Source organism: Akebia trifoliata, chromosome 4 (genome assembly GCF_017979445.1).
Source record: "Akebia trifoliata isolate Shusen 1 chromosome 4, ASM1797944v1, whole genome shotgun sequence".
Taxonomy (NCBI): domain Eukaryota; kingdom Viridiplantae; phylum Streptophyta; class Magnoliopsida; order Ranunculales; family Lardizabalaceae; genus Akebia; species Akebia trifoliata.
Window position 1 is genome coordinate 5,361,349 of NC_141378.1, and position 70,979 is coordinate 5,432,327.

The window sequence follows — 70,979 nt, forward strand, 5'->3', positions numbered from 1 at the left end:
ATTGAAGCTTACTTTCTCATTTTTTTTAATTTGCCATTCATACCACCTTTCTCTTGTTGTTGCTTCTACCTTTAAACAAACATTTCACTCACATAAATCTCTAAAAGGTTTGAATAATCTCAGTCTGGGTGGTAAAAATGATAATTGACATTTTAAAGCTGAACGTCAGGATTACACGTGAAGCAACTTGGAAAGAACCAATTCTACAGTGGGATATCCTGTTCCCATCAATGTTGAGTGGGCTGATTACTTATGTTTAGTCAAAAGGCTCTATCTCCAATGGGCAAAAAATTTCTAGTCTTCTCATTTCCGAAGGAAAAGATCAAATCTCATTGATTCATGAGAAAATGATACCCACTAAGAGTGGTATGGTTTTGATACAAAACCAGAAAATCCTGCGAGAAGATCGAAAGAATCTTCCAAAGTTCCAAGGTGTTATAAAATAAGAATATAATCCACCAAAATCTCTCTGCAATGGAACCCTAAGGAACAGCCACGCCAACCAATGCTAGCGAAGTATCAAAAGCTAAGAATATCATTATTAATTAATAATTCCCATTACATGCTCTCATAACCAAACAAAATTGAAAATTACACAGGAAGTGATAAAACCAAAGAAACAAAAACTAAACATTCATCTAAATATTTTCTAGTGATAGCTAAAATAGCCATAATTAAGACAGCACAAGCTAACCCTCTCAAGGAGCTGGTCCAACTAATCTTAATCCAATTGAATTCAACAAACCTAGAACTGCTAACCATGGATTAAAGTTCCGTAATCTCGGAATATTTCATCTCAGACATTTTGGTTTTGGATGTGATTGGAATGAAACATTTACACCCCAAAAACAGTCAATGTTTCAGATGTCTCAAAATGTTGTACAGTGTCTCAGTCAAGACAAACTTGATCTTTCTCTTAACTGAGAAATTGCCTCAAGAAGAGATTTTAAACCTTGGTGTTAACATTGATTTGTATTTGACCTCTTGCCACATTGCCATTGGTGGAAAAAATCTCTTTGGACCATAGTTGCCTTCAATCCTGATCTAGCAACAACGTGGGGATTTGATTAGTCAATAGGTCTTGATAGAAGGCTTTCTCTGATATTCTAAGAAATTAAAATCAAGGTTATCCCAAGTGTAAAATAGATCTCTACTTGGGGCAGATGGAATAATATCTATAGATTGATCTTTCATTCTCCCTGACCTTTAAAATACAAATTGATTTATCAATTTTAAGCTGTTCAAGGTTTACAAGTGAGATTTCCATTTGATCTTCATTTTTGAAGACATGAACAACAACTTCTCACAATTCAAAAGAACACCCCTAAAACTTTAAGAAGATGAAGAAGAACAAAGAAGAAATGTCTGTAGAAAGAGTTTTGCCACGGAGTAAGTCGATTAGCTTTAGTCATTCTACCACAAGATTATTTCACCTGTACAACTACTTATTTTCTAAAGGAAGAAGATGGTAAAAACCCCGACCACAAAAAAGGGTAAGAAAAGCAATTGTAAAGGGTAAAAATAGTGAAACTCCTGACCACAACGAATGGAGGAGAATAGCAATTGTAAGTACTGGAGCTAGATCATGACCTATCAAAGAAACAAAATGATCCACTATAAGGCTTCTTTGTAACTCCGGGGGATTTTAGTTTTGTGCTATTTAGTTTTGATTAATTCTCTTACATGTTGATAGTGCCGAACAATGTTATTGATATTTTCCAAGAATTGCATTTGGAAGGTTTATTCAAAGGAAAAAAAAAAAATTCTTTGGAATATTCTTACTTTTGTTAATTGTCGCATAAGATGGAAGGAAATGAATAGCCAAAGAGTTTAAGGGGGAGGAACTTGCTTCAGTTATTATGCTGATTAAAACAATACCTCTTTTTTTAATTATTTTGGATCTTGAAGAAGTTTTCAGGGCAAAAAATTTAGAATGTTTAGATGGAAAGAGATGCCCGTGACTGAATTGAGGGCAAGCTCAACTGAAAATTTTATTTTCTTCATTGTACGCCCTCCCTTGTGGAAATTTATATGCTTAAAATCCAAATTGTGCTTCTAAGATTTTCACGTACATATCTATTCTGTAGCTTGTTTTTTGAGGTTCACATGGAAAGTGTCTTTTTAATAATGTTTATACTTTTTAAGTTCTATTTGAATTTGCTTAATGATTTATTCTTCTTCCAGAAAAAGGAAGTTGGCAAAAGAAGGAAAGAGGAACATAATTTGGCAAGAAAAAACAAAGATAAAAAGGTGAGGTACTCTAATGTATAAATGTTATTTGTTTACATGGTATCATGGTATTTGGTAGTCAAGGTATGTACCATTAGTTCTCTGTGTACATGTGTGTGTGCGGGCGTGCATGCATAAATAGTATTCAAATAATATTTTTGTTGTTTTAACCCCTAAAATTCAATGAGCGGTGTGGGTGTGAATGGGTGTGTGTGCGTGAATAGTGTTCAAATAGTACTTTTGTTGTTATAGCCCTAAAATTTAGAGAGCCAAATACATCAGACTTTAAGCTTATTAGTTTAGTTGATAGCATTTATAAGGTCATTGCTAAGATGTTGGCCTTGAAGATTCATGTGATTCTTTTATTTTTAATTTCTCTTCATCAAAGCGCCTTTGTAAGTATTTGGAAGTTGTTGGATGGAGTTTAGATTCATAACGAGTGCAATTGATTAGATAGGGTTCTGGGAATTTGTATAAGATCGAAGTAGAGAAAGCGTACGACCATGTCAGTAGGTCTCTAGGCTGTGGAAACGATGTGGGCTGGAGATTAAAGGTGTGAAAGGGCAAGAGGGGTTTGCTTTTGGGAGGACATGCCTTTCAAAGCCGATTAATTTCTGTCTTCTAATCTAGAGATAGAATCCTTTGGAGTATGTTGTCTTTTGTGGTATTCTTCGATCTTTGGGGGAAGTGCAATGATAGGGGGTCTTCAAAGATAGGAAGAATATCCTCTCACGATCATCTATCCATCACATCTTTCTTGTAGTTTTGATCAAAGCAGTTTTGATTTGAGGCTTCAGTGGATGTTTAAATGAGACTTTTTTACTTGATGGTTTCACCAGCAACTTGAAAAGGGATAGAGCAAAGAGCTCACCTACTTGGGGTGAATCTATGGGTGTTTTAACAAATTGAAGTATTGATGTGCTTGAAGTTTGCACGTGAAGAAATCTCCACAACATAATTTATTCTTATTTATGTATGATCTGATTATTTTTCTATTGCTTTCATTTTTAAACAAAGAGCAATCTAAGTTACCCATTGGATTAGATAGGATGATGTATCAATGTAATACCTATAGAAATGCTATCTATGGTAGTGGTTTATCCTGAAAAATTGGGCCCAATTGAATGTTAAGAACTATGCCTTTATGAGTCTTCTAGAATTTGGACCATGTCATATAAGTAGCTTTGTCTTTTTATAGTTCCTACTATGAAGCTTGACTAGAATCATTTTTGCATATTTTCTGTCTCTATCATTTCCATTTGAAATCAAATTTCTTGAACTCCTAGTATCTCAGCAAATGTTTCTGGCATGTCTTTCTCAGGAAAAGGTTGCTGACCCTTCAGCAAGGTCATCATCACACTACACTGCCCGGTCCAATGTTCCTCCACATGCTTCATCAATGCTTCCTATAGACAATGATGATGGAATTTCGTATAAAGGTTTGCTTCATTCTTTTCTTTCCTGTTTCTTAGCTTCCAAATACATATTTAATGAAATTTGGCCATTGAAAGAAAGTAGAAGCATTAATGATGACTGTTTGAATTTACATTAATAACTGTTATCCTGGATTAGCTAGTATTCTAGTAAAGTCTTGTTGGTATTCCATTTTATCTTCGATAGGCCCAGTTAAACAGTAGTCAATGAAAATTTAATGGCTAAGCTTAACTGGTTGTTTCTTTTAGAACCACTGTTATGGTGGATGTGGACCAAAATAATTGTCTCTGCTTGAGTGCAATATTTTTTCTAAATCCAATTGTATCAGTTCATCATGTAAGTGAACGCCTTTTAGTCAGAATTCATTCTAGACTTCAATTTGTTTGGCTCTTAATGAAACTTGAAGCTTGAGGTTGAAGAACGTTGTTCATAATCAAGGAAAGTCGAATGTAGGCCAAACCAGTTTGATCTACCAAGTTCAATTGCATAGAACACGCCAGAATGACTAATGATAGATTTTGATCTATGAACTTAAGGTGTTGAACTTAGTCCTTGGAAACACCTTCATCCATTCACAACATTTCAAAATTCTAGAGGTTTCTACACTTCAAGATACTTTGTAGTTTCACAAAATTTAAACTTCATAGAGATATTTCCGGTTCATGGCTAGTATATGCTACGTTGAATCTTTTTGAGGTCTTGTAATGTATAGTGTATACTCATGCTCTGGCAATCACACTAAAGATCATTCTATTGCTTATGTACTCGTTGTCTTCATCATCATCATCAAAGCCTTATCCTAAATGTTGGAGTCAGCATCATCATCCTTATCATCACTTTGAATAAGGCCACATTTTCTGTAAATATTGGCTCGGCTACATGATGCCACCATTCAACTCTCTGAAACATATCTCCTGTCCAATTTTCTTATGTATTCTTACTGATAAAATATGTTTATTTGTTGTTTTCAGAAATAGGTGGTGCAACAGGACAGCTACTTGAGCAAAATGCTCAGGTCTTCAGTCAAATTTCTGCAAATTTTGCATCTTTTCAGGTAACATTTTCATTATTGATATTTGATTGATATCACTTCTACTTCTACAATGAAGTGAAAATAAAACACTAAGCAACACTCCTCTGTTAAGACTTTGACACATCTATTCGGCTACAATTTTTACTGAATGAGGGCCCAACATTTGTACCAGATAGTGATGACGATGTCTTGGTGGTAAATTGAGATTATACCACTTACATGCAAGCTTTTTTTATTTTATTTTATTGGTAGTAAAACTTTCATTAAACAAACAAGGGACTGTATAAATGGGTTGGTCAAGGGAACCACCATAAGAATAAGAAGAGAAGAAGAAAAAGAAACAAGCCCAGCCTCCCAACACTACTCAATTTGAATATTACAAATCCAATCCCACCTACCTATGAAATCTTCAAAAACTACTCTGAAAACTCAGAAAATTTTACACCAAAGAAACAAAAGACTTAAAAGTCGATATGAGAATCTCCTCCAAGGAAGAAGTGCTGGTTCTGCTCTCTCCAGATCCCCAACAAACTGCGAATGGATTAAATTCCACATGGTCTTCTTTGACGCAGAGAATGGTCTGGCCAAGTGCAACCACCCTTGAAAAAGCGCCACAGTAGACCTTGGGAGGCACCCAGAGATACCAAACAGAGCAAAGGTATACCACCACACTTCCTTCACCACATTACAGTGAATAAGAAAAAGCTTAGCCAATTCTCCGTCCCTTTTGCAAAGGAAGCATTAAGTCACCACACAAACACCCCTCCACGCAAACTGGTCAGCAGTCAGGCTTCTCCCCAAAACCACTGACCAAATGAAGAAGGAAACCCTTCATGAAACTCTCGGGCCCCAAACTGCTATATGGGGAAATGATGGAAGGAAGCCTCAATAAGGGACTTATAAAAGGAACTCGCCAAGAATGCACCATCATTACTGTCTGCCCATACTCTTATCCTCCTTTTCTAATGACACAGTCACCGAGGAAAGACACTCTACCAACCACACAACAGCGCCAATCTCCCAATCATAATATCTCTTCTAAACTCTATGCCCCATAAGAGGCGTCAATCCGCACCAAAGATGAACCCACAATACATTATTTGTCATTTCAAGACAGACTTCTTTACCGAGACACTAGGAGAGAGATAATGAACCATGGTGATAACCGATTTTATAAATGGTCATTATCCTGGTCTCACACCTTCACGAAGGTTTTACATTACCACTGGGCTATTGAAATCATTGGTGATGCATTTTGCATGTGTGACTCAGACATTCCTCCACATGTCCGACATGGCAACCTTTTAAGAGATGGGGGTTCCCATCCATGTTTGTGGATGAACTTCACTGACAATCTTCTTTTCTTTATGCAGCTTCACGACAACATCAATCTCTTCTGCCAAACTCGGGACAACATTCTCACAATCATGAATGAGTATGTAGCAAACCCACGCTCTTTAAGATTTTGCTCTTTTATCCTCATGGAATACACATGCACGATAATATTAACATGCATTACACACATATGTTGATGTATGTGTCCTGTAGCCGTTTGTCTTTCATATTCTTGGTTTGGTTCATGCTAACTATGGTGCACAAAAGGTCCATCACCAGGACACAAGTTCGACAATAATGGAATAAAGCCATTAACCCTTAGCCCTACCTTTCCCATACACACATATGCATCCACTCACAGGAAGACGAGTAAAAAATAGCAGTTATATTTCCCAAAATGTTCGGTACATTTAATATTTTAAAAATGTTGATAAAAAATGTGTTCCATATTCCCAACCAACTATCAATTTAAAAAAAAAATTGGAACCAGAAAAAAAAAATCAAATTCCTTCTTTGTTTCCTCTCCCGTGGGCATGTTTTCTTCTTATTTTAAAAATGTTGGTCAAAAACGTGTTCCATATTCCCAACCATCAAATTCTTCTGTTTTTTTTTTCCAATAATTTCTTCTTTGTTTCCTCTCCTGTGGCCATGTTTACAGTGTTTTCTTTTTTTCACTTTTATTTATTTTAGATGCTCCACGCCCATACTATTTATCTGATATTTCCTTCTAAGAGGAAGAACTTTTGTTTATAACACCCTCAATAAGAGTATAAATACACAAAAAAACAAGGTTAAGTGGAGGAAGAGGGAAGGGAGCAGCTGTGACAGTAGCCGACCTTTGATTTCTTCTCGGTCAATCTCTCTCTAATAACCAATTGTTTTAAAGCTTAAACAGCTTTTCTCTTGAGTATAAATCTAAATTGAAAATGCAAAAGGGGTTTCATGATTAAAAAAAAATTGAATAGTTTTCAGCACCTCAATTGAGAACAACCACAAAGCCTTATAAAGCACCTCAGACATATTTAATTTTATTGTTTGATACGATGTAAGTGCTTTTCTAAGATAGAGGCTATACTGTTACACACATATGCACGCGCACTTAAGAGAGCTCTTAGACTATCCATATGTTAATATAGTGGATCCCAGGCCCTCATCTTTGAAAAAAATTCATTATCTGCTATTCTTGGTTCTTATTGAAAATAAATTGATAAAAGTATTCGTTGCTCTATCTATATTTACACATCTGCTTGTCTGTTTGTATCATACATTGACATGAATACTACACAGCATAAATGAAATGCCGGACATAATGAAGCAAATGCCGCCTCTTCCAGTGAAGCTGAATGAAGAGATCGCCAACAACATCCTTCCCAGGACGTCCCGTTCAATGCAGTCATGATCTTTACTTTCCAGTAATGTGGTCCACTTCGGCCAATTCCCTGAACTTTGGGATACCTCAGAGAAAATCTGAGATGTAAATCCATCCATCAATTAAGTTGATTCAGGTTCCTTTTTTTTCTTGTTTTTTTTTACATATTGTCTAAAAAATTGTAAAGGTATTTTTTTTTTTCTCCTTATTTTTTGTTTTATGTAGTGTGTGGATGTTTAGAAGTTGTGCAGAGATGATTACTGATGGTAGAACTGATCGAGGGATATAAAGGAGTAAATAACTCTTTGAGAATTTGAGTTTGAATGTTTTCTGGTTGGGATTTAATTTGTTGGCCAAATAATTTATTTCTCTTATTCAATAGAGGTTGCAGATGGGAGCATTTATGTCATTTTTCGTTAGTCCCTCTTGAGAAGATTAAGGTCAAGGGGTATTTCATCAGTTTCAAAACACAGCGAGGTATCTCAAATATTAACCAAGTGGAATGAAACTCTAGGTATCTCAAACTTGCAGTGAAAACTTGCATTTTTTTTTATATTTAAGGGAGTGACTAATTGCAGACTGTGTGCAACAAATTGCACCCCTTTTCTTAAAAAATCACTTGCACTCCATTAGTATTGATTGCACTCCAAAAAAAAAAAACTACCACTTGGATAACACCTACAATTAATTGCACCCCACCCCCCTTGCAAGAAAAAGAAGAAAGAATTGCACTCGTTCCTTGAAGGGAGAGGTGCAATGGTAGAAATTTTAAAATAACTGAATAGAAAATTTTATTTTTAAGGTTGGTGCAAGGTGACTTGTGATAGTAGTTGCTCATTCTTTTAGTAGAAAAGAAAAATATACAACGTTTGAGACTTCATCAAAGTAGCAGTTGAAATCTATATAATAAGATACGATGGTTGAATTCCCAAAGATTATCCTTGCAAAGCGGGGTTTTGATTCAATTCCATGTGAATTTGAGAATAATTTTCAGCTTTCTTCTTTTTTTCATTTTTCTAAGAATACACCCTCAAATTTTATTGTCTTTCTTCTTTTACCCCTTTTTTAAAAATAAATTTACAATTTTATACAATGTCTTTCGACTTTTCTCTTTTTCTAATAATACCCTTTTAATTTTATTCTTTCTTTTTCTTTCCATATTTTTCAATTATATCCCTTTAATTTTATTATCTCTTCTCTTTTACCCTCAAAGAAGATGTGTGTGCCTTAGGAGGAGGGGGTAAACCCTAATCTAGTGGGACAATATTCCTTGGTGATTAAGAATAGGAATGTGCAATAATCCCTAGGAAACTCGTGCGTGTGTGTGTGTGTGTGTGTTTTATTTTCTAAGTCACCCTAGTCTTACTAAGTTAATAAGGATTTCACCCCTACTAAGGGTCTTTTAGCTCACCTATTGGCTTCCAAAAACTTGATCCGATCCTTTAGGGCTGTAGAGAAAGAAATTCCATTAATTTTGATTTTTTTTTTCTTTCAAAAAATGTGATTTTTCACCTTTTTATTTCATTTCTAAGTTTGGGAGTTATTTAAAAGTTTGGTAATCATCCATTTTCAAAACCTTGGATCTAGGTTAAAAGGAATTGTTTTTATTTTATTTTTTATCCGAAAGTCTTTTTATGAAACTTAGAGGGCTGTTGAGTTGGATTTCTGATGTGGTAATCCATTTGAGCACAACCATCCTTAGAAAGGCTAAAAATCTTATTATGTTATGTCAGTAAGGAAAAGGTTTCAATTTTTTTTTTCATCATCTGAGACCAGAAAAGTTAAAAAAATAAAAATAAAATAAAAATCTAATTTAGTTATATACTTTGCAAAATAACGTTACAGGTTTGATCTTTCATAATTGGATCCCCAAAGTCCAGCCCAATTAAGATCCATTAAGGAATAAGCTCAATTGGGATCTATCCGTAACAGATTAAAATGAATCATGTTTCAGTCCTATCTGATCCATTGACAGCTCTCCCAACGATCAACAAATTTTGATCCTATCGGATCGGGCTTATTAGGTCGGGTCATTATCTGAACCTAAAACCTTGATCCAAAACCTAAAAATATCAGAATGTTTTTCAAGTCTGTTCCAATCCAATCCATCATCCCTAAGCGGCTAAGCCTAACCTGTCTTAAAGATGGATAAGGCCAAAAAGCCCAATAAAGTAGCCCAGCTCATCACGGGCCTTCATATAGTATGAAAATAGAATTAGGGTTTACGAGAGCGAAGATCTAGGACTATAAGTAGTGCAGGAAGATTTAGGGTTTGGGAGTTGGGACGTGCACATACGAGTTTCGGTCCAAGCTCGTCTCTGATAACCTTGACGAAATGGTAAACTTCTATCCAGTCTTCCAATCGATTTCAGATGCTCTTCTGCTGTTTCATCTCATGTCAATTAGATCTTCCCTTCAATGGCTTACGCTCCGTATATTGTTGTTGTAGTGATTTTTCTTTTTTGGTTTCATGTTAGTTCCATACATTTGATCTTTGTTTATGATTTTTCTTTTCTATCTGATTCAATTTGTGTAGTTAGGGTTATGGTTTATTTAATGCATTTGCTTCATTTTGAATTTAGGGTTAAGGTTTGTTTCCTGTGGATTGATTAATTCAGGCTATGGGTTTTGAATGTGTAATTTTAGGGCTATTATCTGTTAGATTTTTTCTTTTTTCCCCTTTTATACAGATTTTACTCCCAAATTTGGTTAGGGTTTTTTAGATGGAAAAGTTTTCTAGACTACCTGTTCAGATTTCTTTTATGAACGCTCCCCTTTTTCCTAAGCATGGTAAGATATGGAAAATCTAGATTGTCCTCTGTAGATGATGTCTATATTGATCTTTGGGATTATAGTATTTGACTTTTTTTTTTTTTTTTTTTTGCTTAAAAAAAAAAAGTGTTGGATTTGTTGAGGTATGTTTGTTGAAAGCTTTTAAGGAAATCCTGTATTTTAATTAGATTTCTTGGTTTGGACTTTTAAATCATATTCTTGTTACTCACAGCATTGCCTGCTTTTGTCCCAAGTTCTTAACTTCTGTGAAAAATTTCGACCACTTGTTAATTTTTGTTAGAATGCTTCAAATATTTAATATTGAATGAATTCTTGGCTTGTATATCCTGAATTATCACTAATACTAAATGCGTGTGGTGATTGGGGTGTTTTTTCCCCTCTATTTGAAAACATCTTGAGTTTTTTCAGAGCTGCTATTGGCATCCCAACTTTTACACCCAATTAAAAATAAAGAAAATAAGTGATGAATGGTTGAGAGTAAGTAAAAGTTGGGTTGTCAATATCAGCTCTCATTTTTTGGGTTCAGGATTTTATATGAGCCTAATCATAATTGTAGTTTGTAAACAACTATTGTTTGATCGAGTGTTAAAATATTTTTTTAATGTTGAGATTATAATTTGAGCCAAACCTTGTAATGCTTGAAGGGTGTCTTTTAATCTTTAATTGGATTGTGATAAATAATTTAATAAATTGGGGTGTAATAAGTAAAAGTTGGGGTGTCAATGGAAACTCCCTTTTTAAAATGTGTTTCTTTGATATTTCAATTCAAAGTTACACGATAAACAGTGGAAGCAAATCTTTAAGAGCACATAGAGGTGTTTGGGTGGTGATTGAGACGTTTTCTCTGTTTTTGTTACTAAGAAGTTCATTTACATTATGTAATCAACAGCCGAAGCAAATCCATGAGATCAAGGACTTCCTTCTCACTGCAAGAAGGAAAGATGCACGTTCTGTTAAAATTAAGAGGAGCAAGGATGTTGTTAAGTTTAAGGTCCGTTGCTCCAAGTACCTCTACACACTCTGTGTGTTTGACTCAGAGAAGGCTGATAAGTTGAAGCAATCTCTTCCACCAGGTTAGTCTAAATCTCTTCCGCTGATTACGGTTTTGCTGTTTATCTATTCAATGAAGCATGAAGGTATCTGGTAGTATCTTTTTTTACTTTTTCATTGCTAGTTGGTATTACTATTTATTTGGAATTATATTTTGAAATGAACATTAAATATGATATTCAAACAAATCCAAGTTTCTAGTCTGCCTCATCAAGTATTTGAGTCAATTCAGTAAGTTGGTTCAAATGTCTTGTACTGTTAACTCAAAATTCAATAGACTCAAGTCATCTTGGTAGATTTCCTTTCCAGGTATATTTTTTAAAGGTAATTAAATTATAATTTATTAAAATTAATGACAGTTTGGTCTTGAGTGGGCTGTTCATAGATTTCTTTAATATATTATAACTTTTTTTTATAATGAGAAGAAAAAAAAAATTGGGACAAGGTGATCCCCTACCAGTACAAAGCACCAGAGAAAAGAGAAAAGATAAAAGAGGAGGAGATGTACAAAACACAAAGATCTCTACCTCTTCAAAGCCCTTGTTCATTCTGCTCCACAAGAAGATCAAACCGAAAATGTCCAAGATAACCTCGTAGGATGAAATTCTCCTTCTCCTAAAAGACTCCCCTATTCCCCTCCTTCCAAATACCCCAGTATATCGCAAATGGACTTGAGGCCCAAAGATATCACTAGAGGAAAATAGACAAAACAAAATTTGGACCCAAAACAAATTGAATCGAGAGAAAAAATGAGCCCAAATCTCAGAATATGACAATTAGAGTCTTCACTTCTCTTGCATGAGGAGCAAAAATTCAGAAAGCGCAGACCACACTTAATTAAATTATCTAAGATTAAAATTTTCTCAAAAGAAGCTAGCCAAATAAAAAAGACAACCTTTAATATGTTTTTACTTAAATTGCAACTCTTATGATCCTTGACAATCTACCTTTGTTATCTTCACACATAACCTATAATGATACAATATTATTCAATGATCCTTGGGCACACTAATAATATGGTGCTCCATCATATTGTTGTGGTTACTTCATATCATGGCTATGGTTTGAACTACAAGGGATATTGCGACAAATTATGCATAATAGTTAATGTCTTAACTAGGATGATTTTACTGACAATGGTGTAATGCAAGGGGGTCAATCTATATTGGGTGCAAAGTATTCTTTAATTTCAGCTGGTTGGTGTTTCTTTCTTAAATCGTTTTTGTTCACATTTAAAATATATGAACTTTTTGCAGGTTTGAGTGTGCAAGACCTGTGAAACAGCAAACAGCAGTTTGTGATTTATGAGTGTTGGTGAATGGAACTCATTTACATTTCCTTTTATGATTGTTCTACATTAGTTGAAGTCTGCTCGTGGTGTTTTTGTTTTGATTTCGGATTTAGACTCAGATTGCTATAATATTTATGTTTTTTCTTAAATTTTGATAGGAAATGGACATGGAGCCCTCTATTAGATGCTTGCAAGTTGCAAGTTCTTATCTACTTTCTTTCCAATTTGGTTAATTGAATCTTAAAAAGGCTTTAAAAAGTAGTGTTTTTTATTTTAATTTGGGCAATTCTTTTCCTTTTAAGTGTTTATTTGCTTCCCGAAAGTCTGGGTTTTTAGTTAAAAGCAAGTTTGTGTATGAGAAATATATGTTGGACACGTTTTGGTGGATATTTGAGATCCCTGTAGGTTTTCAAACTGATGGCATGACCTAGTCATTGACTTTGATCTTCTCTTACATACCATTGAAAAATTACCTAAATGCCATCAACTTCAACCTCTATCTTTTACACTTTGATTTCTCATCTTCAAACTCCTTAACCTTGTAATTTTTTTTTTATTCTGAGGTACTTGGGGCATGTCATTAGTTTGAAAATAAAGTCGTGCTGGGGTGACAAAGGGAGACACAATGATGTGGCGTCGTGCACATTACCGTAGATGCTTTTCCGTGAGATACAAGTAAAAAGCATCTATGGTTATGTGTGTCCCACTACATCATTTGTGTCTCTGTTTGTCACTCCAGCATTTTCCTTGAAAATATTGTGACCAAAATGTGGAAGCGTAAGGTAAGATCACCCATCTTTTAGTGGTAAGGCTTCTGCCCAACTCTTATAACATGGAGTGTTGGACGATTTGGTAAATGTTTCAGATCTCTTAAAAAGAACTCTACAATCATGGAGTCCCTCAAAACCTATTGAAAAAAATGCTTGAGATGTCTTAAAAAGTAATTCTCTACAATCATCTAGGCCCTCAAAGACTAATGGAATAAATGAGAAACTATTTAATATTTTTTTTTTCTTAGAAATCCATAACCTCTCAACTTCGGTGGTAAATTTTTTATTTTTCCATACCAAAACATCCCTGAGATCAGATATAATCCAAAAGTTAGTCGATTGTAGAAGATTGACTACTTCTCTAAGCATTTTTAGTCTAAGGTATAGAAGATGAGATTGTTTATATCATTAACACCGAGTAGGAAGAGACTATGTGTTTGATTAATAGGAAAATAAATTCTCACGAAAAATATAATAACGGAAAATCTTTTTATCCCTTTGAAACATGATTTTTTTGATAATTTAACTCTTTCACAGATGGATACAAGACTGCACTTCCCCATACAAATGTGTATCTTGAGGCACTCACTTATCATGATAGTCAGATTATCGTGATTCTTTAAGGAAAACCCTTTGTTTAAAAATTAATCTTCCAAAAAAAAAATTCTTAAGTACCATAAAATAAATATCCCCCCACCCCCAAGAATTACTCTTCATTGAGGGAAAACATTTGAGATCGCCCCAACGATAATGCTAGTCACGAGATTTACTCCTTAATTTTGTCATCAAAATTGAGTGACTTCCTAACTAATTCCATCGCAGATTGCAAAACTTTCGTGGGGGCATGGATGAGTGCCAGAGAGGGTACCCCATTCCAAAGAGTGTGTGGGATACCAAGCTATATTTTTTACAAGAATATAATGGAATTTAAAAAATACAATATTTTTAGAGGATAGTACCCTCATTTATTTTGTTAATAATTAAAATATCATACGATACTTGAAGGCAGGTGGATTTACATTTGAGGCAAAAAAAAATGGGGGCAAAGTCTGTACCGATAACCAACCACATCTATATCTCAACACGTGTTTTTTTATGGGACGAAAAAAAATACACAAAAAACTTATCTTCTCAAATTGTGATGAAGATAGGTTGTCGTATATGTGTAGAGGAGGGTACCCTCCCAGATGCGGACTACCTGCATCAAAACCCGATTCCAGTACTTGAGGGTGTATATATATATATATGGGTAGCGTTCAAGGGCAAACTTTTTAGCAAACTTTTTGGCAAAACATTTTTCAAAACATGGGTTAGAGGTTTTGGAATGGGCTGATTTTTGGTGAGGATGATCTCTACGGTGAGTAGATCATCCTCACAAAAATCAGCCCATTCCAAAACTTCTAACCCATGTTTACCAGTTGAAAAATCGTGGACCGTCCGTTTTTTGTAAACTATTTTTGATGGTGTTAGAAGTTTTGGAATGAGCTGATTTTTGGTGAGGAGATTTTGTAAACTATTTTTGATGGTGTTAGAAGTTTTGGAATGAGCTGATTTTTGGTGAGGATGATCTCCTCACCGTAGAGATCATCCTCACCAAAAATCAGCCCATTCCAAAACTCCTAACTCATGTGTTTGAAAAATGTTTTGCCAAAAAGTTTGCTAAAAAGTTTGCCATTGAACGCCCCCCTATATATATATATATATATATATATATATATATATATATATATATATATATGGGTCCCGTTCGGCACCCTAAGTTTTACCACACACTTTAACAAACGCGTTTTGTCTTACATGGGTTAGAAGTTTCGGAATGAGCTGATTTTTGGTGAGGATGATCTCTATGGTGAGGAGATCATCCTCACCAAAAATCAGCTCATTCCAAAACTTCTAACCCCATCAAAATTGATTTACAAAAAATGGACGGTCCACGATTTTTCAACATGTAAACATGGGGCTAAACATTTCGGAATGGGCTGATTTTTGGGGAGGATGATCTTCTAATCATAGAGATCATCCTTACCAAAAATCAGCTCATTCCAAAACTTCTAACCCATGTAGGACAAAAAACGTTTGTTAAAGTGTGTGGTAAAACTTAGGGTGCTGAACATTTCCCTATATATATATATATATATGGGTAGCGTTCAAGGGCAAACTTTTTAGCAAACTTTTTGGCAAAACATTTTTCAAAACATGGGTTAGAGGTTTTGGAATGGGCTGATTTTTGGTGAGGATGATCTCTACGGTGAGTAGATCATCCTCACCAAAAATCAACCCATTCCAAAACTTCTGACCCATGTTTACCAGCTGAAAAATCGTGGACCGTCCATTTTTTGTAAACTGTTTTTGATGGGATTAGAAGTTTTAGAATGGGCTGATTTTTGGTGATGATGATCTCCTCACCGTAGAGATCATCCTCACCAAAAATCAGCCCATTCCAAAACCTCTAACTCATGTTTTGAAAAATGTTTTGCCAAAAAGTTTGCTAAAAAGTTGGCCATTGAACGCCCCCCTATATATATATATATGGGTCCGTTCAGCACCCTAAGCTTTACCACACACTTTAACAAACGTGTTTTGTCTTACATGGGTTAGAAGTTTTGGAATGGGCTGATTTTTTGTGAGGATGATCTCTATGGTGAGGAGATCATCCTCACCAAAAATCAGCTCATTCCAAAACTTCTAACCCCATCAAAAATGGTTTACAAAAAATGGACGGTCCACGATTTTTCAACGTGTAAACATGGGGCTAAACATTTCGGAATGGGCTGATTTTTGGGGAGAATGATCTTCTAATCATAGAGATCATCCTCACCAAAAATCAGCCCATTCCAAAACTTCTAACCCATGTAGGACAAAAAACGTTTGTTAAAGTGTGTGGTAAAACTTAGGGTGCTGGACATTTCCCTATATATATATATATATATATTTTTTTTTTTCTTCCACGTGGCACTCTTTTTTGGATTCAATTATAAATAAAAAAAAGAATAAGTTTGATTGGTCTATTCTAGGTGTGGAATTGGATTATTTTGTTCGAATTGAGTGTGTTTGTATCTTATTTCACTATCTTTATCTACTTTCTTTTAGCTTTATATTTAGTTATTTAAAATTTTCGTCTTTAATATTTATTTTAATTGTGGTTGCATTTTTCTAACCAGCTGGCTTGTTTTTAATTACATTAGTAGCTTGATATCAATAAAATCAAACCCAGGTCTATGGTACCATCACCTATAGATTTTACTAATTAAATTGTTGGAATTTAGAGGGTTGAATTAGAAAACCCTTTAATATTCATTTAATTGCAACCATATGGTAAATCAATCTATTAACCATAGGGTATTTAAATCTCATGTTTGCTTTATGCTTTTTACTTTATGCTTTATGCTTTTTACTTTATTGCTTTATGTTTAGTTGAATGTTTTGATTTTGCCTTGAATAATTTTAGTCCCACATCGACTAGGAGAAGAATTGATTTGCAATTCTTAAGTAGTTGTGCTTCTAGTAACTTTAAAGTGGATAGAAGTAGTGGGCGGGCTCACGCGCGCACACGGGGGTCCAAGAGGGAAACCCATGGTTCTAATAGGAATTTGGATCCACCGGTCCGAAAACCTTAATGCGTGCGCGCAGGGGGGGGTGCAAATTCTCGGATTTACGTTCCAATTTAGAGTACCCTTTTGGATACGTGGGTTGTTGAATCCTGCAGAACGAACGCCTACAAATTGTGGTACCGTAGCAGGGGCTTTGTGCACGCCTAAACCATTTTCTTTTTAGGTAATATTTTTCTTTACATTCTATTTCGAAATTAAGATTTGTTTAAAACTTCTTCTCTCTTTGCCATAAGAAATCAGTATTCAGAAACAACATAAACTAGTTGACACCTACTAAAGGTGGTTACATTTGATTTTCGCCAAACATGCCCAAATCATCTCAAACGACTTTCCCTTAATTCATTGCCTACTAAAGGTGGTTACATTGTATTTCTTTACATGTATTTATTCTTAATTTTATCTTTCATAATTTTTTCACTTATATTCTCAATAGCCTCATCGCTAATACACTTGAGTTATTAACGTGTTGGGTCTTAATTGCCCAAATTTCAGTCCTATGTAGTACAATGGAATTTTTTTTTATTATTATTATAAAAAGATGGTGTTTATGTAAAATTTTTGTTTTTCATTTGATTGGTATGTGTGCGTCATATGACACTCTAGAAGTGCTCTTTCACTTTAGTCATTTAGGTTTTCATTTTATCGACTTACTCCCTATACACATATGTTTCGGTGTCCCATGTGTTTTCGTCATGATGCCACGGTCCACGGTCTATTTTTATTTACGATTTTGCACTTATCTTTTCGTGGAAATTGGTAACTTTCCCATCTACTTCTTATCTTTTAGCACATGGTTATAAAAATCGGATTTTGTTCGGGAAAACTCGGCCGAGTCAACTGATTTTAATTTTTTTTACCCTAAAATAATCAATTTTTATGTTATAAATGTTTGCAACTATTCACTTTATAATAAAAAACATAATCATTATATATATATAGGGTATATATGATATTTTACTAAATAATTTTAAATTTTTAAATAATTGATTTTGATGAATGACATCATAAATCAACTCAGTTGGCGGGGACAAGAAGCAACCATACTGAATTTTAAAATCATAGGCTTGTGGTGCACAACCGGGGCTCAAAATTCTTGATTATGTTACTAGATGCACGTTCTGTTAAAATTAAGAGGAGCAAGGATGTTGTTAAGTTTAAGGTCCGTTGCTCCAAGTACCTCTACACACTATGTGTGTTTGACTCAGAGAAGGCTGATAAGTTGAAGCAATCTCTTCCACCAGGTTAGTCTAAATCTCTTCCACTGATTACGGTTTTGCTGTTTATCTATTCAATGAAGCATGAAGGTATCTGGTAGTATCTTTTTTTACTTTTTCATTGCTAGTTGGTATTACTATTTATTGGAATTTATTTTGAAATGAACATTTAAATAGATATTCAAACAAATCCAAGTTTCTAGTCTGCCTCATCAAGTATTTGAGTCAATTCAGTAAGTTGGTTCAAATGTCTTGTACTGTTAACTCAAAATTCAATAGACTCAAGTCATCTTGGTAGATTTCCTTTCCAGGTATATTTTTTAAAGGTAATTAAATTATAATTTATTAAAATTAATGACAGTTTGGTCTTGAGTGGGCTGTTCATAGATTTCTTTAATATATTATAACTTTTTTTTATAATGAGAAGAAAAAAAAAATTGGGACAAGGTGATCCCCTACCAGTACAAAGCACCAGAGAAAAGAGAAAAGATAAAAGAGGAGGAGATGTACAAAACACAAAGATCTCTACCTCTTCAAAGCCCTTGTTCATTCTGCTCCACAAGAAGATCAAACCGAAAATGTCCAAGAAACCTCGTAGGATGAAATTCTCCTTCTCCTAAAAGACTCCCCTATTCCCCTCCTTCCAAATACCCCAGTATATCGCAAATGGACTTGAGGCCCAAAGATATTACTAGAGGAAAATAGACAGAACAAAATTTGGACCCAAAACAAATTGAATTGAGAGAAAAAATGATCCCAAATCTCAGAATATGACAATTAGAGTCTTCACTTCTCTTGCATGAGGAGCAAAAATTCAGAAAGCGCAGACCACACTTAATTAAATTATCTAAGATTAAAATTTTCTCAAAAGAAGCTAGCCAAATAAAAAAGACAACCTTTAATATGTTTTTACTTAAATTGTAACTCTTATGATCCTTGACAATCTACCTTTGTTATCTTCACACATAACCTATAATGATACAATATTATTCAATGATCCTTGGGCACACTAATAATATGGTGCTCCATCATATTGTTGTGGTTACTTCATATCATGGCTATGGTTTGAACTACAAGGGATATTGCAACAAATTATGCATAATAGTTAATGTCTTAACTAGGATGATTTTACTGACAATGGTGTAATGCAAGGGGGTCAATCTATATTGGGTGCAAAGTATTCTTTAATTTCAGCTGGTTGGTGTTTCTTTCTTAAATCGTTTTTGTTCACATTTAAAATATATGAACTTTTTGCAGGTTTGAGTGTGCAAGACCTGTGAAACAGCAAACAGCAGTTTGTGATTTATGAGTGTTGGTGAATGGAACTCATTTACATTTCCTTTTATGATTGTTCTACATTAGTTGAAGTCTGCTCGTGTTGTTTTGTTTTGATTTCGGATTTAGACTCAGATTGCTATAATATTTATGTTTTTTCTTAAATTTTGATAGGAAATGGACATGGAGCCCTCTATTAGATGCTTGCAAGTTGCAAGTTCTTATCTACTTTCTTTCCAATTTGGTTAATTGAATCTTAAAAAGGCTTTAAAAAGTAGTGTTTTTTATTTTAATTTGGGCAATTCTTTTCCTTTTAAGTGTTTATTTGCTTCCCGAAAGTCTGGGTTTTTTAGTTAAAAGCAAGTTTGTGTATGAGAAATATATGTTGGACACGTTTTGGTGGATATTTGAGATCCCTGTAGGTTTTCAAACTGATGGCATGACCTAGTCATTGACTTTGATCTTCTCTTACATACCATTGAAAAATTACCTAAATGCCATCAACTTCAACCTCTATCTTTTACACTTTGATTTTCTCATCTTCAAACTCCTTAACCTTGTAAATTTTTTTTTTATTCTGAGGTACTTGGGGCATGTCATTAGTTTGAAAATAAAGTCGTGCTGGGGTGACAAAGGGAGACACAATGACGTGGTGTCGTGCACATTACTGTAGATGCTTTTCCGTGAGATATGAGTAAAACGCATCTACGGTTATGTGTGCCCCACTACATCATTTGTGTCTCCGTTTGTCACTCTAGCATTTTCCTTTAAAATATTGTGACCAAAATGTGGAAGCGTAAGGTAAGATCACCCATCTTTTAGTGGTAAGGCTTCAGCCCAACTCTTATAACATGGAGTGTTGGACGATTTGGTAAATGTTTCAGATCTCTGAAAAAGAACTCTACAATCATGGAGTCCCTCAAAACCTATTGAAAAAAATGCTTGAGATGTCTTAAAAAGTAATTCTCTACAATCATCTAGGCCCTCAAAGACTAATGGAATAAATGAGAAACTATTTAATATTTTTTTTTTCTTAGAAATCCATAACCTCTCAACTTCTTGTGGTAAATTTTTTATTTTTCCATACCAAAACATCCCTTGAGATCAGACATAATCCAAAAGTTAGTCGATTGTAGAAGATTGACTACTTCTCTAAGCATTTTTTGTCTAAGGTATAGAAGATGAGATTGTTTATATCATTAACACCGAGTAGGAAGAGACTATGTGTTTGATTAATAGGAAAATAAATTCTCAGGAAAAATATAATAACAGAAAATCTTTTTATCCCTTTGAAACATGATTTTTTTGATAATTTAACTCTTTCACAGATGGATACAAGACTGCACTTCCCCATACAAATGTGTATCTCGAGGCACTCACGTATCATGATAGTCAGATTATCGCGATTCTTTAAGGAAAACCCTTTGTTTAAAAATTAATCTTCCAAAAAAAAAATTCTTTAGTACCATAAAATAAATATCCCCCCACCCCTAAGAATTACTTTTCATTGAGGGAAAACATTTGAGATTGCCCCAACGATAATGCTAGTCACGAGATTTACTCCTTAATTTTGTGATCAAAATTGAGTGACTTCCTAAGGGCCTGATTGATTCAGCTGCTAGAATCTGCTGTCAGCTTCTGCTGTTAGAATCTGCTGTCAGAATCTGAAACACTGAAAAACTTGCTTGATAGAGCTTTTTAAAAGTGCTATGCTGTCAGAATCTAGTAATTACTGCTTGATACAGCTTCAAGAATTTGCTGTATTAGGGTAAAATGACCAAAATACCCTTAAGGTTGATAATGCACCCAGAATACATTAAAAATTATCATAATACCCATATAATTATATAATTACACTAAATATATATAAATATAATAAAATTATATAAAAATTGAAATAATTATTATTTTAATTTTAAAATGTCTACAAAAATTATAAAAAAATTTATAATTCTACAGAAAAATTCATCCTGTAATGCTGTTCTTAGTTTAATGGGTAGTCAATGAAACACAAAAACCCAACGAATCTAAACAGAATCAAAACATAAAATAAAAAAGTAGATATGGTACTCTGAATTTGAAGCAGAAATAATAGATTTGAGTTTTGAAAAATTATTTGTTTGCTTTATGAGCTCTCAATCTTCTCCACGTTAACAAGCAAAATCTCATTGCAGAATGGGGATGGCGATGGCTGTGAACGAAGAAGATTAAGACGGTTTTTGTGCTCCTCGCGAGAGCAAAAACTATATGAGGGATGGCGATGGCTGTGAATGAAGAAGATTAAGACGGTCTTTAATCACAATGCCACACTACTCAGGGAAATCATGATCATGCAAGCGAGAAAAAATGAGAGAGATTAAAGTCAAGATTTACATCTTGAACATTTTAATCGCTCATAAATAGCCCTAAAAATGAACACAAAAACATCCACAATTTGGAATGGAAGAATATTTGGGTACACCCGATCAATTGGAATGGTGAATAAAAATAAAGAACAAAAATAAGCAAAAATTTATGTTAATCGAATAAGAAATTGGTGAATATTAATTTTTTTCTATTATAATTTTTTAATAAAAATCTAATAAGAAATTGAAAATTATAAAAACCCTAACAGAAAGTTTTCTGTTAATCGAACATTCAAGTTGGAATTTCGTAAAAAATCGAAATCCATGACAGAGAGAAAGAGAGATAGAGAGAGCTCACATGTCTTCTTAGAAGCTGCTGTGCGAATGAATCGAAAGCCGTCGATCGGAAAAGGGGCAAAGGAGAGATTGAGTTCACGTTTGGAAAACTGATCGGCGTCGTCGTCAGTTTAACCAAGACAATGTCTTCGTTGTCGTCAATGGTAAACGGTCGGAAAACTGATCGGCGTCGTAGAGGTGGGTCACCGTTAGCTGTCGAAATCGATGAGAGAGAGTGTGTGTGATATGGATCGAAAACAGTCGAAGTTATAATCGCGGACTGAGCGTGTAAATTTGATAAATGATGAAGGGTAAATTTGTCATTTCACTACGACGCGTTAAAACTCAAATGCGCGAAGCGGCTCACATGCGCTTTTCAAAACACCGTTTTTTTTTTCAAATTTGCGTTTACAACTTCAAAACGCCGCGTTTAAAAGCGATATCAAGCACGTGAAATTTCGTAAAATCTCGCTTTTTGACGCAAACGCCGATAAAGCCGCGTTTAGAAGCGCAATCAATCGGCCCCTAACTAATTTCATGGCAAATTGCAAACTTCGTGGGGGCATGGGTGAGTGCCAGAGAGGGTACCCCATTCCAAAGAGTGTGGGATACCAAGCGATATTTTTTACAAAGAACATAATGGAATTTAAAAAATACAATATTTTTAGAGGATAGTACCCTAATTTATTTTGTTAATAATTAAAATATCATATGATACTTGAAGGCAGGTGGATTTACATTTGAGGCAAAAAAAAAATGGGGGCAACGTCTGTACCGATAACCAACCACGTCTATATCTCAACCAGATGCGGACTACCTGCATCAAAACCCAATTCCAATACTTGAGGGTGTATATATATATATTTTTCTTCCACGTGGCACTCTTTTTGGATTCAATTAAAAAAAAAAAAGAATAAGTTTGATTGGTCTATTCTAGGTGTGGAATTGGATTATTTTGTTCAAATTGAGCGTGTTTGTATGTTATTTTCACTATCTTTATCTACTTTTTTTTAGCTTTATATTTAGTTCTTTAGAATTTTCGTCTTTAATATTTATTTTAAATGTGGTTGCATTTTTCTAACCAGCCGGCTCGTTTTTAATTACATTAGTAGCTTGGTGTCGATAAAATCAAACCCAGGTCTATGGTACCATCATCTATAGATTTTACTAATTAAACTAGTTGACACCTACTAAAGGTGGCTACATTTGATTTTCTCCGAACATGCCCAAATCATCTCAAACGACTTTCCCTTAATTCATTGCCTATTGGAATTGTTTTTATATTTCTTTACATGTATTTATTTTTAATTTCATCTTTCATAATTTTTTCACTTATATTCTCAATAGCCTCATCGCTACTAGACTTGAGTTATTAACATGTTGGGTCTTAATCGCCCAAATTTCAGTCCTATGTAGTACAATGGAATTTTTTTATTATTATTTAAAGATGGTGTTTATGTAAAATTTTTGTTTTTCATTTGATTGGTATGTGTGCGTCATATGACACTCTAGAAGTGCTCTTTCACTTTAGTCATTTAGGTTTTCATTTTATCGACAATATCCTACTTTTTTTTTTTTTGTTGGCTTTGGTGCGTCAAACGTGACAACATCCTACTCATGAAACAGAAAAAGTGAAATTAATTGTTTCAATCTTGCTTGTACATTCTCTAACATCCTTATACTCCAATACTTTTCTCTGTAATATAAAAATTGTGTTGATTATCGTCCTTGATTCTCTTACTAGTCTCACCAACCCATACCACATTATTACCAAATAGCATAGAATATGAGTTTTCGCTTTGATAAAATTGAGGTCTTACTCGAAATCAGTTGGCAATAAGTGGATAGGCCCATAAATTTATAAGGAGAGAGACAAGACAATCAGTGCCCGACATGGGACTAAACTCAACATGCCCCCACATGTGTAAGTCGGATTGGGCCAAAGCACCTGAAGATATGAACTGAAGGATGTGGAGGAGAGAAATGTGTGCTTTAAATTGGGGGGTCTAACTTAAATTCGATTAACAGTGAATGGAGAGGCACTGAAGCTTATAAGGAAAGAGACTGGGCAAAAAGTGTTCAATGTGGGACTAAACTCAATACACTTCATCTATAACTAGAGCAAACAAATATGAATTCAAAGTGAATCCATGATGTAAACCAATTTTAACTGGCAACTCATTGATTTCCTACTATGTATGGTTTGTGGGGTATTACATATACTTGGGGGATTTGGTCAAGATATAGTAGTGTTCTAAGAGGTCAATTGCCTCATCATTTCTAATTAGGTCAACGAGTCCAGAACCCCGTCATAAAAAAATAGTTCTATAAACATGATTTCTCTAATTCAACAAGGATCTATGAGCCCAAAATCGATCTAGTAAAGATGATTTGGACTTTTGTCATGACCTCAATAGGGTATTTGATGTGAAGCTGAGAAATAAGATGTATGGTCATATATCCAATCATATTTATTAAGAATTTAGATAAAATTAAAATAATTATAGATTATAATAGATTTTAATTAGATTAAAGTAAGATTTGATCATAAGACAGAGAGATTATCATCTGTTAGCATTCACTTCTAAGGTTCCTGTAAATCGATTATTCTCTGACTTATTAGAATTAAAAGTGAGATTCACAAAGCATGAATAAAATTAATATATTTAAATAAAATATATAACATAATTTACATACTTTCTCCCAGATTATCACATTGTGATCCTATTAGAAGGGGACTTGATTGATCCAGAATCAGACTGAGACCCGATTAGATGGGGACATAATTGATCCAGAATTTAAAAAAAAATACTGATCGGAACCCAAATCTCTGACCCAGACCCGAAGTTATTGGATTTGACTTGGATCATATGTCGGGTCTGATCCAATCCATCGATGGACATACGCGTTCGGTGCATAGATCCACGTAAAGGCAAGTCAAATCCATCAAACATGATGTGCCACGTGGAAATTAGGATACACGTGGCACTTGGTAAAGCTAGCCAACACCGGGAGCACAGGATCAACATTCATTCGTTAGCTTTTTAGCTCATCCCGTCACCCTCTTCTGCGTGAAACGGAGCTAAGCTGAACGAGAGAGAGAGAGAGAGAGATGGAAGTCGAGAGTTTGGGGGAGAGAGAGATAGAATTCGAGGGTTTGGGAGATTTGGCTCTCCATCTTATAACATCGAAATTAGGGCCAAAAGATGCAGCAGTTTTGGGATGTGTGAGTAAGAGACTTAGGGTTTCAGCTTCAGATGAAACCCTATGGTTTAATTTCTGCTCCAAAGATCTTGATTTATCTGCCCCTCAAGATCCCTTCGGAGAACCTACTTCCTCCTTCCAGGTAACTTGAATCTCTTATGATTTCTGATCCTCTCAAGTCACATCCCAGCTTGAATCATTGAGTTGTCCGATTTTATTTTATTTTTGCGATAGCTGCGTCAATCGCTTATATTTGTTCGAAAATTTTATTTTTTGATTATCAAATGACCTAATAATGCGAATTTATTTGTTTCAATTTGTATAAGTTGATAAATTCTAGAATACCGATTACAAATAATAAAAATAAAAATTATAGAATCTCAGATTGGAGGAAGAAAACGTTTTTGGCTGTAGGAATTCGAAATAATAGAAGTGCAATTTGATAGGAACTGAGTTTTCAAGATGAAGACAGCGCGGAAACTGAAAATTCAAATATTTGAAGTGGATACAAACAATAAATGCGACAAGTAGTATTCTTCAAAATTGTTTATTTATTTATTGATATCTTGCAAATTGTTCTTATTATTAATTTCTTTCTACCCCCTCCAAGAACTGCAAGTTTTGTGTGTGTGTGTGTGAGAGAGAGAGAGAGAGAGGTTTTAGTGGGCGTGTATGTGAGATAGGTTTTTGTGTGGGGGTTCGATCCAGGTCTGTGGCATATTACCACTCAGATTTTACCACCTCACCAAGGTGGCACCTTAGAGAATACGAGCTCCATTCAATGGAATTAGTTTATAATTCAAGATTTTTTAAAAAGGGAAAAAAAAAATCAAATTTCTCCTGATTTTGTTGGTAAGCATAATTTGTGCGTCAAATGTTTGGTGGTGTAGCAAACAAATATTTTTGAAGGAATTTTGCTTGTTGAAAATGGTGGTATTTTGTGATGTGTTGGAGTGAGGCCTTGATGAATGAGGTGATAGTCTTAATCATCCACTAGTTGGTGTTGTCATTCTTAAAGGAATCAAATGAGGTTGGAGCTAGGGTCATCAAATTTTTATAGATCTTCTTCTGGCTTCTTATTATCAAAAGCGGGTTTCCTAGTTAGCCAACTCGTTTTAAATCATAACACGTGTGCATCATAAACTTTATTGTATATTTTTTTAGTCTCTATTTTCGCTTACAAAACATAACGTGCATAAAAGGGAAAGCAAAATTCAAATTGTACAATGGCTTCATCTTTTTTGTTAAATAAATTGTTCGGGGACTTAACATGTGATTTTCTTTTGATAATTAAAGTAATTTATTGAGAATATTGAAGAAATAGGCCTGGTAGAGGTGGCCAAACCAATACAAAGAAAAATCGAAAACAAGAACAACCCGGAGAGTTAGCAACGGTAGACAGATATCCTCAGACCTAAAACCATCTCCCCTCAAAGCCTTCAAAGACACTCTAGATTCCTCAAAAAAATTTGAATATCCAATCTTTGGAAGATTATTTACACATTCAACGATGATCATGAAAATGACCAAGACCCTTGCATACCCTTTGGGTTTGGGAGTGTATAAGATCTTAATATGTATAATTAACAGAATCAACTTTATTATGCTAAAAAATTCATGATGCTCATCGTTTTTCCTAATTTTGATCACACATCTCTGGGGCAAATATGTGAATTAACATGTCGTCACATGTTATATGTTGCTACTTTCTAATTCTCAAACCATAATGAGCTATGTTAAAAAACCCTTTGAATATTTGTGTGGGTGTGTAGGGTTGAGGTGGTGGTGGGCATTCTCAAATTCATTAATTTATTACTACTCACCATTTACATGTAAAGTCGAAATGTTCTAATCATAGAATCATTAAAGCCTAATTTGCCATTCAAGCTACTTTAAAAAAAAATCATTATTAAAAAGCCTAAATAGCTTTATGAGATAAAAATACTTTTTAAGCGAATGAGCTCATAAAACTGGTAGAAATAGGTGTTGCGAAACCCTAGGGATTTTTTTAAAACTAGATTCTAAGCCCTGAAAAAAACGCCTAGATTAGAAACTATGTTCATGTAATCCTTCAACTGTACCACTATTGATTTTGTAAGTATAGGTGTTTCCTTGATACATTGTTTCTTGTGCCCATTCTCAGGTTGCTGTTATGGGATAGAGTCCGAATCCGAATGTCTCATTGATAAAAACTATTTATCAAAGTAACCAGATAGAATAGCCTCTACCTTGTCAACTGAGAAAGAGCAAGAAATCTGGAGATAAATTAATGTGGATTACTAGTAAAAAGATATTGATCTATTAAAAGAATACTAATAGAAAATGTTAGGGAAGATACTTGCATTGTAATGTGCATGTCTTTCATTTTTATTTTGAAGGCTGTGTTAATTATGAAGGTTGACAGTGTAATTTCAGGGTCTTAAGTTATCCTTCTCTTATATTTAATTCATGTTTTGTTTCAAGAATGCTGTCTTTTTATTTTTAATTTTCTAAATAAAGTGTAATAAGTGCATCAACGAACTGTGCTCATATAGCTTTAAGTTTTGGATGTCCTCATTAGTCATTATTCTCTTAATGATTTCTAAAACATTTAAAATTATCTTTTAAATCTTATGACTACATACAAGGTCCTTCTTTCAAACTTATTCCTTTTTGTTTCACTATTTAATATTTTTATTTTAAATGTGGACACATAGAAAAAAGGCACTTTGATTGCCTAAAGTGTGAGATATAAGTCTCAGTAGATGGTCCATATGCCTCCACTTTTTTTAATAAAGTGCAAGGAATTTTGGGGAAAAGCCCTTCTTCTTGGCAAGCCTTGATACCTTGTAAGACACTGATTACCTTTTTTGTGGATTCTGATCAGTATGCTTAATCACATTCATTTTATTTTCTTTGTTCCATTCCAATGTTAGGCTCTACTCTTTGAATTACATGCTCATTTCAAAGTGTGCACAGTGAAGATTGTCTTATATTTGCACAGGTGGCGTATCAAAGATGGAGGGAGGAATTTCGTATGTATTCATGGCCCCTTGTCCTGCGAGTAAAAAGATGTTGGGGTTCACTTAGAAATTGGATGTCCATAAATTTCCCAGAGGCCGGGGCCACATTGAGGAAGGGTGCATCTGAAGCTGCAATAAAAGAGGTGGAAGACAGTCTACAAGTGAAATTACCGCTTTCTACAAAGGTTCTATATCGTTTTTGTGATGGTCAAGAAATAACAGATGACCCTTCAGAAAGTGAACCTGGGTGGTTCTTGGGCCTTATAGGAGGTTACTCCTTTTATGAGCACTTAGTAAATGTATACTTATTGCCTTTGAGTCAAGTAATCACAAAAACAAAGGAGTTTGTGCGTCACCTTGGTTTTTCAAGCCGGTCTAAATTCATTGTAGTGGCAGCTTCTTCGACTTACAACGAGAAATTGTTTTTCCTTAATTGTATCAATGGTCAACTTTATGTTGGTACTAGGAATCTGTTTACGGATGGAGAAATGATCCCTTGTTTATCTGATCGATTGACAAGTTCAGTGCATGGTTTTAACTCTGGTCAGCATCGAGATGCCATGTTGTTATGGTTAGAAGAACATGCCCGGCGCTTACACAATGGCATTATTCTCCTTCGCGAGGAAGGAGACATCAGAAGTATCAATTTATTCCCAGAAACTTCCCCGCTATGTTCTACTGCTATAACCAATGGTGTTCGGGTAACCAATAACTGATTACTTCAATATTTCATATTTCAATTATTATTTCTCTGTTTTCTATCCACTCGTTCATATATTCAGTTTTGGGCCACATTAAGACCGTTCAATTTTGACTATTGTATCATGTTGGAGTTCGGATTTCATTTACATAGATATTCAAAATTTGATAACTTAGATTATGTTCTATGCATCTATATGTAGCTTGCATTATCTTCTGCGTATATGTTGAAGGCAATAAACACATTTTACTGAACAAATTCAAATGTTTTGGGGCAACATCCGGAAATCACATCTGTCCAATTGCATGGTAGACTTTGTATTGGAGTTTTATGTGGGTCCTATTGTGTGTTGAAAAGAAAGAGTTGGAAGTGACAGAGACTGCATCGCACTGATCAAGCAAAATTTAGGTGCCCTCTCACACCAGAAACGAACTGGATAATTTGCATATATTATTGTTAACTAGATGTTTCCCTTGCCTACAACACGGTCATCCTCTTTGGGGTTAAAGGGGGTAAAAGAGGAAAGACAATAAAGTTGGAGGGGTATTATTGGAAAAAAAGGGGGGGGGGGGAGGGTAAATGCAATTAAGTTGGAAGGGCATTATTGAAAAAAAAGGAGAGAAGAAGAAAGAGAATAAAGTTAGGGGGAATTGCTGGAAAAGGGGCAGAAGAGAAAAGGCAATAAAGTTGAAGGGGTATTCTTGGAAAGAGAGGAGAGCATAGGGAATAAAGTTGGAATTGTTATTCGAGATGCGTGCGAGATTTAATCTGAACCACTCTTTATGGGGATGAGCATTGGGGGAAGACAACCATTGTGTTTTATAATATAGATGTTAATTACACTTATGCTATAGTTGTTATCCTTACCTGGAAACTAATAGAGATGCTTTGTTTTCAGATACGTGCTTCTGCTGTTTTTGTGCCAGAGCTGACTGACCTTCAAGAGGAGTCAGAGAAATACTGGTTTTCGTATTCCATCCGTATGAGCCTTTTGCCGGAGGGCTGTGTGTTGAATGGCATGTCCTTGGGCTCTTGTCAACTTTATTGGCGACATTGGATCATCCGTGCCAAGGGTAACGTCATATCTGATACTGGTGGAGAAGCAGTAATAGGAAAGGTAGGGTTAACTTTCATCTATTCTTTTTCTCATTTACGGTTCTATTCCTTTCCCATTTTCTAGGACTGTCAATGGATCGGATCAAACCCGAAATCTCATTCATTCCGATAACTTCAGAGTCTGGATCGATGATTTAGATTCTGATAAGGTTCTAATCTGATATCTTATTGGATCGGATCTGGATTGACCAGTCCCTATCCGGTAAACTATAGAAATTATATTGTATTAATTTAAATATATGAAGTTTATTTAGATGTTGCACATCAAATCGGGTTTGGTCCAAGCGTGGTTGGGGGGGGGGGGGGGGGCAGTACATATCAAAGAGAAATGCTTGAAAGTTGGGATGGGACGATGGGGAAAGTACCCATGCCTACATGGTGGCATGGATTCAGATGGCTGGACTGGACCCAGCGGGTGGGGTTAATCCACAAAGATGATACCCAATGTCAAGGTTGACCTATTGGATCATGATAAGCATCTAACTTATAAAGATAAAGATTGTCTTGGATCATTTATCATACATTTCTGACCATCCAATATAACGTGATAGATAGGATTTTAAGATCTTCTATTCCGACAAGTTTGCTCAGGGTTCTGATCCGCCGGATGGTGGATCCTGGCCATGTCACACAAAAGCATACTAGACAGTATCGCTACTATCAAACCTCTCGTCCTGATCTAGATAGTCCCCTCATCAAAGTTCTAATGTTTTTTTATTAAGAGATGCACAAAATATGGAATGGCTTCTGGAAGGGAAATATGACCTATTTGGATAATCGAATGGATATGGGCTTTGGGTAATTAATACTGAAAGAGGTGATCGTTTGACTGAACAGCCTTGACCCTCTTATATTCATAGTTCTCCCCCTCTCCAACATATCGGTCTTTTGGAGTAGTTGGTTGGTTAACACTACACGTGCTAGCTATGGGGATGGATGTGAACACAAAAGTTCAGTATTTGGGCACAGTAACACTTTCCTCATTTCCATAGCTAAATTATCTTTCGAGAAATACAAAATTATGGGATTCCTTTTATTATTTTTTAATGATCAACAGTGGGTGTTCTCAATTTAGAAGCATAATCCATATATTTATGAGTAATTAATTCTTTTTCTGAAAAATGCTTTAAATCTTTTTTTTTTTTTTTACTTTTCTGGTGTGGCTGCAGTATCCACTATTGAATCCAGGCAGGAAGGAATTTGTTTATGAAAGTTGCTCACCCATGCCATCTCATCCTGGTTCTGTTGAGGGTGCTTTCACATTCATTCCTGGCAGGTTTGCCCACATTCGTTTATTCTCCCGTCATTAATATGGTCTGGAAGGATATTGAAATAAAGTCTCAAACCTCAATTTCCTTCCTTGACTTATATAAACTGCTAAAGAGTCTATCCGTGCAGATTGAAAGGTTCTGATTTATTGCATGAAAACATATCCAAGAACTCATTCAATCATTCATGGCCTCCTTCGCTATTTAAATCAAAACTCAAAACCTGTTTATGATATATAATTAAGATCCTGTTACTTATGGTTGTTTTTGTTTCATTAGGTTGACAAACCCAAAAGGCGGACCATTTGATGTCGAAGTTGCACAGTTCCCACTCCAACTTCCGGACTATGTTTTCTGATTGCACCACCACCACCATTATCTTCATCATCATACCGAAACTATTTAGTGATAATTTACTATTTATCGGAGTTATTACAGTATAAGTTTATATCATAAACAGGTACAATTATATTGGTAGGACCCTCTTTCCTTCTTTTGTTGTGACTCAGTCTAAAACATCTGTTGTGTGTTGATTGCATGATGTGTTTTACTTTAAATTGTGTGATGATAGAAAAGGCTTCCATTTGTATCATTGAAAGCTGGTTCTTTGATATATGCTTGCATTCAGTTGCGTCATTGGCTTTAAAAAGACAGATGAAATTGTTTCATCGACTGTTATATGTTTTCAGTGCATGTTGTTTGATACACATGCATTTAGTTATGTGGTGTGGCCATTGGGCAACTTGATCTTTATCTCCCAGTCCAGTAAAAAAAAGAAGCCTATTGGGATCATTAATCATGCAGAAGAGGTTAATTTTGCCTCATAGTTACTATGAACGTTGGGCTCTTGGTCATTTTTGACTTGGTTCACACTCGTGCGTTTAATCACCATGTGTGTGCTCAGGCGCTAATGACAATGGATGTGTAGCTTCTCTTTACAGGCAAGAATGAATAGGTTTATGCTTACCGTATGAATTTTAAACATCTTGGATTGCATGATTCATATAATTAGGCAAAACAAAAATGTATTTGATGTCTTAACCATGAGACTGATCAGTTGTGGATCACCTAGTACAAGATTGTACTGCATTCCAATTGTATAATTGAAGATGGGAGTCTTTAATGAAAGACCCTGGTCAGGGGAGTAGTACACTGATTTGACTATACTTGAATATTATAATAATGGAATTTTCTAGCCTCAAATGATTTGGCATCAAATATGGACACAAGTTTCCTAGAGATTGGTCTTGTTTCCAAGAGATTCGTCTTTTGAAAACATCTAGAAATCTGTGGCTTGGTACAAGTTTCCTATCCTCCAATCTGAATTGTGGATGGGAGCAACTAGTTGCATGTCAATAGTTGCTAATTGAATCCTAATTTAAAAAAAAATACCAATTCTTCATCCTCCCCCCCCCCTAATTTTTAATGTTTTATTTACCAGTTGCACCCCTCTCTCTTGAGTAGGGGAGAAGTTTTCTGACTATTTTTATTTTCCCATAGAATGACGAAGAAGATGTTGAAACTCAGTGTGTCCTTGTGTGTGTGTTTTTTTGGTTTTGAAGGAACGAAATAGAATCCCAACAATTGGGGTTGGCAATGTGTTGTGTTCTTGCATGTTAAGGTAAGAGTATTCTAAAGATTTACCCGATCCAAATCTAACCTGTTTAACAATTGGGTCAAATACTTTAATTTGAGCTCAACAAGTTTGTTGAATAGGTAACTTGACCCAATCCACATAAAATGTTTAAAAGAAAAAAAATAAGTTTAATTTTTACCACTAAAAATAATGTTATGGATTTAAATCCACACATATTTGTGATAAGAATAAAACCAAGCCGGAGAAATAGGTATGTGTATCACAAAAAGAGATTGTCCAATAAAATCTGATGTACATATGGCTGATGTTGTGCATTGAACAACTCTAGTAAGTAAAATAAAGCATAAAATTGTGTGCGCGCGCGTGTGTGAGTAATTTTTTTAAAAAATCCTTGAATGAATTACTAATATTTGAGATATCTCATAGTTTAAATAGATTATATACGAGTCAGGTTGTATGTGGGGCTAGGGGCAGGGGTACAATCAGTTCGTGGTTGGGTGAACTAGTCGCTTTGTGATGCTTAAGGCTAGGAGCGTAGGTCTCTCAAATTACAGTGGATCTAATCTAATCGATTGGGTTGATCCAAGACCAATCCAATAACAATCAGATCCAAGGTTACCCAATTTGTTAGAAAGGTATTGAACGGAGAATACTCTTATGTTCAACATATAAATAAAAAAATTTGATTTTTTTTTTCTTCTTCTCAAAATCTGTCATTTTCAATTTTTTTTTCACCTTAGTTATCATTTCAACCTTCAAATTCCCTCATCTCTATCTATCCCTACAAATCGGATTCATTCTCAAGTGGTGAACCATGAACCTGAATTCGAATTGAGTGAATCCATGAATAAGGTAACATAGACCAGATCTATTCCATTCTGGTTTAGGTTTTATTGGATTTCAACATAATTAAGATCCAAATCAGATTAAAAACAGTCAGATCCAGTATGGATCGAATCAAATCCATTTTGATACACAATTTATATAAATTGGATTTCAGACCGGAGATCCCACTCGACAGTTATATACGTGGTATATTTTAGTTGGCCAAAATATCATCGTCAGCAGTAATTTATGATGAAAAGTGATCAAGTAGGGCTATCTAGAGAAGAAATCTGGACGGCTTCCTTGGAATAAAAAAAGGGTTGTTTTTTTAGTTTTTAATCATAAAAAAATAGAAGTGAATTTTAAGCTCCGTCTGCTCTCTGCAGAAGTAACAGAGCGCAGATTCTCTCAAACCCTAACAGATCATCTCTCTCTCTGCAGAGAAGATTAATAGTGAAACCCTAAATCCCTAAAAAATCCTAGAAATGGATGCAATAAGAAAGCAGTTGGACGTGTTGATGGGAGCGAATAGGAATGGAGACGTGAGAGAGGTGAATCGAAAGTACTACGATCGTGACGTCTGTCGTCTCTACTTGGTTGGCCTTTGCCCTCACGAGCTCTTCCAGTTAACGGTACCACCAATCTCTCTCTCTCTCTCTATGTTTGGATTTCTTCGTTATTTACTTTTTTGATCTCGTATTTATAACGATTCTATATATTGACATGTTTCAAAACCCTTGTTTCAGTCCCTAAATCATAAATTACAAAACTGTTCAATGTTCGAGTAATAAACCCTAATTTTTATGATTCTATGTTGTGCTCCGTCATCACAGAGCTTAAATTTACAGATGACCCAACTCGGCAGATTCATTTGGTTTTATTAGCACAACATGCATCACTGAATCGCTTGAAAACTAACTCAGTGGCAATTTTATGAGAGCTGTTAACTTCACTGCTAGAAGGGTTTTGATTTTGGTGGGTCAGGTTTATATCAGCTTCTAGAGGTTATTAATTTTGAAAGTTTGAGGGGATTTTTAGCAAATACAAGAATCCGAAGAAAACTGCCTCATTCATGGATAAGTAGGTTTTAACTCGATTTTGGACTACCCAGAACAAAGCTAACCCTGCGACTAAACATCCCCTCATTCCTCATCCCTTCACCATGCTTCGTTTAGCTTTGAAAACTTTCCTATAACATTAATAATACAAGAGTCTTTGGAGATTCTAACATCAATTATGAATTCGAAACTTTATTACAAGCGGAACGAACAAGGTGGGAAATACTTTCTTTTTGAATTTGTTTCAAAAGGATCTATTTTGAACCGTAGAGCCAAGATTTTTTATTCCTATAAATTTTAAAATTTCTTGTTGGGGCAAGTGCCCCAAATGCCCCCACTGTAAATCCGCCTCTGGTATTACTAGTGGTGCCAATGGAGCGGTTTTGGCCGGGGTAACAATATATTAGAAGTAGAACCAATTTGATGCATAATGTTTATGATGCTGAAACAATTGGGACTATAATCGAAGGTCACAAGTATCTTGGTCATGCAACTGGTAAAAATGTGAAAACGGAAAAGAAATGTAAAAATATGTAGGATATTTCAAAAGAAGCTTGATATCCTAAGAACTATTGTGTATGTTAATTATGGGTTTAATTAGTTCTAGATCCAAATCAGTTCGCGTATCTATATAATTAGAAGTAGAATCTATTATGTGCAACATCCCTGATTTCCATCAATTTCTAGTTCTGATATGGAGGCGATCATTTCTGGTTTTCCAGTTGGTGCCCTAGGTAGTAATTTGAAATTAATTTTAGGCATCTTGGTTTCATTTGTTGGTTGTACAATTTTTTTTTTTAATTCCTAGTTTTTATATTTATGTGCACCATTTTTACTATTTGTACCAGAAAATGGATATGGGCCCGTGTCCGAAGGTGCACTCATTGCAGTTAAGAAAAGAGTATCCTTTGTGTGTTATTGCATGCTATTTTGTTTATTGTGTGAAATAGTTTATATTTATTTCCATTTTGTTTATTGTTTGAAATAGTTTATATGTGGGCCAAGAGGTGTATTCAAAGAGCCAAGAGCGAGCCACAATCAACTTTAAATCAGCTGTTACAGTGACCCTGCTGTAGGCTAGGTTATTGAACACTTGATTGTCTTTTTTTATTTGTTTCTGACTATATTAAAATGGAGTGATCCTTTAATGGGTCATACAAATGAAGTTTAAGTAAATTGTTTGACAACATTACAAAAATAAAAGGGTCAATGAAACAAACTTCTTTAAAATAAAGTGTAGGAGATCTGATTAATTGTTTTCTTGGAATCATGCTCACCCTTGAAAAATGTCACCAGACACAAAGTATGAAGGTTGTGCTCTAAGCCCTTTTATGGATTATGTTTTTTTTTTTTTCCAGCCAAAGCTAACCCAACAACCAACAAGCAGATTCCTGACCCCCTTTTATTTATGTTTTTCTCCAAGTAAAATTATTTAATTATTTAAGTAGTGCAAGCCTATTTATGAGGTATACATATAATATAAATTTTGTATTATCTCTAGTAATTGATGCTAAACATCTTAGATGTGATGTGATTGTAGAAGGAATACTAAAAATTAGGAATTTAAATTTGGGTTTGCTTGTGTGATCATTATCGAGTATTTTTATCCTCGTCTCTTCCTAAGCCCTTCACAGATATGAAGAAGCCAACGCAAAAGGTAGTCATAACTATGACAGGGATTTGGAAGATGTCATCGATAGGCTTATAGTCGAGTGTGATAGAAAAATTACCAGAGCTCTTAAGCGTTTGGAAGATGAGGATGCTAAAGCTGCAATTGCTATATCTGTGTCGGAGGTTACCCAGGTAAATGGTTATGCAGGTTCTCTGACATATCTCAGTCCATTCATTAATTTTTCTGATTGTGATTTTGATGTATTCCTTTTGAAAATGCAGACGCCTGAGGTACTTGAGTTGTCAAAGCAAATCAAGGAAAAGTTGAAAGAAGTTGATCAACTTGGTAATTCTCCCCCAGTGAAATAGGCATGATTTCCTTTGCTGGTCTTTTTGGTTATTTTCATATCGTGAGTATGATCATCAGTTTGAGGTGATTCATTTTGTTTGTACTGCACACTTTGTATGGTCCTAGGTTCAAACCTAACTTCACCTTGCAAACCACTAACCCTTTTCCTATCAAAAAATAGAGTAAAAAAATTAATGCATATTAATGTAGCTGTTCTGTTCTTTTTGTTCCTGGTTCTCAGTCGTAGTTCAAAAAGTTCCCTAGGTGCTTCCTTCCATTGTATCTAGCTATTGAGGTTTGTTTCATAAATGTTACGAAATTTTACATTGGCTTTTGATAATCTATAGAGGTCAATTTTTCTGATGTTGTTTCTTGGGAGTTTATGCGAGTTTGAATACTAAAAGCTTATAGTCATCTTATCTGAGGCTTTCTAGGTCAAATACTTTTTAGAAGTAACTTACCATTTCAGTGTTTCATGGGGGAACTATAGTAGTACATATGTTCTTCTGCCGTGGCTTTGGCTTACCCACAAATGATGGTGTAGAAGGTTTGGATTCCCACCTCCAATTTAACATTGTATCGAAGCAATATCTTAACTGGTTTGTTTGCTAATCATGTGAGGGGTTTGTGAGGATCCTTGCTTGATAATCTTTGAGCTACTGCATTATTAAGGTCATTAAAAAGCTATGTACTGATATACATTGATTGATGAGTTCATAAACCATGTTGATTTGTAGATCTCGAAGGCTTGACTGATAATAAGATTCGGGCATTGGAAGTGGTGGAAGAACTCAGAGCCAAAAGAGCAGACAAACAGGTTATTTTCTGCTGCTTAAATCTTAATTCTCATTATGTTCGACCTAACATCAGTGTTGTAGAACTTAGTTTCAATTTTGAACTTATTGATTAAAATTGTGTTTACATTAGAGAGTTTCTTGACTCTTGTTTGCTCTTGTAAATGTTGTAATTTGTTGTTATTCTCTATGGCAGTCCATGCTGCTTCTTGATGCCTTCAGTAAAGATAGAGCTTCCTTACCACAACCGCTTACAAACACTCCACCATTGGCCCCATTGCCTGTAGTCGCTCCTCCAGATCCTCGCACCCAGGAAATGATCAATGAGAAGCTGAAGAAGGCAGAGGATCTTGGTAAGTTTATAAGACAAACTAGGAGTTGTGAAGTGCCCCATATTCATATGAACTTATTGAAGTTTTGCTCATTCATTGCAGTTCAGTTGTTCACCATTAGTTCTCTTTTATTAATTTTTTTGAGTTTACTTGAATATGTTTATGTATAGGAGTTGTGATGTGTCCCATATGTATGTATAATTAGTTTCTTCTTGTTCTTCTTCATTTTTCCCTCATTTGTTCTGTTTAACCCTTGCAAGAAGTAAGTCCTATCCCAAAGATTTGGGGTCACAGCTCTATTCCACTTTGTGATGAGCCAAGTCTTGTGTTATTTATACGATCTCTATACATATTCTTTTAGGTCTTCCTCTCACTTTTTTAGGACCTTCAACTTTAATATTTCTTTTAATTAGTGCTATAATAGCCTTCGTTGAACATGCCCAAACCATCTTATATGGCTTTCTCTTAGTTTATCACCTGGTGGAGCTACTATTAAATCTTCCTGAATATGTTCGCTTCTAATTGTATCAGTTTCAGTCTTTCTACTCATCCATCTCAACATTCTCGTCCTCAAAATTTAATATGATGCTTCTTGATCACTTAACATTCAGCTACGTAAAACGTAGCTGGTCTTACTACCCTCATATATAATTTTCCTTTTAATTTGATTGGTATGCATATGTCACATGTTCAACCCTTATTTTTATGTTACTTAAATGTCGATGTGTTGTATAAAGTTAGGGAACAACACAACACAAGATTTCTGTAAAGGGTGACCCTTATTTGTTTGTGTGTGTAAAATTGTCTCTTTTGAGTGATCATGCACTATCGTTAGCAAAAGCTTACTCATGTGTTTGTCCAAGCCTAGGGGATTGTTTTGTGTGGTTTACTGGTGTTTTACTTTTTCTTTTCTATGTTGCTTAACAAATGTACGATTTAACTTTCATTTTAGTTATTTGATGTATTTGTTGTATTTATTTCATGGTTATGAATTTTTTTTGTTTATTTCATTTTGTCCTGCAGGTGAGCAAGGAATGGTGGATGAGGCACAAAAAGCACTGGAAGAAGCTGAAGCTCTAAAGAAGGTTTTGTTTTGTTAATTTCTATTTTGATTCTTTGAGAATTAAGGAAGAATCTACAATGGTCATTATCAATTTAGAAAAGTATATGAAATATAGGATGAAGAGAGTTAATTTGGTGGATAATAATAAGCGTTGAGCAAGTATATTGATATTTTAAGGACTCTTTGTTGATGCGGTAACTAGCGTGGGAATAATTGGTGGTATGATGAAGGAATTTTTACTTACAGTGGATTTGGAATAGTAATTAGCCCTAGTTATAGATGGAGCAGGATCTCCCATTCTAGGAGAGGTTCCTTGGTGCTTGTTATCTGTGGATAATGTGTTGATTGGTAAAACTAGAGAGTATGAAATTCAAAACTATAACTATTGAGGAATACCTTAGAAAACTCAGGGTTATATTAGTAGAACCAGGATTGACAATGCGTCATTCAAGAAATTCCCTATATCTATACCCCATAAATATAAATAGAAAGAAAAATCCCCAAAGCAAGCACTTCCATCATTTAGGTTCATTGTCCATTAGTTATTAGAAAAAAAGGTTAATTGTCCATGAAGATGGAGAGATTGGAGGGGAATGTTACTGAGAATTAGTACTGGGTGGTTGTAATGTTACCATGCTTTTAGAGTACTGTGTGGTTTGCAAATTAAAATAAGAGAAAATTTTAATGCAACAATTCAAGCAGTTGCACTTTGTGGAGCCATGTTGGGCCATTAACAAGATGTTCATAAAATGAGCTTAACAGAAATGGGTATATTGAGATGGATTAGTGGTAAATAGTCAAGGGAATTTAGGGAATCTTGTGGGAGATAAAATAGAGGAAAATTGATTTTGGTTGTTTAGGCGTGTACAACTACCAATGACGGAACTAGTGAGGAGCGTTTTGGTGCTAGTTGAAAGATAAAAAATGACATGAATCTAACCTAGAAATGATCTAACCTTGACAGAATATATTGCTCTAGATTGAGTTGAATGGCGAAAAAGTTTCACGTTGCTGTCCTTCAATGTCTGGGATGAAGTATAGATGATGATGATGTTGATATGTTAATAATGATCAACACTATCAGATCATTTGAGACCCATCTAGTTGTCCATAATCATGGTTGCCATGTAAAAGCGTTTAGAATTTTATGTATTTGATGATCTTTGATTGTCTTCTTCCCCACTAATGTTTGGAATCTGTGCTTATCCTTAATGTTTCTGTTTCAGTTGGCTGCAAGGCAGGAACCAGGTCTGGATTCTTCCAAGTACACTGCTGCTGATGTGCGCATTGTGAGTCCAATTTCACACAACCTTTTTTATTTCTTCTCCCTAAACTTGGAATTGCCCTCCTATTTTTACATTGTTGCGTACTAGGCCTGTAGTTTGAAGGGAAATTTGTTATTTACACAATATTAGATCAGCATATTATTAGAGCTTTGTTTCTTTTTATAGTAAATTAATTATAGTTTACACGTAAATATGGAAAACTACTACAACTGAAACTAATGCATTTTGGAAGTTTGGGAACTTACATTCTTGAGAGCATCTCCATAGATTAATCAAAAAATTTCTGTCATAAAATATCAAGCAGCTTTCTTATTTTTTAAATTTTGGTTCCATCTACAGACTGATCAGAAGCTACGTGTCTGTGACATTTGTGGAGCATTTTTGAGCGTGTATGACAGGTAACATTCTGGTCTTGTTTCACTTGGTAATCACAGTCAAGTTCCTTGGCTTCTCTAAGGGCAACATAAGACTAGCATATAGGGTTTCAAGTACTTCAGCTTTTGACCAGGTGTGTTATACCTCCTTGTCACCAGCATGCTTTTGGGCCCAGTTTTACGAGGATAAACTTTTGCAGCTAAAGAATGTGCGTGTTTTTCTGTTTTTCGCTTGTAGATTATGTAAATTGTTAGAAACTTATGGGGCAACTATATGTTGACCAAAAATGTACTATATAAGATCTATCTATCCAACTGACTGCATTTTTGCGTGATGAGGATCTAGTTTGATTTTGAATGTGATTTTCAGTGACCGCCGCCTGGCTGATCATTTTGGAGGAAAACTTCACCTGGGCTACATGCAAATTCGTGAGAAATTAGCTGAGCTTCAGGTAAGATTTTTCATTTATTTTTCATGGAGTTGATAGATTAATCAGAACCCCTCAGGGGGAACTAATAAAGAGCACATTCTCAAGTGCCAAGTACATGGAAGATATTCTTCTTCTGGTTATTTCAGTTCAATCAATTCTCTTAAGAAGATCAGTTCATCTATGCAATTTAGATGTCACTGATACAAGCAAACAAATTAGCTGGGATCTATATATTATTTTAGCTGCTATGATTTTTGACTCCTTTCAAGTTGGAACTCTGAACTTGTTAACTATGTTACCGGTATAATGTTCCATATTCTTCCATAGAGACTGATAGTGGGGGAAGCTTATTGAATGTAATTTGTCATAGTTGTCCTCATCATCCGTATTCTGAAACAGGGTTTACATTGTCCTGGAATAGCTATTTAATATGACAAATAGCTCACAGTCTCTGAAACAATTCTCCACATGTCCCTTTTTTTTTGTTGTGTGTGTTTGTGTGGAACATTTGCATTTTTAGATGCAAATTTTTCATGGCATAAGAAATTCATGTTTTGTGGAAAAACTAAAAATCATGGAATGAGCACATGCCAGTGACCCAAAAAATTCAAAAAAAAGGTGTCATTCATGATATGGTGTAAGTTTTTCTTGAGAATTGTAACACCTCTTGTTTACCTTTCCCTGTCTCATCCTCGATCTTCTACTCATCACACCCACCTTTTTATTAATTTTTTTGTTGTTGTGGAGATGGTTTCTGATGTATGACAACCTACTAACCCAGATTTGTTCGATTCAAAGGTGGTTCTACTTTGGGAATGGTGGTGGAAAGATTAATTTGAAATTTTTTTTTATGGCAAAGGTATTGAAGGAAAAAGATTTCAGAAATCCCAATTGGCTATTTGTTGTAAAAATAAATGCAACATTTTGCAATTAGGGATATGATCATAAAGAAAACTACATTGGTCTAATGGGGAAGGGATTAAGGTATTTGACCAAAGATTGAAAATAAATAAAAGGAGTGAAGAGAAAGAATAGATGATAAAAATGAAGAAATTAATCGAATAGTATTTATACTCAAATCAGACTCCTAGAATAACCTAAAAACAATAGAAAAAGATTTTTATATCCTTAAAATTCATCCAATCCATTAATGGATTACAAATTCTACTAAGTAATGACCCATGATCTCTTTGTTCTCTTTACAATTTTTTATTTTTCAGGAGCAATAGAATTAGATTGTGAGCAGTATCATAGTTTGAGATTAGGCAACTTTGTTTAACATTTAAACCAAAGCCTATGCCTTCTGTGCTTAAGAGGCTTATGGATTTTCTTGTTCGAGTTCAAATGCTTTTGTTCTCCATTTCTTCTTGTTTTTTGAAGTAGTATTTGATGCAGTTCAAATTGTTGTTTTGAGGGTATTACTATAAGGTAATGAATTTTTTCAGGAAGAGAGAAATAAGAGTCGAAAGGTAGATCGATCAGAAAGTGAAAGAAGGTACTCTCTTTTTTTCCCCTTTAATCTCATCAAACTTATGAAATGCCAATATAGAAATAATGAGCTTTATCAAATTTGCATAATTGTACTCAGATCGAAAGAGCGAAGCCGGGACCGTGATAGGGCATCAAGCAGGGACAAGGATCATGATAGGGAGGATCGAGGTGATAGTCGGGAGCGAGGGAGGGATTATGATCGCAGAAGTAGAGATCGTGATCGGTATCATGACCGAGATCGTGGCTATGATCGTGAACGTGAAAGAGATTCAGACCACTCTCGCAATTATGATTCAAGGAGTCGCAAGAGGTCGCGCTCCCGGGAACGCACCAGGGATTATGATCGCCACAGGTATCCTAGATAACTAGAAGATTTAATCACAATTTCATTGTGGAATATGGATCTACTAAACTTTTTACCTCATATAATCTGGTGCAGGAGGTATGATCGGTACTAGGCAATGATAAACTTTATAACAAAGGGGATATGGCTACAAGGAAAGAAAAGCAGTGTGTTAGTACTGGAGTAAACACACCACAAGGGGGAGGATTATAATCTGCGTTTAGTTTTGGACCTTATTAGTAGATCAGTGTGCGATCCACAGCAACACTTGTACTCATGAGATTTGTAAGAGCTTATGACACTAATATACACATTCCCTTGTAGGCAGTCACTGGGGTAGGGTAAGAGTCTTAATTGTTTTTTATGGGCCTGAAATTCTGCAATGAAACTGGATTTTGATGTTTTATATGGACCTTGCACTTGTGATGTCTTTAGTTGTGTTAGTAAGAAATGGTTGCATAAACACAAGTTCTTTGTGCTTCACACCGTGTTTTCTTTTTCTTCCCCCTTTTATGATTTAGACATTTGTGGTCTTAGTAGCACAGATGACATCATCATATACAGATTGTCATTTTTAAGTAGCACAGAATTCTTAGCAACCCCCCCTTCATCCCACCACAAAAAAAAAAAAAAAAAAAAAAATGGTTTGTTGACTAATAGACTCTGGAGTGCCATTGTCCACGGTCAAGGGTTGACTCTATCTGAATGGTAGGCAGATGAACAAATCATACAGTACAAATGACTGAAATGCCATTGAATCTTCGAGCTCTTATTCCTTTTTTTTGTCATTTTTTTACAGCTTTCATAAATAATACAGCACTTTCTTAAAATGCAATATCAAATAAAGAGAGCTTCATTGATCTATAATGAGAATTGGGAGAGTTGGTGGTGATGGGATGTGGGTCCCACCAAATATTAACATTATATTCTTCAAAACCTGCTAGAATAATAGAGTTTTGTCATTTGAGAGTGTTCATCACTGACCAATCTTATCTTTTGGTGGTGCTATCATATGGACACAAGATCATCTACATCATTATAAGTTGATCTGTTCTGGTGCCTATTGCCCCCACCAAAGTGGGTTTGCTTTCTCCTTTTTGGTAGAGCAGAAATATATTGGGCCCACAACCTATCACCAAGATCAGCTAGTCAAACCCAAGCACGTGATAAATCAAAATTTTACCCAATATGACCATCGAGAAAAATAGTTTATGAAAAAGGGTAATTTTGTTATTTCTGGTGTTTCAAGGTAACGCAAGGCATGCCATTTGACTGTTGGGATGTGATGACCGTTAGGTTTCACCTAAAATTCAAAAAACTCCCGGGAAATTCAAGAAAGAAAGGGAAAAACTTGTTGATCTCTTCTCTCTCTCTCTCTCTCCCCTTCATTGCATTTGGAACATAATCAAATTGCTTTGTATCAATGAAAATTGATTTTGCTTCTCCAACTTCTTCTCCTCCATCTCCCCTTCCCATCAGTGTGGGCCCAAACTACGAGAAGTACTTCTTCTCGTCATCTGGATCTCCATCGCCACCTTTCTCTCCTCCTTTAAGCTGCACTTTGTCCGAAAATAACCCTCTTTTACAAAAAGAGTTGTCAACCCAATTTAAAGGGATATCGGTGTTTTCACTTGATCAAGTCTGTCATGACTTGGGACCGCAAAACTCGTGTCTAAAGGACTTGTAAGTCTGCTCTTCTCTTTGCATTAGTTCTTTTTTTCTTTTCTTTTTTCCTTCTTATATTTTTTATAAAGAAGTTTCTGTAATTTGTTTTGTTTAGAACATAATATCAATAAAAATGTATTAAATAATAGTAAAACATTCTTGTTTTTTTTAAGGACAAGATGGTTTATATTTTACAAATGAGGACAAGAAGTTGTCATATATGGGATCACAGGCAGCTGTATCTCTTTGTTTTGAATTTAAAAAAAAAAAAAAAAAAGATAATGTCTTGGGGGGATTGCAACCAAGGTTTAAATTCTCATCGCAAGGTAACGTTTCAGTTGGGAGAAAATCCAAGACAGTTTTGATCAAAATATTCTGAAATAATCCTAAATATATTTCATTCCAGTTTCAACAAAAATCGAAATGTCTCCAACGAAATATTCCAAAATAGTATAAAACTTTAAATCATGACCTTTTTTTTCCTTATCATGGGTATCCCCACCCTTCGGGTGAGACTAATCCCACGGGTCACACACACACCATGGAATTCACTGCTTCATGGGGTTTCGAACACTTAACCTACCTTTCTTGAGGAGTTTATCAAGATTCAGCTTGCCATTAGGCCAACCCCTTGGGATTTTTAAATCATAACCATAGAGATCTGTTTTAGTGACTTTTTTTTTCACTTTCCTAATGAATGTGAGAGATAAGATGGTCAGAGGAAAATCATGTAAGTGGGTCATCAAAACTTGGTGCCCACATCCTCATCTTTGCATGTAATAATCTGAGGGATGGTAGACCGACCTTATGGTCTCTCTCCCTTAAAAAATGAGGGGGGAAAAAAGATGTCCAACGTCTGTTCAATCCATCCAAAATACGAGGTCATGAAGAAGAATGAAAGCCTCCCATGCATAACTGGTGAGTATTAAAAAATGAGTGCCATGTTTTTATTTTAATATATATATATATATATATATATATATATATATTTTAAATGGTACTCTTTGGGGGTACATTGACCTATAGATAAATTTGGCCCACCTCTTCTCAACCTACACACCCGAAACCATTTTGATTGGAAATTCAAGCCTTTGATGGGGAAAGAAATCAAATTTTAAAAAAAAAATGCTCGATTTTACAAATCATCCTGATTATTTGGAGATAAGAAAAGAGAAAGCTAAACATGAATTGGTCCGGGACCCCTTGAAGTATGTCTCAATAGCAAAAATAAGATGTTGAGTTCAGTAATGTTACACAACCCAACCCAATCGACTAGTTTATCCTCATTCAATTCTTATATAGCACTAATGTAAGTAGGCATTGGAAATGCAGGTTGGAGTGGCTTTTTCTGAAATGTTGCTGCTGTTGCTCTTGTTCTCCCTCTGGCTTTCCATCTGAACCCTAAATATGCAAAATCTAAGCAGACTCACTAGCTAGGATTTTACCATAAACTTTTGTAGATTGGTTTTTTCTAGGTGAGATGTAATCACACCAATGGAAAGCTCAGCCTCGACACATTGCTAACCTATGGGATCCCTTGGGCAGTAGAGTTGTGCTTTTGAATTTCTTGTACATTAATCATTATAGCTTGTTTGCTAACAGTGATTTAATAAAATTGCTTTTTGGATCAAAATATTAAAATTTTAATTATCAACTTCTAAAATCAGACACTTTCTGCGAAGAATATGCACGTTTTGTTCCATAAAGTTATCCACAATATTCAAGCAACTTCAGCTTCTGACCCATTCTCTGCTTCTTCCAAACAAGATTTTGGTATTCAAAGGTCCCTTTATCGGCAATGCAACTTCTGTAACATTGCATGAATACCAACTCATTCAACGATAAAATATGGGAGTCCATTCTCATGAATCTGCTAATATTGTCTCTTATCAATGAGAGCACATCTTTGAATATTTTCTTCAAACTTCTATTGTTAGCCTTTTCTCACCCTTTTTATGTGATTTCCATTTATATCAACATGATTACCCTGTACTACGAGAACAATAAAAAGAAAGAAAAAAAATTGAGAATTCGTATTACGTGAAGAACAAACACAAGGGTTAGCTCAAGGGCATCCTCGTTTTCCAGCAACCTCCCAAATGCTAGGGTTTTTCCACCAACCTTCCCATGTTCAAAACCCTAAATCACTCCTTCAAATCCATTCAAGAAAACCTGGAAAAAAGAAAAGAAAAGAACAAAAAAAAAAAAAAAAATAGAACCCCCAAAAACAGCTGGCTATACATGAGAATGAATACTCAAATATACATGTAACTAGGCCCAGTCAATAATCTCCCAGGCCTAATTTCTGCTAACCCAAATCGTTGGCTGCCCTCTTCGCTACAAAATACTAAAAACAATGAAATACAACATGGGTACAAGGAATTCGAATCCAATGCTACGATAACCTGTAAAAAGCGCACACCATAAAAATGTAAGCCCACACTCAAAAAAATTAAATAAATAATTTACACTACTGAAAATGTTGTTGTGCAACTATTTTTTAGCCAAGCATGATATTATTTTTTGGGTATGGGTTAAGTACAGATTATCGACTTCGAAAGACATGTTGAGCACTTCTTCAAACATCAAATGGCATAATTATTCCTCAAATATTGCAGATACACACCCTTTGTGACTCGCATTATGACATTTTCCCGGAACATGTCTAAAGTTTATACTAATCAGATTTTTCCATTCCCCATAAAATTAACAGAATTGAGAAGTTATGATAAGAAAAATACTTACATGAATAGGCAGAGTAAATTAGAGAATGGAAAACAGATTTTATAATTCCCCAGAATATTTAACACAATCGAGAAGTTATGACAAGAAAAATACTTAAATGAATAAGCAGAGTAAATTAGAGAATGAAAAATCAGGTTTTATAATTCCCCATATAATTAACAGAATCGAGAAGTTATGATAAGAAAAATACTTGCATGAATAAGCAGAGTAAATTAGAGAATGGAAAATCAGGTTTTATAATTCCCCATATAATTAACAGAATCGAGAAGTTATGATAAGAAAAATACTTATATAAATTAGAAAATGGAAAGAGTTGACACTGGCAATTGCACAAGCTATAAAAACGCACCAGGATTTCCAGAGATCTGCGATGTTGGTAGTGCAGGTAAGGACATCTCTGTGGATTTTGACAAGAAGCCATATTAGGACACACACACACACACGCACATATATATTAAATTAATGGACAACATGCAACTTTTAGCTAGAAAATTATAACCAGCTTTCCTTTCGGTTTTATATCTGGTAGTACAAGTCAATTTACTTGAATTATTTATCAATATATCTCCATTAAAATAGATTAAGAGGATCCTTTCCTTGAGATGTAGTAATAGCAATTGTACTCATTTAAAAAAAAAAGCAATTTGTACCTACCAGGAGCACAAAGGGTTAAGGACGACATTGATGATGATGAAGGCCATGGTGCAGCAATATTGTCACTTAAATCACATGTAAAGCTAAACCCTGTATAGTTGTCAAATACCACATCCGCAGGCAAGCTTCGAAGCAAACAACCTACATTTCAATTATATTTAGATGTTAAGCTAAATGCAACAGAAAGAATCATCTAAGATTTCAACTAGGGTGATCCAATAGTCTTGAATGTCAAAAGACATTGGAATATCAGGAAGTACAACAGCATTCATCAGGTCACACCAAGGAGATCAGACAGCAACACAAGCTCGCCTCATTCTTTTTGTGAGTCAGAAATTTCTGACAATTTCGAGATGAAGTCCATTGATCAGATAATTACACTTTTATCTGATTAGGCTGTCAAGTGGCCTAATGAGATGAGTTACACAGAGACTGTTGTGTCCCAGCCCCTTGTGCACGTACCAAATTTCCAGACATTAATGACTAAAGACTATGGTACAAGATAACCTATTCAAATATTAGACAAAAGAACCTTTACAGAAAAATAACAGCAGAAGGAGAAAACTAGGAAAAGCAAAGGTAAAATAGCAAACCTTGTTGTCCATATGCTGCTCCAGTAGCGAGGTAAGAACAACAAAACAGAGAGATGTTGGATCAGAAAAATACATGCATGTACCAGTAAAAGTTCAAATTGAAAAGCAACAATAGAAGGAAAAAAAAGTACCCTGAAGACTGAAGTCTTTCAAGTCCACATCACAAAGTTGATAGACATTTGTCATGACACCACCTTTCTGTAACATAGACCCAAATAATGTTGCACAATTTATAGCTTGCCTATTTGTAATTAACATCTGCTTTTGTATCCCCGCAATGTAAGTATTTAATGAGCTACAACAGGAAGGATTTGGGGCAGCTTTGTCACGACATGCTTTGATTACTTCTGAAGGCTGTTTGAACTCCAAAGGGCAAACTGCAAGTTCATAGACATCTTAGTTTAGTTAAAGCAAAGACTAGGACAATCCATAATCATTGAGAACGTTTTGATGCTTAAATTGCACAATCCATAATAAGCTACATTAAACATTTATATGACATCGTATCTGTTTGTCCCGGAATTGAAATCTACTTTCATCTACAAAATTTTCTTGCAAATGGTATTAGAAAATAAGGAAATTATTATAATCACAGGACAGAGAGGCAATAATAAGATGAAAGCATTGTGAGAAGGGCAAACACACAAAACAATACCCCTTGATGAAGTACATAACTATGTGCTTTGTTCTTGCATGAACATCAGTCACAGATGAATTACATGTGGAACCTAAGTAATACGAAAATAAAAGCACTAGAACAATTCATGGCATATGACCTGGTCAAAGTTCTACCATCTGTATCTTCAACCCCATTTGCATGGGAATTTTTTTAAGGAAAAAGCAGTCAGTCCATGAAGTCAATATCAGTACTTTTAGGCTCAGTTTCTTTTGGCATAATCTCTTCAAAGACTTTGGGAATTGTTATGAGGATTTTTTTGTAGAGACCATGTCGTTGTATGGACGTACACATTATAATCATTTAGTTTCATAGTGAGTCTACCGATGGCAACAACAAAATTTAGTACCTCTATCAACTCTATAACAAACCTGATAAAATAAGACATGATCATGCCTTCGAAGATATAAAGAATATTCCAATATGTACATATTGATTTCGCAGTCCTTTCAACACACCATTCCGATGCTACTTTGCATCTTGCTCTTTTACTGCTCCCATTAATTCCTTACATTTAAAGGGGCTCCCTTTCTTTATTCTCAACTTTCTTTTTTCCATTCTTTTTTCCATTCTTTTTTCTATTACCATGTCCATTAATCGGAGGTTAATCCCTCAAATCCAGTCTTCTGCTTTTTTGCGCAATTCACTCTTGGTGGGCATATCATTGGCGCGTTCTTTTTTTTTTTTGGTTATGTTTGAGATTCTCTGGACGAGTGTGATCACGTGCAGTACTTGGGTATCTAAGAAAATGGAATCGAAGTATGAGACCGAAAAATGATAGATGGGGTTGGATTATACCTTGACATTGACCATACCATATGATGTATAAATTTTATCGCAATGCAGTGTAGAGGTTACGAAAGAAGATGGTTTCTTTCTTTTGAGAAAGTCCAGTATGAGATGAATAAAGATGAGTTGTTATCTTCTTTTTTATAAGTCATACATGAGACAAATAAACAGCAGTTGTCCACTTCTTTATAAGATACCATTGTCACATCAAATTATATCAACTACACTCTAATTTTTTTGGAAGTTTGTAACTTTAAGATTCTCTCAAATCTGTCTTCTAATAGGTAAAACAAGTTTCAATGGTTTACCATGTCACATTAGTCTATATTTGAACCAATGAAATCGTAATTGCATCATTTTTTTTTTTTATTTCTTTAAAGCATACTAAATTTTGGTAGTTGCGATTTCATCAATTATTTATTTAAACTCATGTTGACATTTCAAATAATAAAATCAATACATATAACCAACGAAGTCATCATTCGGTGACAAAATCGTCAATACCTAAAGCAACAAAATCCTCATTGCAGGTTGTTTTTCTTCCTTTCAAACATCATACAAAATTTAGGTAGCTGCAACTCGTCGATTCTATATTTAAGCCTATGTTGACATTTTAAACGACATATGAATTCGTCATTAGTTGATTTTACTACATGATGAAATCATCAATGGAGCTAATTGTTTGCTGCCAAAGACAATATTAAATATTGGTACCTGCAATTTCGTTGATATCTGAACCCATGTTCACATTTCAAACAAGAAATCGACTCTTGTAATCAAGAGTTCATAATTTTTTTTATGTAGACATACGAAGTCATGAATATCTAAATCAACGAATCTGCCACTGCAACACATCTTTTTAGATTATGGTAATCATCTTAATTTTGCTAGCCACGATTTCGTTGATAAGGAATGTCATAATTATAACAAATGAATTTGACTATTGTCATAAGTATAACTACTCATACAAACATGCAAAACACGGATGCATATAATAATTCATAAGAACTAAGCGTTGTTGTCATCTTCATTCTCTATATAATACAACGAATGGAGATTAAACATGTCTAGATTCTCATGTAGCTTTTTTCCGTTATATGTCAATTAGAGTCCATGTATACAGCCAACAACAAATGTCGATATGCTCTCAGCCACATCCTTCTATTTTCCTCTTCAAGCCTATCAATGATTCTCTGGTAATGCTCTAGTGTTTCCTTACTCGTGTATTGTTCCATAGTCTTTGCGATGTGTTCCCCAATATTTCTCATATGTTTTCTCAAATCGTCTCTTTGTCAGAGGCATAAAGTTGAAGTTGGTGCATTGTAGTAACACGTCACCCCATAAAGACACAATCATAGCCATAATATAAATGTTTGTGACCCTTCTATGTATATTCCCAGATGCTTTGGCAAAGCATTTGATAAAATGTTTGAAAAACAGGTAGTAAAATGGGTTGCAAAATGCTAAAAGAAAGAAATGCCCCAAAGTTATTGTGCATACTTTTCAAAGGCGGAAAAAGACAATAAGCAAGGAAAAGGCCAAAAAATGGGTAATCGAGATACATGGCGCCTTTCAGTATGATGAAACTGAGGTGACCTCGTACAGCTGCAGGCTGATCATGTGTTGCAATGACTATTTCTGCAACAAGTTCGATTTGTGCTACAGGCTGATCATGAGCTGCAATTGCTACTACGACGTGTTCCATATCTGTTGCATGGGCTGCTTCTACAACTGGTTTGATTTTTGTTGCAATGACTAATTTGGCGATTGGTTCCAAGTTTTGTTGCAATGGCTACTTCTGCGATTGGTTATGTTAACCAACCAACTACTCCAAAAGACTGATCTCTGGTGGAGGAGAGAACTATGAATATAAGAGGGTCACGACGCTTAAATGGGGTATGACACACCCGAGAGTGGAGGAAAATATACACTCAACACTCCCCCTCACCCATGAGGGTGGAAAGAATCGAACCAGCGACCTGTACAAACCTAGCACTTTGATACCATGCTAACCAAACAAATACTCCAAAAGACCGGTCTACAGGAGAGGAAGAGAACTAGGAATATAAGAGGGTCACAGGGCTTAACCAGGTTATGACAACTGTGAGTGGAGGAAAATATACACTCAACATGTTTGATTCATAGACGTGCACACAATGACACCATAAGAGACCCCCACGAAGATGCAGCCATGTGCCAGGAGGACTAGCGATTAGAACAGTGTTCGACCATTGCTGCACTCAGGCCACATAGAAGCCCATTACTGGACAAGACAAATGGTGGGTAACTTCTACCACCTAATGGGAAATGATAGGGGGGATGAGAAAATCCCACGACATTACCCCTGCAGATTTCCTCTCCAAATACACCCTTAAGGTCAACTCTGCCCGACAGGACCACTACTCCCTCTCCTCTCGTTTGAAAGATGCAGCCCTTGTCCACGATCTCCCTAGATCAGACAAACAGTGGCAAAAAGATTCTTTCTTCATCTTTGGGGAATGGGAGTTCGGCCCAAACTAACCCAAGGAGGGATTTAGGGTCCCAGAAATGTTCCAAGGTAACGGAAAACCTCAATCTTTAAAGCCCCTCAAGATTTTTTTAAAGGAAGTTTTTTAACACTTTCTTACTCTTTTCCTTCACTGACATAATTGCTGCCATCGCTGCTGATCGGAGGAAGAAGCCAGAAGAACTAAACCAGGCAGCCAGCTCAAACATAGGTCAAGCTGCAACCCCCTGCATGGCCAGCTCATTTTTTTCGGACGGACTGCTGGTCAACCTCATAAACCCCCTGTACCACAGCCATATAGGTAGCAGGTCCACGTTCAACATTCCGAGAACATACGCTTCATGAACCATGTTACTCTTCTATCACCTCTTCCAGATCAATAAAGAAGTATTTGAAAAGGAAACTACTGTATAAAACTAGTCAACTAAGAGAAGTCATAAATGGATATAAAGGATAAAATGATATTCATATATCTTGAAATGCCCTTAAATTCTTAGGATAAGACTTCGATGATGATTTCTAGACGTGCATTTTCTTCTCAAATCCTTGATATGAACATAGCTGTATAAATGTGAGCAGATTACCCCAATAAATAACAGCAATGCAAGACAAGTTTACCAAATACCAGATGATTATGTAGATAGTATGCTAAACAAAACAGGAACAAGGACCTTGATAATGATTTCATTAATGAAAATATCAAAATCATCAAACACCACACCTTTGTTAACCTTGCAGGCAGATAATATTCGAAAGGCAGTGTTAGCAGCATCTGAAGAGAGTTTCCGGGAAAGCCATGAATACACCACCCCCTTGCAATCATTGAGAGCATCCATTCCAGTAGGCCCACCAACTATGTTCGCACTCGCCTCCATAGCTGATTCCCTCATTGAGATGCGAAGTGCAGCATCCATTATTGCAGGCTGGCAAACTGGTCTGCAGCACTCTTTAAGAGGATCAACAGAGCTGCAGGCATCCAATAATTTACTTGTATTTACCATTTTCTCAAAGGTGGCTGTGTCCTTCACAGGACAAGACCCTCCAGTAAGGTTTGAAGATTTTACGGAGCAAAGTGCAGGTATAGTACTGTTTGCCCCTCTGCTCACTAATATACTAATAATATCTGAGAAACAATCATTGGCAACTGCTTTTTGCAGAACTAGCTGATCAGAAACGCTTTTGTAGTGACCTTGGAAGATGTGGACTAAACTATTAACCTGAGGACAACATATTACATTCCCCACGAGTGCCGCTAAGGGTGCTGAACAATCAGATGCTGTTTTGTCCATGACATCTGAAATAGAAGAAAAATTTACAGGGCATTTTCCGGTCAAAACTGGCTCATATGTAGTTGGAAAGGAAGGGTACATAGGGGACAATGGTTCCCCAGGATATGGATAACGTGGAATCACAGCAGGTGATATTTCTATGGGGTCAAAAATTCCACTGTTGGGTGGGTCAGCAAGATTAATAGTGGAAGAGAGGTGGGAGTCAACTTGAAGTGGAGTCTGCAGTGCCACCACATCTTGGAAGCTGGATAACCAAATTGTGAATAATAAGAACCAATGGCACAAAGACCCTGCAATTAGATGACATTGAATTAATATTTTAAGAATTTATTTAGTTCATCAAGTAAAAAAGGAAAATGATGCAAAGACTATAATCAGATGCAGTATCTCAACTTGCATACAACTTATGGAAAAGGTATCTTTTGCTACCATTTGAACTAAAGTTTATTTTTTTCATTTTGGACTCAAATCTTTTTCGTAGTCAACTGGAATCCAAAATAACTTCTGAAAACCTGAATATATTACCATAACCGTCCTCACACGAGCATGCACATGCTTTTAATCGCATAAACACACATGCAAGAGCACAAAATTCTACATAGCATAACAACTAGTTGTTGGTTATTTAAAAGAGTTTTGGTATTTACCCCCTAGTTTGTAACGTTTTATGTATCTCCCTGAATTTCCTTATTTTTATGGCTACTAGATATCTTATGAAAAAATTGACATCATTGTCCCCTTCTTTCAGCCACCCAACTCTCAATTTTCACTCCAACTTATTTCCTTGAGATTTACAGACTTTTGGCGATCAGCACACAAAATAAAATATATATATTTTTTTAAGAAGTTCAGCATGTAAGATCATAGACTCGTTGCCTAAGTTTCAGCTTTTCCTTCAGAGCCTTGACCTTACAATAGAGACGAACGCCAGGTCATTCATATGGAAACAAGCAAAACCAAGATATCACCAACTACAGGAATTCTGGTTAAGAAAACTAGGGGTGCAACTTAATTCAGTTCAAACCGAACCAAACCGTGGAATTTGGATTGGTTTGGTTCAGTTTAGATTTATATCGGTTCGGTTTCGGATTTTAAAAATAAAAAACCGATGAATCCGGTTCGGTTCTCGGTTCAGACAATATAAAAAACCGAAAACCGAACCAATATTTATTTAAAATAAAATATTAATTTAATATATATTTGATTTTTTTTTATATAAATAAAAAACTGAACCCTCGTCTCTCTCGTCTCCTGCGACAACCGCCAACGGATGCCACCGGCTAAAAGCTCTCGTCTTTCTCTCTCGACTCTCTCTCGGTCTCTCTCGCCTCTGCGGCAACCGCCAGCAGATGCCACCGGCTAAAAGCCTAAAACCCCTCATCTCTCTCTCGCTCTTGTCTTTCTCTCTGTTGGTCTCTCTCGTCTCTGCAACAACCACCAGCGGATGCCACCGAATAAAAGCCTAAAACCCCTCATCTCTATAGTCTTTCTCACTCGTCTTTACGAGCGGCAAACCCTCCTTTCTTTGCGGATGCGACCAGCTACCAGCGGCTGATCCTCTCTCTCTCTGCGGCTGCGACCTGCAACAGGTTCCCCCCCCCCCCTCTCTCTCTCTCTCTCTGCGACTGCGGCTGCGACTGCGACTGCGATTTACGACCAAACCATGGAACCGAACCAAACCAAACCGAAGTAAAGTCGGTTTGGGTTGGTTTGGTTATAAAAGAAATCGGTTCAGTTCTGGTTCTCATATGATAGAACTGATCTTGATCGGTTCGGTTCTGATTTTGCTCTAACCCGTACCAAGTTGCACCCCTAAAGAAAACCATATATTTTCAGAGCTGAAAAGGGAGGACCTACTCTCCCTCAACCCAGCCTTCAAGGATGTGTGTGTGTGTGTGTGTGTGTGTGTGTGTGTGTATGTGTGTGTGAGAGAGAGAGAGAGAGGGTGTGGATCAGATATTGGTCAAGGTGTTTACTATATCCTGAAAATCATCCTCTCAAGGTCATTAACTATTTAACTTATGCTTTGTAAAGCGATCAACGGATTAGGTTGGCTCAATAGGCTTCAAAGCCACCCTCCCTAGGGTCAAACATGGGTTGTTGGCTTTAGGCCCATGAGGCAGACTTGACCTTGATTTCCAGGTCCATTATTTAAATGGATCAGCATTGGATCCACTAATTTGTTAAGTCCATCAATGGCTTGAACATGACTAGAGCCTTGCAGTGAGGTCACAAGGAAGGCTTGAGTTGAACCTAGCCTGCCCTTAGCCCAGCCCAAATGCTTTGTACCCTTCATTTCTCGGCCAGAAAAGGAAAGGGAAATGGCTCAGTTGTTTACCTATGCAAGATGTTCACATACCCTTCTAACTAGGAGAGATTTGCAATTGCAAAATCATCACCGTCATCAAAGCTTTATGACTAATTTCTCGGGGTCAGCTAATCAAACTATATTCCTCCATTTCAATCATATTTGAAGTGATGCCTTCCATAAACTCAAGTATCTTTTATATTTGCACTCACACCTCCATCCGCATCCTTTTTTAGTCCCCTTGCTCTATAAGCAATTCCACATGGTAAAGCTCGGCAATATCCATATAGAAAATAGTATTTAAAAATTAATTATATTCAGATTACCACATATAATATGATTGTTACCATGTTATTGAAATATTACATCCATAGTGATTAGAGAAAAACCAAAGAACATACCATGAATGTACTGAAATTCAGAAGTGCCACAAAAGTTAATCTATATAAACTTAATTTGCTCATCCAATACTAACCCTTAAGGCGAGTAAAAGCCTTGAAAGACTCCATAGCTCCACTAGCCCTTTGGTAACATCGAGATCCACCAAAAATGTCTCCTATGGCACTCAGTGTACCATAGATGAGTTGCACAATGCACCGTGTCACAACAGCTGTACCAGCTTCTGACTTGGTACTTAATAAAGAATAGGAAGAAGTATCAGCCCGGAGGAAAAAAAAAATAAGGAAATAAGCTTCTTCCAACAAACAGAAAAAATATATATTGCAAGACATGCTTCATTCCATGAAGAGATGAGGTACAACAACAGCAGGAACACACTTCTATGGCTATAGATCATCGAATAATGATAGCTTTTAAAAATACAATATTAACCAAATGTCTCAACATATAAAAAGCACAGAGTTTCTATGAAAACCTATCATTACAGAGATGCTTACAGAAGAAACATCCTACCATCTATTAAGAGCATCTCCAATTCCCTATCCTCAAAAATAGGAAAGAAAGACCATAAGAGGAAGTTCAAAAAGGTGGGTGTTGTAGTGGTCTCTTCATTCTCTTACAGAAAAGAGGTTTTAAAAAGTTACGAGTGACAAGAAGGTAATATATTGAGATGTGAAAAGACTCGTAATATCATCATTTATTAATGGATAGTGTTATTAATCGGATAAATGGCACAAATATAAATAATGGTGTGGCAAAATGGTAATATTATGGGATTTGGGGGTTGAAATGACTTGTAAAGCTTGTGCAAAAAATAAACTCAGATTTAGGTAGAAAATGGGGAAGTTCGTGATGGAGAAAGATTTGAGGCCGCCATTTTTTGTCTTTTCCTCACCAAATAGAGGTAAGGGGAGAAGATGAGGAGATGGTTGGAGATGCTCTAACAAGACTGTTCATAACTATTTCAAGGGTAACATTAGTCAGAACACTCATTTGCAGAGAACGGGTAGACCACTAGACCTTAAATAAATACATGCATATGAAAGTGGTTACACGTCAACAATTACCATTTCAATGACATAAAATGATAAAATAAAATAAATCGTTTCTCAATGGGTAATCAATAGTTCACTTTTAAGCCAAGACGCATAAATGCCATAGGTGAGACAAGCTTGCATTGCCAAAGCAAAGGATTCAAATTAGGGTTGTTAAATTTTAGTAAGTTATCAAGTAAGTGTTGTTGTCAGGTTTTATCTGCATAATGTCCATGATAAGTTGGGAGGTCAATTCCAACCATGAACCTGAACATGAAATGAATGTTGAACCAACTTCACCAATGGTCTAATAATTTTATACAAGAATATCACTTTGTCTCAGAGCATAAAGCCAGAGCCCAGAGCTAATATTGTTTGTTTTTTTTTTTTTTTAATTAAAAAAATTTATAAGTTTTATATTGTATAACTGATGCATCAAGCAAAAGGGCAATTCTCAACAATTATTGATCAACAAAGGTGTTGGGTCCGAGGTGATTAAAAATCATTAAACCAAGAACAATTGCCTTGGCAATGCAACATAGATAAGAGACTAGTACCCTCAGTGCGCAATCCACATGGGTTACCCTTTTAGAAACTCTTGATTGTGCATCCAAAATTATTCGTTACATGAGAAAATTTCTTGAGAGGTACATGGAGGACTGGAAAATCGCATTTGAGTTAAATAAAACTAGTACTCCCATTTTTCTTGTCTGATGGGGAATTATGCGAACCCTATTGGTGAAACAATGTCAAATCTGTTGGACACGGAGAAAAAGTAAAATGTTATATTCTAAGATACAAATCGTTGTATCTCACATGGTTAAAAAAATCAAACAAAAGGGATTTAGTCCTGATTCACAGTTCTATGGAATGACATCTTGAGAGTTAACGTTAAACCAGCTCCCAAACGTATTGGCCTGCGTAAGCATTAGTTCAAAACCGTTGGATTCTACGTCCTATAGATACACCTAAATATGACGCAAAATCAGTCTACGCGAATCTCAATGATTTACTATCCCAATCAGTTGAGCTAAAGTTCACAACATCTACTCTCTAACTCGATCGAACTACACTAAACTGAAATACACAACTAAAAATACAGAAATATGTCACTAATCTAGGGGGGGGAGGGGGGAATCAGATTTTTCCCGAATTTTTTCTCCATTGAAGCTGAAAATGAAGCTCTTAAAGAACCAAATGTGATAATCATAACCAAATAAGCAGATCTCCGCCATTAATTTACAGAAACAGCAAGAAATTTGCAAGAAAAAAGAAGAACAAGTACCTGTTTTTTTGGATCAAATAGACGAGAATCTGTTCTATAATTTTTCCAAAACCCTCTTTTCGTTCTTCTTTCTCTGCAACTTTCCCCTTTCGCCACTTCGTCTCTCTCTTTCTCTCTCTCGCTTTTGAGCTGCTATTTTATACCTGCGGATTCGAAGCAAAAATTTATTTCGATTTTGGGAATGATTGTCTAAGGCGAGTTTCTAGAATGCCCTTCTCATTTCGACCAAATTACAAAACGACCCTCTTAAGTGAACGTTGGCATTTTTATGGATCTTATATTGTCACGCCAAATTTTTATTGTAAAACACCACTTGATGAATTTACCTAGAACATATGAGAGAAGAACATAGACACACCAAGTATCTCATCTATTTAGTCCAATTGAGACTTACCATCTAAGTTTAGGCAACATCAATCAACACCATAATAGGTCATTATGAGAATTGTCACAATCGACATGTTCTTGATGACAAACGTGGAGGATACGCAGGTTTTACTCTACTCAACTTTGTTGAAACGAATCTAGATGCAACAATAGAGAATAAAACAACGATGAATGGTATGAAGCCGGGGCATGACATGATTTATTGTCCAAGCCCCTATAGGCAATTTGAATTACCAAAATTTGTTTTACGTTGGGTGTTCATAGTACTTGTAGATGTTCTTTGTAATTAACATTTAGTGATTATGGAAATATACATCGATTGCGGTGACAACATGAATGACATGGGGGAGAAGAAGAAAATAAATAAGAGAAAAATGGAGAAGGAAATCACCTCTTCTTCTTCTTTTTGTCATTAATATAACTCTTATGTATAAGGATGACTCCTCTGAGAAGTCATATAAGAGAAGAAAAAAATACTCAATTTCCTTAACGCAAAATTTTGAAGTCCACTCAAATGCCTCTCCAATTCCAAAGTCCAAAAAAGACATCGTTGATCAAATTTACTTTTAGATTGGCTCAAAAACATATCAACAAAAAATGGAGTACTGGGTCCATCAAGACTAGCGTTGGTACAACTTGCTAATGTCTTCATAACACGAAAAGATCGTTATAAGGAATTTAATATCACTTTTTTTTTTCGTTGAATGTGATAGTTGTTTATTTTTTGAGGGTTGGACACACATACAACCAAGAAGTGGGCTTTATGGTCCACGATTCCATCCCATGATAATTAGTGTGTTTTTTACATTATTTCTATTTTCATGAAAATGGGTCACAGTCTCCATCCATTGAGACTTTTCCATCTTTTTTTGTGCAAGCATACCATATGTATAACTAGACACATCTATTATGATAGTAATTGGGCAACTTATATACTTGTAATTTACTAACATGTCTTCGATGTATAGAGATAATTCATTTTGTGTCATTTTTTTCTTCCAAAAAATATTTATAATTTCAGTTGAGAATGAATATAATTTTTTTTTTTTATCGTAAGTATCCCAACCCTTCAGGTGAGACTAATCACACGCATTGCCCCATCGAAACATGCAACTGGTTGAGTCGAGAGTCGATCAAACATTAAGGGTGGCTCTGTGAATTCATTGCTTTGTGGAGGTTCATACATTAAACCTACCTTTCCCAAGGAGCTTATCAAGGTTCGATATTTTAAATTTTTATTTACTTGATATTAAAAATAATATATGGTTATTTAAGTTATCAACAAATCTTTTCGATGCATTTTACTATCAATACCATAAATAGAAAATCTATCATTCATAAAAACATCCTAAGCATACTAACAACACACATGCCCTAACCATCATCTTTACGATTATAATGAGAGAAGGTGGAGTAGAAGTCGTCTGACACAAATTTTATCTCATAAATGCCCCCACCTTTACATTTAAGGTCAGAAAATTGCGACCCTTGACCTAATAATCACGTTGTATAATTTTCAAAATTACAAAAAATATTTTCTTTTTACTAAGAAAATTTAAAAAATCATTTAATCAATATTTTAAATCATAAACAATCCCTTTTGATATATGTGTGTTTGCACATGCCACCTTCTAATTATGGATAGTGACAGAAAACATATTTATATCACATTATAATAAATCACTATAAACTATGAAACCCATCTAGCTTAGGTTAGCTTGCCTCTTATTTTTTATTTTTTATATATATTTGGGGGAAATATGAAAAAATTAAGGAAAAGTTAATTTCCGATTTCCATAGTAATATAAGGAAAGAGGGAGGGTAATTTTGGCATACAACCCTCGTTAGATTTGTACCGAGGACTTTAATAAAGGTTGCTGGATTGGATGAACATACCTGAATCCAACCATCAGATATTCTTACGTCCCACTTGCACACGCTGACCATTATCACATCTCGATACCAATCAATGCTAGGAAAAGCAGATCAGTAGTGGAAGAGGCGGTCGGACCGGACCCGGTTGAATCAAAGAGCCAATCTACTTTGTACCCTTAAAGCCATATGTAGATCAATTTAAAACTCAAGAGAATGAAGGGACCTTTAACCTAAGAAAACCTTAAAAAACACAAATCATAAAAACCCTGGGTTGGCTAGTAAAAATAAAATTACTATTGGCACTTATTCATGATATTTTATTTAATTATCTGATTTATAAATAGAATAATGTTGAACTGACCTCATGCCTGAACCTCATATCTCACTTCTCGACGAGAAGGTGTATGGGAACCATAGATGCTCTCATCGAGATATGAATGAAAAAGTATCTACGATTCCTATCCACTTTTCTTTTCAAGAAGTGCAATATGAGGTTCTAGTTTCAGGTCACTTCATCGCGACTCTTATAAATATTATAAAAAATATGTTTCAAAAATATCCTCATTCAATCACTTTCATTGCCTCATGTTTATTGAGGAAGATGGACAATTTGGGGAAAATACGATGAATACACATAAAGCATTCAAATCGAGTTGGGTTGTGATCGATCCAAAATCGATTTGAAAAAGAAAAAAGAAAAAAGAAAAAAATGTCAAATCTATAATTTCTTGCCTAGATTAGATCTGAAAAATCACAAAAATATATATTTAAAAACCTGTTTTCGGATTGGAACAGATCGGATAACAAGTAAATTTCGGGTCATTGCCAACCCTAATTTATCCCCCACAAAAGTGAGCCCAACAAATGTATTTTATTATATAGATTTTATGAAAGAATGTCTATAGCAATTCCATTTCTAATAGCAATAGAGTAATGCTGAAGTACCTCAAGATTGTACCTCATATCTCACATCTCGTTGTGAAAGTGTGTTGGATTCATAGATGCCATCATTGAGATACGAGTCAAAAACATCTATGGTTCCTACACACTTTCATGTAAGGATGTGTTATATGAGATAAAATTTTGAGGTCACTCCAACACAACTCTTTCAAATAAAAGAGATTTATTGGAGAGACCTATCCATTGCACTTTTATTCCAAGGACTCCCTTACTTTATCAAGTTTGTTACCGAACAAACCTTATTGTATGAATCAATCTAGCGTGACTAACTTAATAAGAATTCAAATCTTACCAAGGGCATTGGGTCCACAACCTTCTAGATTTCATGGAATAACTCATATTTGGTGGGAAAAAAAAAAAAAAAAAACTCTTTGAGCTTAATCAAAGGTGTTGAAAGTAGATGACTATTGAACTCCCAATTTAAAACTAAAATTCAACGGTGAAAATTTAACAAAATTTTTTTTTTCTTCAAAATGCTTGGAATTTTGTCCTTTATAACCTCATGGCACCGGATGATGTTTTTGGATGCCACAAATTAATGTTGTTACAATCCACTCCAAAGTTTGTTGAATTACAAATTAATCACATCAATTTAAATTTTATGACGTGGATCTCCACTCCAAGGTTTGTTATGTAACAAACTTGATAAAGTAAAGTTTGTTGAGTAGCAAACTTCATAAAATAAGGTTCCGTTGGAGTTGTTAGAACTCCAATGGAGATTTTGTAATTAAAATGCAACAACACATTTATCTTTTAATAATCACACCTCATTCCAATTTCTTAACATGGTATTTCAATAGGTTTAAATGTGCCTTTAGATCAAAAGGTTCGATAGATATAGCTCCCCAAGAAATTGATATATACTTCAACTGTGGAACCACTAAGTTATGGTTTCAAATCTCATTTGACACAGATTTACATGATGTTTCGGGTTTCATACATCTCACAAGATAAACGAGACGACTTAGATGATATTCCAAAATTTTTGCTTGGATTAGTAAAACTCAACCAAGTCAATCAAAATTTTACAAATTTAATTAAATAATTAATTTTTTTAGAATTTAAACATCTATTATCTAAAAAAAATATATGATTCATGACTCAACATATTCTAATCATCTTATATATATATATACAACTATAATTACTTTCATACTAATATGTAAACAATAATTATAAATTGAATTAAATGTTTTATCTTGTATAAGACAATCCAATCTCTCTGTAACCAAGACGAGATGTCAAACCGAGATTTGAAATCAGGCATCCAATTGAACTACAAAAATCAAGTAAGATTAGCCTTCCTTACTTGGTTTCAAAACTCATTTGAGACTGAGATGTATTACTCAAGTTGTCTCAATATCAAGTATGGACTATACAGACGAAAAAGTCACTTTTTTGAACAATATACAAAACCTCTTATTCATTTTTCATTTTTTTTAACGAGATGTCTTAAATATATTAAAAAATTCATCTGAGACAACTCGATATCTAGCATGGACAAGACGAGATGAGGCACAAAACTTAATTGTAAAACCATGTTTCCTTATACTAAGGGTCCTTGAGCTCACCTTGTGGCATAAAAAAAAACAGGATCCAATGCTACGGTGTTGGAGAGGACAAATTAAATGAATTTAAAAACAAAAATTAATAAATAAAAAAAAGAATTATTTTCCATGGTTGAATTTTAAGGGTCAGGTTCAAGGGCCATATGAGAAAACTTTCGTTTTTCAAAATAAGGGTTAGAGGTTTTGGATTGAGCTGATTTTTTGCAAGGATGGTCACTATGATGAGAAGATCATCCTCACAAAAAATCAGTTCAATCAGAAACTTCTAAATCCATCAAAAGTGATTTACAAATTAGTGATAAAAATTGGAAAAAAATCGACGGTCCACATTCTAAATCACTTTTAAAGGGGTTAGAAGTTTCAGATTGAGCTGATTTTTTTTTTTTTTGGATGATCTTCCCATCATAGAGATCATCCTCACAAAAAATCAGCTCAATCCAAAATTTCTAACCCATATTTTAAAATTTTATTTACCGTCGAAAGTTTTTTCATATGTTTTCTCATATGGCCCTTGAACCTGACCCGAATTTTAATGTTATATACATCTTCAAAACCTTGGATCAGGTTTTAACTGAACTCTACGTATTTACAATTACTTTTATACCCTTAATCTCGTAGCTAAATTCCAAACATGTCCTCATAAACCTATGTCTTCTGTAGTTCTGCTTGTTGAGATTTTCTTCACTCTTCTGCGCTTCACTCACCTTCTCTCGTTCTTGTCGCCATCGTGATCTTCGCCAGAATTTCCACCTTCTTGACCTTCGCTGTCACCGCCGTCTCTTTCGTCGTGACCTTCACCGGTAATTTTTTTTTTTTTATAGTTTGAATATGACATAGAACAATTACGATTTTATCCAATTGAAGTTAGAACATCCATTGAGCTGAGAAACCCTTGATTTTTTTTCCCATGTTAGTTTTTGTTGATCTTAGAAAGAGTTTGGTTTGAAAAATCTGCATATTTGTTTGTTGTTTTTTGTCTGATTTAGGGTCTTTTTTCTCCCTTCAGATTAATGTGCACCAACTGTTTGTAAAAATTACTAACAGGATCACATCCATCACAAGTGTTGGTTACCGTTATAACTGGTACAAGGTCATTTAATCTAATGTCGTCTTCTTAGGTTTTGTTTTAACTTAGAATAATTTTTAGTGATTTTGGATGAAATAAAGTGGGTGACAAATGAGAAAAAAACTCTCTTTTATGGATAATAATCAGTCTTAAGTTTTTTTTTTTTTTTTTTTTTGGGGGTTGAACCCAATAAACAATCTAAGGTGGTCCCAACCTACTTGCATCAAATCAACTCCATCATTGAATCTTGCAGTTCTGCCTTGGAGGAGTGCTAGAAACATTGTGGGTTGTAGGAACTGGCATCCTACACCTTAGGGCTATCAATGGATCGGGTCCATCTAAGACCAATTGATAAGGATTGCATTGAACCCAAAATCAATCTGGGACAGTGTTTTTATCGGATTTCAATAATAGGATTCAAACCTGATCCAATAACAATTGGATCGGGTCCTATGGGATTAGGACATGGTTGATCTAGAATTTATCCAATGGGTCATTAATTAAATCTGAAGTTAAGGACTTCATGATTTGTGAAAATGTGTTTTTGAGTTTGTTCTTGAATTGATAAAAAAGAAAAGAAAAAGAGAGTTTGTTATTGGATTGAAGTTTGAGGTTCAAGATTATTTATTTATTTAGTGTGGTTGCTAATTTTTATTTTCTCTATTGAGGATAAACATGGTAGGAATGTGTGATGTCGATGATGGTTCATCTTAAGTAATTGGGACAAGAGTAAATAAGGTAAAGACTTGTAGGATCACACATTGGATCATCCCCATGAGAGTAAACACATCTTTAATTGTCTTTTTTTATTTAATTAAAAAGGATAGTTTCAATTCTTCAATCTACTAAATTCGAACTTGTCTTTGAAATTGTGGGGCACTTCAACAATAGTATGAGTCTGTTTGGAAGCAAAGAGTAAGGGGTGAGAGTTTGATTTGTGGCTTTTTGGGACTGTGCTTATACAAAGAAAGTTGTCTACAGGTGATACTTACATAACTTCAATTTTTAGGTGAGGTTTTACCAATTTTGTTGGAAAAATTTACAATAGCTTGTGTTTAAATGAATATGATAATAATTTTTGTAGTTCACAACTCACAAAGTTTCATGGGATAGTATAACATTAAGGGGGCTAAAAACAGTAACCGGTTGAATATAAGAATATTTTTGTCTTTTTTCTAGGAGTAAAGGTTGTTTACAAACACCAATCTAGCCCAAGAGTACTTCTAATAGTACTTCTTAGAGTTGGCTTCCAAATGCATTTCCTACCCCAAAAGCTCCAGCTATTTCTCAGAGTACTTTTAGCTCCTCTATCCACACGGGCACTTCTTTTGCTTCTCATCCTTTTATGATGAATCTCTTCGAGGATTTCTAATCACGTGATAGAAGTTATATGAGTTGATTTCGATATGAAGATAGGATCGATAGAGAAGTTAAAGATTGGATACTCTTGAATTTTTATTGATTTTAGTATTTTAATTTTCTTTTGTTTTGGAACATTTTTAAATTGTTTACTTCCTCATTTGATGCATTGTATATAATTTTTACTGTCATAGTAAGAAAAGGTGAAGTGGAGTACTGTCGACACCAAAGTTTTAAATTTAAAAAATACCTCCATAATATATTAAATCTTTAATCTATATAATAAATAGGATGGTTGTTCCCCCAATGTATATCCCCCCTCTACAATAAGGGGTTCAAAGCCAACTACTTTAAAGCTGATACATGTAAATATCACATTTAAAAATGGCATGCTGGGTTATTGTTTCTGTCTCTGGGTGTTAGGAATTGAATCTTTCTTCGTGTCTGGTTAATTTGCAGTGTGATGGTCGATGGTTGAGGACTCTGTGATCTAGAAATCAATTGACCTTTTTTTGCCAAGGATGAGCACCATGCAAGTCACTGTCTGCGGCCCACATGTGAAAGTCAAGAATATATCTCCATCCCTCTACTTACCTGTCTCACAGTTACGCATCTCACCTACCTATGCAAATCGACTCCCTGGGACTTGCCCAACGGTAGCACCTTTCAATGTGTCAAGCTACCGGAGATGTACACCTGTGTGCTTGTTTGGTGGCAAAGGAACCCCAAAGAATGATAATGAGGTAAGACTAGGTTTTCTAAAAACCCTATTGTTTTTGTTGTTAGAAGTAAGGGAGAGAGTATTTACATTAAGCTCTATTTGGTTTGCAAAATGTAGTCTTCTGGAATTTTTTTGGCTCACATTGGTTGCACAGAAGTATTAAAAGCCCAAGTGCCATTCCAAAATGTTTGTCTGAGACATTCTGATTTGAGTTGAGACCGGAATGAAACAGTGACGCTAAAACATTGAATGTTTTGGATTGTCTCGGAATGTTTCAAAATGTCTTGGTTTTTCTCCCGACCAAAATATTGCATTACGATGAGATCATAAACTTGTGGGTCTTGGCCAAAAAATGACCCAAAAAAAAAAAAGAGTGAATCTTCATGAAGATCAGAAACTTTGATTTGAATATTTTTTCCTCCATTTAATTGGATTTTGAATTGGTTTACAGGGTTCTCCATGGACAGATCTTGAGAAAGCAATGGGTGGTTTAAGGAAGGAGCGATCAGTGCAGGATATGTTGCGGGAACAGATGCAAAAACGAGAATTTGATGACAATGGAGGTGGTGCTGGAAGTCCACCGGGAGGTGGGGGTGATGGTTCAGGTGGCTCAGAGGATGAAGGCTTTTCCGGTATATTGGATGAACTACTGCAAGTGACTTTAGCAACCATTGGCCTTATCTTTGTGGTAATAAGCTCGTCTCATCTCTTTTGTTTCAATGGTATTATAAGTTTGTAGGTGATGTTACTAATAAGAGTTGTGCTAAACTGATTCAAAAAAAGAAGAAGACACTCAATTGACGTGGAATGTGCATGAAACCATATATTTCCTCGAGATACACAAGGAAAAATCTATGGTTCCGTGCACATTCCACATCAGTTGAGTGTATTTGACTATCTTTTTTTAGTCAATTTAGTATTATTCTACTAATAACAATAGGGCAAAATCTTTCAATGAAGTTTACGGTATTCACCTGCAATTTTTAATTGTAAGCAATCTAAGAGATAGGAATCTTCTGTGTTATACTTACAACTATGTTGCTTTGGATACTATTAGGGCTGCAACTTGGGCGAACTAACCCAAACTCAACCTGATTGATGGGCGAACCTGGGTTGGGTTATATGGAAAATGAGTTGAGCCTGGGCTAGGAAATCTCAACCCGAATTGAATTTGGGTTGAGCCTGAGTTGACCCTCCAACCCGCCCAGGTTGCAGCTCTAGATACTATCACATTTCTGTATCTTGGTGGATTAAGGGTTGTGTTTGATTGCTAGGAAAATCGATTTCCGAGGAGAAGTGACAAGAAAATGCTTTTTTTTCACAGAAATTGGTATTCGAATGATCGGGAAAATCATCTCTTACATCTTCTTGAGAAAATAATTTGGTGGCAGGGCGAGAAAATTTGAGCTCGCATTGGCTGCCTCCCAGTTCTGATTAGTCTCATTCCAGAACCAATCAAACACGGGCAAACAATTTTCTCAAGTATTTTCCCAACAATCAAATACACCTTACGGGTCTATGTTAGTGTGTTCGAGAACAGAAACTAAAACAAAATCCTGTTAAAAATGCAATTCACTATGTGTTTGATTGCAGATTTTTTTCCATGAAGGTGGGAAAATATTTTCCGAATGGGCCCCCTAGCTAAATGATTTTCTTACCAGGGACTGGAAATTAGTTGATTTTTTTCTCACAGTTATTCTCATCTCCGAAAGTTAAAAATAAAAATAAAAATCTCTTTTGACATTTTCCCATGCATAATCAAACACCAGATACATTCTCTCCTGAAATAATTTTTTTGAAGAACAATTGTTTCATGAAATCAATTTTCCTGAGAAAACATATCCTCTTTGATCATGTACAACCAAATAAGATAGATTGAAACAATCACACAATTTCCCTTTTTAATATTATAAGCACCATAGACTTCTCTGAATATTACAATGATGCAGTTTACTTTACATGAGGTCCATGCCATGGAGGGACCACCATCTGATGAGCCTGATCTATAGTTCTTCCTAGTGCAAAAATCAACTTTGATCAGATGATATTAGTTTACAAGCTTAAGATTGATTCTATTTCTGTATTATGGTCCAAAATGGAAAATGAAATATATTCTGATCACTTGGATGATTTTTGTGATAAAGATGTCACATGGGTGCTAATGAGCAAGGTTTAAAATCTCATCTCCCATCAAGAGAAAACTGAGTCTATCTTGACCGAGACATTCCAAGATAATCTGAAACATTGAATGCTTTAGGGTCAATTTTTCGTTCTGGGCGCACATACTAATGTCTCTATCTTAATGGTTCTTTGCAGTACATCTATATCCTCGAAGGGGAGGACATAACGCGGTTAGCAAAGGATTGTATCATTTATCTCTTCACGAGGAAAAAGAGTATACGATTGAGGCAAACTATGTATCAGTGTAAGAAGTTCTACGATAGTTTAACAAGGAAGGATGTTGTGGAAGACAAGTATTGGCTTGAACGTGCCATCATCAACACGCCGACATGGTGGCACAACCCCAGCCTAATTAAGCGCCTTGCCAGGTCTCGTCTAGCATCAGCATCTTAGTAATATAGTGCAGCACTTTCTTTCTTCTTTCTGCTTTGAGACTGATATACTGGAACTCTGCCAGAAAGAGTTTTTAAATCTTCCCAAGCTATCCAAATGGTCTACATCTTGGTGAAAGTTTTACTATAATTGTTCCTTTTTTTCCTATTATGTTGGTGGAATTTACTATAATTTTTGAGTGATTTGATAAGCATTTAAGGCATCGTTTGTGGACCTACACATCAAACACAGCTTAAAGGGTGATATACAGCCAGTGAATATGAGCACGATTTATCATGGGTGATATCTGATCAATTTTTAGGGTACCAATGCACCTGATTTTTGTTTTGCTGGTCACACAACAGGTGAGTCACATGATGTGTAATCCACACGGCATTTTAGGGGGAGATGGGTTTTTGTGCATGAGGCATTAAATTTGTGTTTTTACGTTCAAATATAAATAAACAATCTATTAGTTTTCTTAAAAATTATTTTTATAAAAATAACTTGAGCAATGCGAGTATCTCACACCCTTCCTCTACCATGCTAGTCATTTTGATTAATCCTAGACTTCATACTTGTTTGGACAAGTTCGTCTTTTTTGTTTTTGTTCTCTCATTTTTTTATTTAAGAAAGTCAAATTTCGTAATATGAAAGCAAATATGAACTTTCTCTCATAACAAAAGACTTGGCTTTAAACCAAGTATACTGAAGGAACAAGATTTGTTTAGCAACCCCATATATATATATATCTGAGGGATAAGGACATGCAATATCTAAGTAGATATATTTTACTAAATAAAAGTGAAAGAAAAATGAGACATAATTTTCACTTGGTCTATTGCAGACAAACTATGCAAACTTTTCGTATGTGCTCACATTAAGATCCCAAGCACAGAAAAAGAGAACTTGGGCGCTTCATGCTGAAGCAGGCAATCACAAATATCTGGGATAAGGTTTCGCTAAATAGAAAGTTGGACATAAACCCTAAAATGATATTAAAATTTAAATGAATCATTAAAATTTAGAAACATATTCTCGAATCTGTCCACTACTGAAGCTTAATGACTGCATCAAAGCTGAATTCTACTCCGGGTTCAAAGTTGGCTTCAAGCTCTTCCAAGCTCTGCTCAACTCTTAGATCCTTAGTAACCTTCAAATTCTCCTGTAATTAACACAAAATTAGGTAAGAATAATACAATTGTTTCTAAATTGCTTCCTTGGCCCTTCAAAATTGACTGGGTCAAAGTTCAAATTAAGAATGGAGTATGGGTTCTGTAGCTCTACTAAGGGACGAGCAACATTTACAAGTCAGTGGGCCTGGAAGAGAGTGTGTGGGTGTGGGTAGGCTCGGGTTCTGTTGACTCAAACAACGACTTGAGAAAAAACATGTGTGGAATAATGCAAACCACAAACATAGAGGGCTGAGGTGTAATTTGGGCTAACGTGGCAGTCCAGGTGGTGCAAATGAGGGCCTCGGTCCACGCTCTATCCTTTTTTCCATTATATATATGTTAGATGAAAGAAAATTACAGCACCGAAATGCAATTTACCTTCTCTACATATTCAGCAACAGTGGTGTTGATTATTTTCTTGATAACCTGCTTGTAAACTTTAG

The 70,979-nt window shown here is 35.3% G+C and overlaps 7 protein-coding genes and 1 long non-coding RNA gene across 9 annotated transcripts in view; 6 read left to right on the top strand and 2 right to left on the bottom strand.

The window, feature by feature from the left end:
* LOC147403234 (uncharacterized) overlaps positions 1–7,745 on the top strand; it is an 11,988-nt gene extending 4,243 nt beyond the window's left edge. The window contains exons 3-7 of the mRNA XM_086438739.1: positions 2,185–2,250; positions 3,551–3,668; positions 4,635–4,717; positions 6,070–6,131; positions 7,319–7,745. Of these exons, the coding sequence (XP_086294865.1) occupies positions 2,185–2,250; positions 3,551–3,668; positions 4,635–4,717; positions 6,070–6,131; positions 7,319–7,430 (441 nt within the window). The 3' untranslated portion in view covers positions 7,431–7,745. The remainder of the gene's footprint in view (positions 1–2,184; positions 2,251–3,550; positions 3,669–4,634; positions 4,718–6,069; positions 6,132–7,318) is intronic.
* Positions 7,746–9,580: 1,835 nt separating this feature from the next.
* On the top strand, positions 9,581–12,744 carry LOC147403235 (large ribosomal subunit protein eL38z/eL38y-like). Its single transcript, XM_086438740.1, has 3 exons — positions 9,581–9,738; positions 11,083–11,266; positions 12,500–12,744. The coding sequence occupies exons 1-3, from the start codon at positions 9,736–9,738 to the stop codon at positions 12,520–12,522; spliced, it is 210 nt and encodes a 69-aa protein (XP_086294866.1). The 5' UTR covers positions 9,581–9,735; the 3' UTR covers positions 12,523–12,744.
* A 5,283-nt stretch (positions 12,745–18,027) lies between these two features.
* LOC147403236 (uncharacterized) lies at positions 18,028–19,706 on the top strand. Its single transcript, XR_015177462.1, has 2 exons — positions 18,028–18,156; positions 19,387–19,706. It is a non-coding gene; the product is annotated as an uncharacterized LOC147403236 (long non-coding RNA).
* Positions 19,707–25,127: 5,421 nt separating this feature from the next.
* Positions 25,128–31,967, top strand: SKIP16 (SKP1/ASK-interacting protein 16). The gene is made up of 5 exons (XM_086438742.1): positions 25,128–25,431; positions 28,273–28,992; positions 29,890–30,108; positions 31,277–31,383; positions 31,655–31,967. The coding sequence occupies exons 1-5, from the start codon at positions 25,198–25,200 to the stop codon at positions 31,731–31,733; spliced, it is 1,359 nt and encodes a 452-aa protein (XP_086294868.1). The 5' UTR covers positions 25,128–25,197; the 3' UTR covers positions 31,734–31,967.
* Positions 31,968–34,088: 2,121 nt separating this feature from the next.
* LOC147403238 (LUC7 related protein) lies at positions 34,089–43,335 on the top strand. The gene is made up of 13 exons (XM_086438743.1): positions 34,089–34,429; positions 35,704–35,756; positions 36,490–36,658; positions 36,749–36,812; positions 37,553–37,632; positions 37,806–37,962; positions 38,965–39,026; positions 40,231–40,293; positions 40,630–40,688; positions 41,035–41,116; positions 42,541–42,590; positions 42,684–42,938; positions 43,026–43,335. The coding sequence occupies exons 1-13, from the start codon at positions 34,283–34,285 to the stop codon at positions 43,042–43,044; spliced, it is 1,260 nt and encodes a 419-aa protein (XP_086294869.1). The 5' UTR covers positions 34,089–34,282; the 3' UTR covers positions 43,045–43,335.
* A 3,273-nt stretch (positions 43,336–46,608) lies between these two features.
* LOC147403239 (GPI-anchored protein) lies at positions 46,609–59,028 on the bottom strand. The gene is made up of 8 exons (XM_086438741.1): positions 58,873–59,028; positions 56,630–56,787; positions 53,279–54,136; positions 48,718–48,963; positions 48,587–48,601; positions 47,994–48,134; positions 47,689–47,736; positions 46,609–46,999 (listed from the first exon to the last, which is right to left on the bottom strand). Exons 2-8 carry the CDS (start codon positions 56,661–56,663, stop codon positions 46,932–46,934), a joined length of 1,410 nt encoding a protein of 469 aa, XP_086294867.1. The 5' UTR covers positions 56,664–56,787; positions 58,873–59,028; the 3' UTR covers positions 46,609–46,931.
* Positions 59,029–64,269: 5,241 nt separating this feature from the next.
* LOC147403240 (uncharacterized) lies at positions 64,270–69,587 on the top strand. The gene is made up of 4 exons (XM_086438746.1): positions 64,270–64,462; positions 66,547–66,830; positions 67,260–67,496; positions 69,125–69,587. The coding sequence occupies exons 2-4, from the start codon at positions 66,609–66,611 to the stop codon at positions 69,380–69,382; spliced, it is 717 nt and encodes a 238-aa protein (XP_086294872.1). The 5' UTR covers positions 64,270–64,462; positions 66,547–66,608; the 3' UTR covers positions 69,383–69,587.
* A 573-nt stretch (positions 69,588–70,160) lies between these two features.
* LOC147403241 (bacterial trigger factor) overlaps positions 70,161–70,979 on the bottom strand; it is a 6,052-nt gene continuing 5,233 nt past the window's right edge. For both annotated transcript variants that reach the window (XM_086438747.1, XM_086438748.1), the window contains 2 exons: positions 70,915–70,979; positions 70,161–70,526 (listed from right to left, as the gene is read on the bottom strand). The exon at positions 70,915–70,979 is cut by the window's right edge and continues 37 nt beyond it. In XM_086438747.1, coding sequence (XP_086294873.1) covers positions 70,413–70,526; positions 70,915–70,979 — 179 coding nt within the window. In that variant the 3' untranslated portion in view covers positions 70,161–70,412. The remainder of the gene's footprint in view (positions 70,527–70,914) is intronic.

Bases quoted from the DNA above. Each gene is read 5' to 3' on its own strand.
- LOC147403235 (XM_086438740.1), top strand. The intron at 11,267-12,499 runs GTTAGTCTAAAT...AACTTTTTGCAG, and splicing joins GAAGCAATCTCTTCCACCAG to GTTTGAGTGTGCAAGACCTG.
- SKIP16 (XM_086438742.1), top strand. From the start codon at position 25,198: ATGGAAGTCGAGAGTTTGGGGGAGAGAGAGATAGAATTCGAGGGTTTG. The intron at 25,432-28,272 runs GTAACTTGAATC...ATATTTGCACAG, and splicing joins AACCTACTTCCTCCTTCCAG to GTGGCGTATCAAAGATGGAG. The intron at 31,384-31,654 runs GTTTGCCCACAT...TTGTTTCATTAG, and splicing joins TTCACATTCATTCCTGGCAG to GTTGACAAACCCAAAAGGCG.
- LOC147403238 (XM_086438743.1), top strand. From the start codon at position 34,283: ATGGATGCAATAAGAAAGCAGTTGGACGTGTTGATGGGAGCGAATAGG. The intron at 39,027-40,230 runs GTTTTGTTTTGT...TTTCTGTTTCAG, and splicing joins AAGCTGAAGCTCTAAAGAAG to TTGGCTGCAAGGCAGGAACC. The intron at 40,294-40,629 runs GTGAGTCCAATT...TTCCATCTACAG, and splicing joins CTGCTGCTGATGTGCGCATT to ACTGATCAGAAGCTACGTGT.
- LOC147403239 (XM_086438741.1), bottom strand. From the start codon at position 56,663: ATGGAGTCTTTCAAGGCTTTTACTCGCCTTAAGG. The intron at 48,964-53,278 runs GTGTGGTGTTTG...ATGAACTTGCAG, and splicing joins TGCCTGCAAGGTTAACAAAG to TTTGCCCTTTGGAGTTCAAA. The intron at 47,000-47,688 runs GTGCGTTTTTAT...CGCTTTTTACAG, and splicing joins GCAGATCTCTGGAAATCCTG to GTTATCGTAGCATTGGATTC.
- LOC147403240 (XM_086438746.1), top strand. From the start codon at position 66,609: ATGAGCACCATGCAAGTCACTGTCTGCGGCCCACATGTGAAAGTCAAG. The intron at 66,831-67,259 runs GTAAGACTAGGT...ATTGGTTTACAG, and splicing joins CCCCAAAGAATGATAATGAG to GGTTCTCCATGGACAGATCT. The intron at 67,497-69,124 runs GTAATAAGCTCG...GGTTCTTTGCAG, and splicing joins CCATTGGCCTTATCTTTGTG to TACATCTATATCCTCGAAGG.